General features: G+C 38.5%; 1 protein-coding gene across 2 annotated transcripts; it reads left to right on the top strand.

Annotated features, from left to right (window-relative positions):
• The first annotated feature begins 32,433 nt into the window (after positions 1–32,433).
• Positions 32,434–65,697, top strand: RGS17 (regulator of G protein signaling 17). 2 transcript variants are annotated; one of them, XM_053459158.1, is made up of 5 exons: positions 32,434–32,627; positions 55,276–55,414; positions 62,492–62,563; positions 64,227–64,461; positions 65,361–65,697. In XM_053459158.1, exons 1-5 carry the CDS (start codon positions 32,468–32,470, stop codon positions 65,547–65,549), a joined length of 795 nt encoding a protein of 264 aa, XP_053315133.1. In that variant the 5' UTR covers positions 32,434–32,467; the 3' UTR covers positions 65,550–65,697. The 2 variants fall into 2 exon arrangements, with proteins under 2 accessions (XP_053315133.1, XP_053315132.1); XM_053459157.1 differs by having other exon boundaries at positions 62,480–62,563.
• The last annotated feature ends 6,392 nt before the right edge of the window (positions 65,698–72,089 follow it).

Raw genomic sequence — 72,089 nt, 5'->3', positions numbered from 1 at the left:
CTCCACTCTCACAACCAGAAGTGTCAGGTTAAGCATGTATCTCATAACACTTTTCCTTATCTCCAGCCAAAGTATTGCTTTAAACATGAAAACCTCATGTGTACGTTCTGACAATGAAAAAGAGGATGCTGCTTGTTGAATGCTTAAGTGCCTGATAAAGAATAGGACAGATAAAGAGAAAGAAGACAGATAAAGAAATAGGGGAAGTGGACAGAGAGTGTGTTTGTATTTTAAATGTGTGTATGTTAAGGGAAGAGTGTCTAGGGGCCAGTAAGCAGGTGGCTGCAAGGACAAGCGTGGTCTTGTTTCTCTGCAAGTCAAAGTGTGAATGTGCATGTATATGTGTATGGGCAGTACAAAATGTATACAAACTAGGAGAGGACAAAGCATACATATTGAGATTCCTGGGTTGCTGCTAGAATAACAACCAATTAATACAGAAAACAATTTCAACTCAAAAGAGACTATCAACAATTTATAGCCTTCTCTGGCCACTTCTCCCACCACACAGGTGCCTCATTAATAGTGTCCACAGAAGGCTTTACATTTTCAAGTAATTGGTAGCTGTGTTGCAATTTTTTAAAGACTGACAACTATGCAATAGGTGATTTTAATAAATGAAATTAGCATTGCTAGAAAGTTTGTAGGTGACAGTTCATTCATTTTGACCACATTACATGCAGTACATGAAGCAAGTTCAGGTGTTCAACTTAGGATACCTATATGGAAGTGAGTGGCTTGAAGGGGTGGAACTGAAGCCAAGAAGAGACATGGTCAGTTGCAGGTCCACTATACCTGAAGAGATAGCATGCAGAACTTGGCTTCAGAGCATCACAAGAAGATCACCTAGGAGCTACAATAGAAGTCTGTGCTCCATCGAATTAACAGCTTCCTGTACAGGTCTTGGAAAACACAGAAAAAAATGCTAGTCATAAAATAGTAACAAAATTAACTAAATAATTATATGGATCCCAGTGATGTCATAATTACATCATCAGGTATACCCTGCAGTTACAGGAGACATCCCTGAGGTCTATTCAGTAAAGATTCCAAGATGATTTCTAGTCATGTAGAGAAAAAATGTAAAAGTAAATAAATAATAAAGTGAATAAAGCATTTAAAATACCCAAACAACTGATACGCCTTCCAATGGAGACATAAAATAAAAAGCCATTCTCACAACCAAAAAAGATATAAAAAATAGTATAATAGATAAGATAAAGTTTTGGCCATTCAATACATCAAAAGCATGCATCTGGGGTTTTACTGAATTGGGGAGATTTTGCTAAACTTATTTTTTTCAAGAGTACAACCTATATAGAGGAAGATTACATTTTAAGAGACCGCATTTAGTCAGTGAAAAAATGAAATAAATATCAGGTTTCATAAGAACAATTTAACTGTAACATATTAGCTTGCTTTTAGCACTACAGGCATAAAGCCAAACCATGGAGTTGCCATTTCATCACGCAGAAAACGCTTTATTTTTTACTAAATAAATAACAATCAATAAAAACATCAGGAGGTAATGTGGAACTCATAGAAAAATAGCCAAACACACTTTGAGAAAAGAACAAATAAAAGTTATAGGAACTTGCAAATCAAAATGACCAGTTAATCTGGGAGTCCAAAAATATAACTTGTTTAAATACATTTTTCTATGCAGATCATTTAGTTTAAGATAACAGGCCAATGTTAAACTGGGACATTTCAGCTGATTGTCTTGTATTTTAGTTTACCTGTTGTACATGAAACCATAAAACGAAACGGAAAAAAAAATAAAAAAATGAAAAAAAAAAGGTTTGAAATATACAGTTGCAATCAAAATGATTCAGCCTCCATTGCAAATCAGGTTTCTTGTCAAAATGTACAAACGTTCAGCTGTTTGCAATGAACAAATCAAACAAGAGCAATTAAAATAGCTCAACACATTGACTGCTTCAAGTGGTTTCCCCAAATTCTACTGAAGATGCAAGTTATAATGACTTCTCCAGTCTCAAAATGATTCAACCCCTTCCTGGCAAGCTGCTTTAGTACATAGTAGAGCACCCTTTTGCTTTTATGACCTGTTGCAAACGAGATGCATAGTCAGACATCAGCTTCTGGCAGCGTTCTTGAGGAATCTTAGCCCATTCTTCATGAGCAATGGCCTCCAGTCCAGTAATATTCTTGGGTTTTCGTGCTGCGACTGCCTTCTTTAAATCCCACCAGAGATTTCCTATGGGGTTCAAGTCAGGTGACTGTGATGGCCACTGTAGAATCTTTCTACAGAATTTCTTCTGCAACCAAGCCTTGGTGGAACTATAACAAAAATGTATTTTTTAATATTCAGGAAAATATATAAAAAAAAGAATTAAATTAACACCATAAGTGAAAACAAATGAAATATTAAAGTACTGAAAGCATTAAACCGTGTTTTCACCAATCGGTCTCTTAAAAATGATCATTGAGCTGTGTAAAATAGTTGGAGCCTTGCAAATAATAAACTATTTTACTAATTATTTGTAGTAGCTCATTCTATTTTGTGCAGTTATGGTTGCTGCTGGACAATATGACAATTTGGTGCTTTGTTTGTTAATAAGGAGTCTATTAATTTAAAATAGGCCAACTCTAACAGCTTAGGATGTTTTCAAACTTCCCAACCAGAAAGAGTAGAATGAGTTACTGGTTTGGACTGGTGAAATAATCTTGATGTATACAATGTGCAAGCCCCAACTATCAATGTAACATGTTGAACTAATTTTGGACCATCTATTTCACCAAATACTTAGCCTTTTCCTCCATCATTTTTCTACAGTAATGACAACTTAGTACCTAATCAAGCAACACAATCACACAAAACACCTAAATGACTGTAATAAGAGTTACACTAGAGAGAAACTGCAGGGAAATGCAACAACATCTTTCTGTGGAATAAGTAGGTATCCCACCTAATCTCTTGTCCCGATCGCCCTAATCTTTACTGTGAAGCCTTACATGTTTTTAATTTTCTTTTCCCCTACTCGTTAAACATATTTCATCTCCCTTTTCCATCAACAAGCCCTCCAAAGTCCACATTTCTGCCTGCCTTCTGCCATCAGCTACCTTAGCCCACTTGCCATTCTCTTCTAGCCTCATACCTGCCCCACAACTAACCACTGTCAGGTAAAGACATCCCATCCCCACAAATCACAATCCCATTTGTTATCTGTCTGCTCTGTGAAAACCCACCTTTTTCTAGAAGCGTACAATCTTTCCTCTTAACACTCTCAGTCATCATTCTTCTCAATCCATCGACGATCAACAACCTCTACAGATCATCTGGACCCTATCAACCCATCCCCATCCAAGCAGTCCTCTCCACTTTCTCCTCAACCATCGACTAGATTGTAAGCTTGCAAGAGCAAGGCACTCTTGTCCTTTTATACCAGCTTGTTATTGTGTGGGATATCAAATTATTATTAGAATAGAAGATCAAGGGAAGCAGAGCTTACAAGCTCCAGGCAAAATACTTTGCAGCTACATAAACCAAAGCTAAACAAAAGTGTGGAGTTTAATAATAAAGTATGCTATATCACCAGGAAAACCATGTGTACACTATGCTTTATTGCCACTTATAACTAAACAAACATACCTTAGCTGGGGTAGAGAAGTCTGCAGCTTATTATAAGAGAATGCTTTCATACATCTTCTGTTATCAAGACATATAAAATATACTTTTGTTTATTTTGCAGGCATGGTTATTAATTAATCATTTATAATATCACTGCAATTAAACTGAGCATGCATGTTATTGAGAATATATTATTTTACTTGTTTGAAATATAACTTTCTTTCTGCAAGCTTATTCCTGTGCATAAATTATTACTGCTTATTTGATGAGGCATGGACTGATCTCAAGGACATCTCATGCCTCTCTCCATCCCTTCCCATTGTGATGGAGTAGGCAATGGTTAATAAAAACATAAACTAGAAACCCTACCTATCGTCCCCCAGGCAAACGGGGACCCTTTGGGAGCTAAAATATTTATTTACAAAGCCCTTCACAACTTAGCTTCTGAAATTAAATTATTAATGCCAGTTTAGTATTTGCTAACACTCTCACATTAAGTCATCCGTCCAGCATTAATTAGAACATTGTCTAGTGTCCTGTCACTTATTGCTCCTTTTGATTTATATCATTTAATGGGAACTAGAAGAATTAAACTTTAAACCCAAAAAGCGAGACATTTAAAAAAATGTATGCAAATAAATTGTAGAATACCCAATGGTTCACTTGCAGTGTTACATTCCATGACAAATTAATACAGACCAAGTGGCACGCCAAAATGCAAAGAATATGTTTAAATAATAAAGCAAAAAAGGTGCAATAAACTCCCACCTGTGCCCAACAGGTTAAATTACAGACATATCGAATGGAAGGGGGTTACACTAAAAAAAAACACAATCGCTAAATTCTAAAAAAATGTATAATTTGAATTACCAAAAACAAGTAAAAGTGTATAAAGCACTTACATAGATATATAGGCTAACATGAGAGTGACATGAAAGCCAAGACTGTAAAAGAGATATCCAACGTTTTTGACCAAACTGGTCTTTATCAAGGGTGTTACATTCTACCATGTCACAAAGAACAAGGTGCTGTTCCAGGGTACACTGCATTTCAGACTTCCCTCTAGATTGTAAGCTCGTTTGAGCAGGACCCTCTTCACTGGTTGTTTCTGTAAGTGTTATGTTTTGTACTACCTGTTATGTACTGTTTACCCATTGTACAGCGCTGTGGAATATGATAGCACTATATGACACAATAAGTGAAAATAACAATAATAAACTCCAAAACTGAAAACAGACAGTGCCTTGTTATGGTGGACTCTCAACCAGAGTAGAGAAAACACATGGAAGAAAAGTCTACATGTCAGGCTATTAATTATTGTTTTATGTAGCAGCATTGTTTTTTGCAGTACTGTAAAATAAGGCAAGCTACATGGCCTGTGTCGATATTTCACAAAATATGGTCCATTTATCAAAGTGGTGCAATAAATGAATCCTACTTATTAAGCACTACCATTGAATGTTTATATTTTATCACTTTTGTTTTTCCAATTGTTGATGTTAATGGAACTATTGAATTATAATGACCTAAATGCACAGCTAATCAGCGTAATGCCCAGATGTCCTGTCATCTTATATATGAAGTTATGTTTGATGTATTTTACTAATTTAACTCATCTGCTTTTTCTATTTTTAGATAAGGGTTGCAGTTTCCCACCACAAAATAACAGGGGAGGTCTATCTAACTAGATATCTGTCGAGTTCTGGTGTCCCCAGCGTCAGCAGGAGCCAGCTTCGCTGTTACATTAACAGCATTTGAATGCCTTAACAGAAGTCCATGGATTCCCTTCTTTGAGTGTCTTTGCAAACGCATGGCCGCTGAGCCCTTCTTCCTTATAATAAGTGTGATATTGTGTGATCAATAGGTAAGGGAATCAGTGTGAAAATGGGAAAGACACAACAAATGTAATTGAAAATTAAAAACATAAAAAGCATAGAAAAATAAATAATTAAATGGAACCCGTGCTGTCACCACATGGGAGGGCTATTAACTTCGGCCTCGTGGGACAGTTACAACTGAGTGGCCCAACAGCTCTTTGCCCCTTCCCACTCCAGTAACTAATACACACTTGCTCTAACACACACGTATACACAGTCACTCTCACACATGCACTCTCCCTTGAACACACTTACACTAAAAGATACTTACACCTTACTTTATGAATCACATCATACATCCTTACCTTTTCCTGGAGGTTATAGAGTCTTGCACACCATGTAAGCAACAGAGCTTTTACCTCGGGGTCTACTAACGTAGCGTTAAGTGACCCCTCTGTGCTACTACCTCTGCAACTGCAGAGTGATGAATTAAGGACCGGCCCAGCCTGTCCCTCTGCTACCATGATATCATTATGGAAACTTGCTAGTTACAAGAGAGATCCTTGTGTATACAAAGTGAAGCCTATGTGTATGTCAGTCATGGGGGATGGGTAGTTGAGCAAAACAGTTAAGGAAAGAAAACGTTATGAAAATGTGAAAACCTAGCATTCCCTTTAGTTTGATACAGGATAAAGCATGCACGGAGGTATCATTTATTAAGGATTCTTCATTTTCTACCAGAAGACAATATCAGATGAACCTTTATCTGAGGTCTCTCTCTAATCACATTGTTAATGAAGAGGCTTGTTTTAGTTAAGAATGCAACTAGGGGCTTCCAGGAGGCGCAAACCTAAAATGGCCACATTTTATGGAGCTACACTGTAGAGAATCCATTGCCATAGATGGATTTCTTCAGATTTTAGCAGCAACTACATCATGCCAACAGATTCAGGAATCATCAAAAACTGGCACGTCAAACAAGAATACTGCCCTGCCACCTTCGCCCCCCCAAGTCAGTTCAACTGATTGGTAATAGGCAAATGGGTGTCTTAGCAGCACTAGACATAATAATAATGTTTCTATCTCTATTTGAGTTGGTTACAGTGTGGCTCCCGCAATAATTAAGCGTTTTCCCTGCAGGACACATTTATCATAGAGCCTGTCCATCACATAGGTCCCAAAAGCAAAACCCCACAGGGCTGCAGAAAAAATAATTGTCTTTAAGGTCCTGAATTCCATGGACAATGTCATAATATTGGAAGCCTATTTCTAGTTCCCTTGCCAGGGGGCTTGCTGGAAACCTGTGCATTTGGGAGGCTCTCTACAGGTCTCTACCGTGGTCCCTACCCATAGGCTAGATGTCCCTAAGTCAATATCCTATTGTTGATAAAACTAAAACAACATATCCAACCAACAAATTTCATATTGTTTCATGGAATGTTGAGGGACTGAACTCCCCTATCAAAAGAAAGTCCTTATACATCGCCATAATAATGTCATTGTTTTTGCAAATGACTCGTTGGAATTATCCAATAACATATTAAAGACACCTTGGATTACTGTCTCTCTGCTGTGTATTCCAACAAGTCTAGAGGGGTCACAATCAGATTAGCGTCTGTCCTATTTACACTTTTTATAAATATTTTTTTTACTTCTAGTGGAAGGGCTAAATGACACTTTTATTATTTATATTTTCCTTTTTTGTCACTTGAAGTTTATTGGGTTTACAATGACCATCAATGTGAATACAAAACGTAGTCCATGTATTACAATACTGAAGAGAAATGGAATGGAAGGAAAAGAAAAAAAAAAAAAAAGAGATTCACAATCACAAGGCATGTACATACAAAGCAAAAGAACATACCAAAATTGTAAAAAAACAACAGCTGTAAAAACACAATTAATCTCTTCTATTGGCCAACAAGAGACATTAGGTGACTAGGGAGAGGGAGGAGAAGAAAGGGAAAGAGAAAAGTGGAGAGAGGACAGATCAAGGAAAGTTGGGAGCGAAGAAACCAGCTAGGAGATATCCTAGATCGTCTATTCGCGTATAGCCTTATTGTACCATGGTCTACGCAGGGACCCTAAAATGTAGCCCTTAGGGGTGGGGCAGAACTTGGTTATATTTTCCATTTTTGCACGTTCCTTGTACAGTATGGCTCAAGATTGGCTCCATTGTCATCTCAGACCATGCACCATCTTCAAGTCTCACTGTATCATTTTGAATCAATTCAAAAGACGTAATGAGGGGGCATATAATGTATAGGATGAGGTAAGGTCCAAACTTGTGTAGCTCAGTACAGACTTATCTGCTGCATACTCCTGTGGTTCACAGAAAAGGCCCAGATCTCATATCATTTTGGCAGAAACATTTTTTTTTTCGCTGGGGCAACCAAACAGGTAAATTGTTGGTGAATTTGATTTGATATTTCATATTTAAACAACTCATGTTGCTTAAGCTGATTACTAAAGACCTGGGAGAGATCTTGAGTCCAGTTAAAATCACTGAGTTGTTTGCAGAATATCTTCAAGATACAAAACAGGTGACAACAATATCCCTGACATAATTTCAGTATTTCAAAAGGTTCACATACTTAAACTTAACCTCCAGGACCAAGAGATATGAAGGTGCTCCCATTTCTATTTTAGAGGTCAGGAATGTAATCAAGTTGTTGAGTAATAACAAAAATCACCAGTGCTGAATATTACAAGCTCTTGATTACTTATAGTTTTCTTATACAGTCTAATTTCATCGCTCAATTAGGACCTTAAAAAATTGACAAAAATCCTGGCAACGCGGTTGCAATATATCCCCCCAAAAATTATCTCTACCTTCTAAACTGGTTTTATTGAGAATAGACACTCCATCCAAAGTGCTAAAAGAGTTATTGCCACAAAAACACGATTATTGTGAACTTTGTTGCCGATAAGGAATGGCAGTATGGGAATACTTAATGTGTTTTTTAAATTTCATCACTTTCATGCACCTCTTTAGAGCTTTGTATGACCATCCAGCTACCCAGGCGATGGTAAAATGTCTTAACTCGGTTTGGTTTCAGTTGGGTAGGGGCACGAGGCCAGGGTGCCCAATGTCACTACTATTTTTAATCTAGCCATGGAACCCTTGATTTGTCTTCTGGAATCATCCTCAGGGGCATGCCTTTGGGAGTAGTTGAATTTAAGACAGCAGCGTTTTGTTCCTGTCCAATCCTAAACAGTCAGTCTCACCTTTAATGGATATCTTTGAATTGTTCAAACGTGATTCAGGTTATGTGATTAACGGACAGAAAACTGAGGTGCTTCATATTTTCTTGCAGGCCAAATAGATGGCAATTGCCAAATGGGTTGCTAATGCCTACATAACATATCTAGGCTTGATGGTACCCTTCAACCTGTCACAACTATACAAACTAAACTTGCTTTTGGCAAGATTGAATGAGGACCTCAGAAGCTGGTGGAAATGGAATTTATTGTTTACAAGCATATGTCACTTATATAAAATGGTATGTTTCCCAAGATTATTATACCCTTTGCAAATGCTTCCAGTCTTATTGAAAAAGAAATGACGTCAAAAAGCAAGTCATAAACCACAGTCAAATAATAGGTTGTTACAACAATTCATCTGGCAACACAAAAAGAGCAGAATATTACTTTTTAAGTTTCAGCAATCAAATCTTTGTAGGGGATTCAATTTGCCTGTCATATGCGAATATCATTTAGCTGCAAATTATCGAGTAACACTGGGCTGGATTCTTGATCTCTTTAGATTTACCTGGCCTAAATTAGACCAACAATTCTCTACTGAAATCCACTTGGCCGTATTCCTATATCTGGCTTGTGCTACATGGCCTAATGATCAGTTTCTCAACCCTTCATTGTCTAAGACATGGAAGGCTTGGAAGGTGGTTAGAATATGAGGTCGTTACCTTCCTTTTTATTATTGTGATTATAATAAAGAAGGCTTTTTACACAGATTTGGGTCCTGACAACCTTGTGAATATACTTGTGATTTTGGTACATACGGACTTACCGGATGGGCAGAGTTCCCTCCGGAAATACATGGCTCGGAGGGGAGAGACTGTTTTCAACGAGGTAAATGTTGGATGAAGGATGGTTGTCAAGTGTATAGTGTAGAAAACAAGTCCAATTTCTTTAGGTTTATGTCTTAGGTTCGCAATGCCATGTTCCAGTATGGTAGGGCACACCAACCTTTCTGGAATCTGTATGCTCAAGGGAGCGGGCTGGTCAATGATTTTCTGGAACAGGGAACTAATTGTAGGCTCATGTTATTGCAGATAATTATAAAAATGCCACTAACTATATTACCACAATAGCTTCTTCATTAAATGAGAGAGACTATAGCAACTACCCTTTTAACCCTGGTTTAGATATTACAGAAAGTTTATCCAACTACTAAATTAAGATGCCAATATTTATGCCTTAGGTGTTTTTTGAATGGTATTTGCTGGGTATGCGCTGAATTTTTGCTTTCTTTTATGTGGTTTGTTGGTTATTATTATTCTACCAGCAATCCAGGAATCTGAGTGTGTATGCATTTTATGCTTTTTAGGTTGTGACCTTTTTTGTATACTTTTTGGAGCACCCCCTCTTGCCACACAGGTTCCTTATTAATGTTGTCCAGAAAAGGCTTTAACCCCTTCAGTCCCAGGGGTTTTTGGTACCTCAAAGCCCGGAGCAATTTTGCAATTTTTGCGGCATGTCGGTTCAGCGATTATTCTCCATTCCTGTGAATAGTGTATCCATGTAAACTATATTTTTTTTTTTCAAGGAGAGATAGAGCTTTCTTTTGATACCATAGTTAGATGATTAGCTGAAAATTTAGGATGAGAAATTTAGTAAAAAGTAGCAAAAATTTTTTTAAAAACCCTAATTTTTATATATTTTCCCTCTGAATCCTCACAAAATTAGGTAAAGTGATAGAAAATCCATTCCAAGTTTATCAATTCAGGTGTCCTGATTTCAGAAATACCTAATTTATATAGATTTTCTATACTTTCCCAGCACTTATAGGGAACATGCTATAAGGTGTACATTATTCGTAGAATTTGTATGCTTATGGCTTAACGGGTTTGGGGGTTGTGAACGGGGCAGGAGGGTTATACTGGGTAGATGTTGTGTTAGAGCAATTGGATGTAAGTTTTTTTTATTATTATCATTATCTGTTTTATGTATTTATTTATTTTTTTTAATTATATATATTTTTAAATAGTTAGAGGGCCTCTAGGGACCACTTGAACATGTTATTAATGTAACTTGAACATGTTATTAATGTCAGTGATGTCACAATGACATCTCTTAGCTCACTTTATTTTTTTAATTATTATTTTAGTGATTTTTTTTTAATCACTAACCATTTTTTTTTATTCGTTTTGTTTTTCTCTCTGCGATCCCCCTGCACCATCCCCACAGACTTGCATAGAGATCACAGTGTCTGTGCCTCATCAGGGGATATCCTGTCCTCCGATGACCTTCCGGGTTACGTCAGCAGTGACCCGGAAGGGAATGCCCGGGCATTTAAAAATATAACAGTTTTCCAGCGTTCGCGCCGGAAGCTGTTACATGAGATTGGGCAGCAGACAGCCTGATCTCCCGTGTAGCGGCAGGGATGTCCATAGGGGATTCTTGGGGTGCGTTTTTGGACATACCAGTACGTCCATAGGGGACTGAAGGGGTTACATTGCTTGACTGATTCATCTCATTGGTAAGTAATGTAAGTAAGCCATGAAAAATTAGATAGCACTTGCCAAATTTGGGGTACTTTGATGTAGTGGCGAGATAAGCAAAATATGGCCATATAGTGTGACAGAATCCCTAATATGTATGCCTTACATGGGTGATTTTTGAATGGTATGCACTGAATTCTTGCCTTGTTTTATGTAAATTAAGATACCTAATGAGACTGGAATGCCTTACCCCAAAGGCTAATTTATTACATTGTTTGTGGTCTTGCCAGTTTATAATAGTGTTCTGGCGAGCGGTATTTAATTACATTAGACATACTCTGAAGACAGATTTCCAACTCTCATTGCCTCCGGTGCTTTATATGAATCTATCTAAAAGCATTAAAAGTAAAACACTTTTATTGACCATGAATGCAGACGTAAAAAAAAAAACAATTTTGGAGCAATAGATCCAGAAGCAACCATCTGTGTTGGACATGATGTTGTGTAGAAGTTAATCTTTCAGATGGACCAGGTAGACACGTCATTGCACAAGGAGCATAAAGCCAAGACATTATTCAATAAATGGTGTTCATAACTTGCAGTTTTGTACACATACGCTAAATTGTCTATCCTAAATGCCTTGTACTATACAAGATGGTTTTCAAAGTCAAAGTGCTGAGAGGTCAGCATCATATGTCGGACATATAACTCATGCTGTATGTTATATGCTGTATCACGCTGTAGCAGCTCACGGAATGGGTTGTGTTGAATATTATCTTATTTGACGGGCAAATGTGCAACCATGCAATAGGTGTTACATGATTATTTTATTATATTCTTCTATTGTGGTAACATGGCAATATGTATTTTTTTCTCGGATTACCTCTATATAGACATGCAATTGCAGGGAGTGCTATGTAATGTATTGTATTCTAAACACACAAAATTTGGCCTTCACCTATAAATTGGTATTACATTATCTTCAAGTTTAGTAATTCATTCCGAATTCACTTCCTCCTTTGCACATATCTGTCCACACGCGTACATTCATATCATACATTCTGACTGCGTTGAGCATTGGGAAGAAGTTCATATGTTCGCTTTGTCAGTGGATCTCCCTGACAATGAAAGGTATCGACGGGGGCGAGGCGAGTACCAACTGGTTCCGGGGAGAAAGGATGGAGAGAGCGTATTAATTTCACTTCCGCATTTAGTTCCATCCATTGATAATATTGACCAAGGAGCTCAGAGTGCTACATTTTTTGACAGAATAAAGAAATGTTTTTCCATTTAATGTTGGTAATTTATTTGTGTTATGATGTTACTCCATTCAGGTATTCCTTGTTGTTTCCAACCCCTGGCTATACAGATCTTAATTGCAAGTAAAATGTTAATGCTTATGTCTCTGTGAATTCTAGATTGAAAAGGGAGATCTATATGAAAGAGGAACATTAGCGGAGAGAGGACAATTTCCAGCCCAAATATCTCTTTCAATAAGTTCTCTGTCCTTTGCTTAAGGGTCATAAGTTCTTTGTACTCCCAGCAAATATGAAAAGTAGCCCCCTTCAGTCTAAGGCACCTCCAACATGTATCGGGCAATACCTTGAGCATTTTGTGAAGTTCCGCTGGTACCAAATATCAGCGGTGTAAAATTTTAAAATATAATTCCTGAAGACTGATGCAGTGTATTGCTTTTTTTGTGGAAGACCATGCAGCATACCAAATCTCTAAGTCAATAGTAGTTCCCAAATCATGTTCCAATTTTACTACGGGTTCTTTCTGTATCAAATACATATATCATTTTTGAAAAAAGTTTGGTCTTAATCTGTCCAAAGGTGTAGGTGGAACAACTCGATTTAGATTTAGGTAATTCTTTAGTCTTAAATAGGTAAACTTTTCTTTATTCGCTAGACCCTATTTGCATTGGATATCCTCAAATCTCATCAGGAGGTCAACATTTCCATCAGTTTTATATTCCCAAATCAAGCCAAAGTTTCAGATTTAAATCTCTAATTGCTAATTATAAAACTCCCAGCAGAGTGAAGGATGAAATGGAATTATCTAAAATAAATCGTCTTCTAATTTTTAAAGATACTTTAAGAATCCCTGTCACAATGGGGTTTACAATATTCAGATTTTTTTGTTTATCTTGGGTTAACCAATATAGTACTAGAGGTTCTATATTATTACAAGACTACTTTTCATATTTATACCATCCTAGGTTTCTATGTTTCTTTGTTTCCCAGACATACATATGGGCGAAAATACATGATTCATAAAGTTCTATGAAATTGGGGTAGTTTATTCCATAGTATTTCAACTTTTTTCAATGTATGTAAAGACATTTTAGGTTTCTTATTGTGCCATACAAATTCTGAAAACATGTTATCGAATTTTTGTATTTTGGAAATTGGAACATGCAAAGGTATTGTTCTAAACAGATACATCAATTTCTGTAGTATATATGCCTTCAACACGTTTATTCTTCATTAAGATCTATTGTCAACTTAACACCAAAGATATTTAATATAGCTTTTTCCCCAGTCAAAGGCTAGGTTACCGTCTAAATACCTTAATTGCTCTGCTTCCAGATTGGCACTAATTATTTGTGTTTTTGATAAATTGATCTTATAATTTGAATATGAGCCATATTCTGCAATGACCTTCAGTAGGGCAGGAATTCAGGTGTAGGAAAATGTATGTCAAAAAAACATCATCCGCATATAGTGTTATTTTATAATTTTGCAGATCTATTCTTATCCTTTCAATTCAATGAACGGACCATTGCGGCTAATGGTTTAATAGTTAATGCATACAGTAATGGTGCTAACGGGCATCCTTGTCGGGTTCCATTTTTTTTATATCAAAATAAATGGAATTCAAGTATCTACCAGATACTTTGACTTGAGGTGAATTATATAAAGCCATTGTGTTATTAAGAAAAGAACCCTCCAAACACATTCAATGTTTCCTCTAAGAACGTCCAACTGACCCGGTAACTCCAATCGGTAGTCTTGGATACAATTCATATCCCCCCCATAATCAGATATCCCTTTTGAAGTCTCTGTATCTAAGGCCATACTTTCTGCAGGTATTTAATTGGTACAATATATGGTATAAAAAGGTTCACCAATGTATATATCACATCGCTAACTTTACTGATTACAATCAAATACCTGCCTTCAGGATCTTCTTCATGACGTAAATATTCAAACTTAATTCCATCCCCCACTAAAATAGCGCCTCCTCTTTTCTTGACAGTTTCTAGGGAGGAAAAAAATCAAAACGCATATTATTTTTATTTCCAGAGTTTAACTGTCATTTTATTCCAATGAGTCTCTTGAATAAAACAAAAATCTACCTTTATTAGTAAATCATATAAAAATGCCCGCTTATGCAGAGAGTTAAGACCGCGGGAAGCTATTGAGGCAAGTCTAATTCCCATTCATTTTTAACATCCTCTATCTGCTCCCTCCAGGTTCTCCCCAGACAGACTTCCAACGCGATCGCACGTTTAAACATTAATTCAACTCAATTAACCAATCAGCATACAAATTAAATTCATGCGGTTCATAATATATTGCCCCCAGTTCCCTGTCTGAAATAGAGCAAAAAAAAAAAAAAGAGGCCACACCTAAGTGGATCGACAAAACTACTAAAACATAAGGCGTCGTCCAAATGTCCCATTTAACAGAGGGGAAGAAAAAAAGAGTATAACTTAACATTACATCAACATTGACTTCATCAATATCTACAGTTATTGGTGGTTAGGTAACATTGAGTGATAACATCTCAAAATAAATAAATAAATAATGTGTCAAAATGTAAATAACAAGTGATATTATGTAATTCACCCCTTAACGTCCATTGACGAGTCACTTAACGGCCAATGACGTGCCTGATACGTCATTTCTTTAAACAAGCTTAGAAAGTGATCTACAATGTCTACGATGTCAAGGCATTCAACAACACCGAGATCAGCATCAGGGGCCATGTCTGTCACCCGTTTTAAAAGAGTTTAGGAGGCGACCAACACTCATTCCAGGACGTGCTGTGACCAATATAAAAAATATGGAAAACACAAGCTTAAAAAAGAAAAGTGGTAACATTTAAAAATAATTATGCATCAGAGGAACCATCCGGTTCCAGCAAAATGTAAAAAAATAAAATAAATAAAGTTTATTATTATAAGCAAGTGTTAGCACTGTGTCTTCCCAAAATCTTGACATGGAAAGAGTTAAAGTAAAAGCATTTGAAATACTGAAAGGGTGTCTAATTTAAAAAAAAATGAATGGTTTGATGGGCTAAATTGGAGTGGCCGGGCTCAAACATAGGGCATAGGCACAGACTGACCAAAATGGGGGGGAGCGCACTTCCCAAATGTGGCTTTTTAACCCCAAACACCAAACATGCATGGGTGGTATCATTGTACTCGGGAGATGTTGCTGAACACACATTGGAGCGTTGTTTGATATTACCTATACCTGGAGCTATAGATTTATACCCGAAATACAATTTGTGTGAAAAAATACAAAAAAAATTACTACATAACAATTGCCACAAACTTTGGCAAAGGCTGGTGGTAGAATCTCATGCATGGAAAGGGTAAAAACACTATCATTTGAAATACATTGGGGTGTCTAGTTTTCAAAAATATATGGTTTGATAGGGTAAATTGCATTAGCCGGCTTCAAAGATACCCAAAATGGCACATGGGGCAGAATGACCAGCTTTGGAAAAAAATGGTTTTAAAATAGCAAAACGCTACTGGTACTTATTGCTCAATAACTTGCAGAAAAAAAGCTAAAAAACATAAAAACATTGGCTATTTCTAAACTCAGGACAAATAGTAGAATCTATTTACCAAGTTTTTTCATTAGTTTTTTGGATGAGTAAATTATTTTTCGGTCAAAAGTCAAAAAAGGAGTTGTTTTTTAATTTGTCATCATATTTTATTATTATATAACTTGTGTGGGTACACTAAATCTCCAATTGGGAGAGAAAAAAAGAAAAAAAATGGAAAAAGGAGAAGGTGAATCTTATGATTACCAAAATAAAGTGAAGTCTCTATAGTTATGGTGAAGTAAAGTAAAACATTTGGTATCATCTCTGATTGGAGAAAAAATTTAAATAAATAAGAATAAATAAATATAATTAGAATTAAACGTATTGAATTGACCCCTATTTTCCCAATCTAGTTTGTCAAAATGTAAAGAATTATGTTAACTAATTAAACTAAAAAAAAACTTCTCATATATTTTTCCAAAAGCTATTGCCAGTTCCAAATTGGTTGGGTCAAAAAATGTTGGTTGGGTCAAAAAAGGTATGGTTTTCTCCCTTAAATGTCATTTTTAATTTTGTCGGATATCCCCATTTAAATTGGATGTTCATTTCTCTTATTTGGGTTAAACAGTTGTTGAATCTTCTTCTGCTTTGTCTTGTGGTCATTGAAATATCTGAGAACATTTGAAGATTCCAGTATCTTCCGTCTCGTGGTGGGTTTTTCTTATATTCTCTGACAAACAAGTCTTTTATGTAACAGTTATTAAAACGGATCAGCAGATCTATTGGGGTGTCCACAAATCTTGGGTCTTTTGTTTTAAACATTCTGTGGATCCTATCAAGTGGAAAACTTTTCAAATATTCCAGTTTTGATATTATTTTATTAACGCAGGCCAATGTTCCTCTTTTACACAGTACATGCTGCTCCCTATATTTATGTCTATGGGAGCATATACACCGATCAGCCATAAAGCCATTATGACCACCTGCCTAATATTGTGTAGGTCCCCCTTTTGCCGTCAAAACAGCCCTGACCTTTCGAGGCATGGACTCCACTAGACCTCTGTAGGTGCCCTGTAGTATATGAAACCAAGACATTATCAGCAGCTCCTTTAAGTCCTATAAGTTGCAAGGTGGGGCCTCCATGGATGCATCCTGGTGCCATGTGTTCTCCAGGTAATGCGCACCCGGCCGTCTACGTGATGTAACAGAAAACGTGATTCATCAGACCAGGGCACCTTCTCCCATTGCTCCGTTGTCCAGTTCTAAGGCTCATGTGCCCATTTTAGGCACTTTCGGCAATGGACAGGGTTCTGCAGCTATGCACTGTGTAGTCTGACACCTTTCTATCAGAACCTCCATTAACTTTTTCAGCAAATTGAGCTACAATAGCTCATCTGTTGTATTTGAACACACGGACCAGCCTTCGCCCCCCTCCCCCCTTGTGCATCAATGAGCCTTCGGCACCCATGACCTTGTCGCCAGTTCACCGCTTATCCTCCCTTGGACCACTTATTATAGGCACTGACCACAGTAAACTGAGAACACCCCACAGTTTTGGAGATGCTCTGACCCAGTCGTCTAGCCCTTACCATTTGGTACTTGTCAAAGTCACTCCGATCCTTACGCTTGCCCATTTTATCTTCTTCTAACACATCAACTTTGAAGATGAAATGTTCACTTGCTGCCTACTATATCACACCCACTGACAGGTGCCATGATAACAAGATTATCAGTGTTATTCACTTTACCTGTCAGTGGTCGTTATGTTATGGCTGATTGTGTATGTTTCAGGACATGCCTTATCCTATACTTAATCCAAGGTCATGTTTATTGTTACAAGACCTGTTATTCCAAATGTTTACTGGATTGTCCTATCTACTTTTGCCAATGTTCCAATGTATGAAGTGCCTTGTTATACCTTATTTTTCTTAGAATAAAATAAGTAAAAGTAAAAAAATCGAAATAGGGGGTGTTTTCTTAGGTTTAGGCTGATATGAGGTCCTATATGACAAGGTACACAATAAACTAAGGGTTACAGTGAACTACAATTGTAGCTATGTATCACCTGCTGATTGTTCTCAGTCAAGGCAATTTAAGTATTAATCTTTTTCCCAAAATTAGATAATGTGGTGGTTTTTTGGGGGACTGTGGTTATTTGGCTCATAAGGACATTTTTTAAATAGGATGTAAGAAGTCCTGTTGTGTGTTTTCTGCTCATTAAAATGGGGTTTTAAGGAATTAAAGATATTAAATGTAATACTGACATTAAGTAATGATCTACGAATGAGACTGAAATATGACTATGATAAATGAGCAAACTCTAAATTGTAAAATTGGGTATGTACTAGACTTGGGCACCAGGGGGCTCTTCGTGTTCGTCTACTTGCTCGTCTTCGGGAAAAAAAAAAAATCTTCGTATTCCGCAAATATTCGCCTGTTCCTGTCTTCTCTTCGGGCGAATATTCGTGGACATTCTTCGTGTTCGGGTTTTCTTTGTTTTTTTCCGGTTAAGGGGTTAATACAGGGTTAACGCGTACCGCAGCAGCTCTGGCGCCAGGAGTTTAAATGTCCGTATGAGCAACTCTATTGGTCGTCAGCAGGGGGCTCGTCTGCCAATGGTTGATGGCAGACAAGCCCCCTGCTGGCGACCAATAGGGTCGCTCGTACAGACTGTTAAACTCCTGGTGCCGTAACTTGTCCGGCAGATACCATTGGTCTCCCTGTTCTATCTGTCACAACTTACCTCTCCGGAGAATCCATGTCAGGGCGCCGTTCCTCACATTTGCGGCATAGCAGCAAAACTAGTGTAGCTGCTTCTAGCCACATGTCTCCTAGCAACCTGCGTGTGAGTCATAGGAGGGGGCGTGCCCAGGCTGGGAGATGACTGGGGGTGTTGCTGCCTGAGCAATCTCCTGTGCAGTTCCGGGGGCGTGGCTTGGTGGGGCTCCCTAATTAAAAGGCCTGCTGGTCTGCTGCACTTTACCCTTGTGTGGTCTTTGAGTCTGACGTGCTGCTAGCTGCTCCTACCTTGTTTACTACTCCGTGTACCGAATCCTGGCTTGTCTGACTTACTCCTCTGTGTACCGAATCCTGGCTTGTCTGACTAACTCCTCCGTGTACCGAATCCTGGCTTGTCTGAGTAACTCCTCCGTGTACCGAATCCTGGCTTGTCTGACTAACTCCTCCGTGTACCGAATCCTGGCTTGTCTGAGTAACTCCTCCGTGTACTGAATCCTGGCTTGTTTTCTTCACTCCGTTTTGCAGTTCCGGTGCTACCTTCACTGTCCACGCTACTGCCATCTACTCCTCAGAGACTGCCTTAATTATTTTGCCTATACCCTGTCCTCTGGCTGCTCAATATCTCTTCGGCCTTGGGTGTTCCCTTTGGGCCTTCCCATTCGGTATCTCCCAGGGTGAAGTTGCGGTTCTTCAAGTTTCGGGGTATAGGTACGTGACACTATCATTTATTAACTGATAGAACAGGGAGACCAGTGGGATCTGCCGGGTAAGTTGCTGCATTAGGGTTTTAAAAGTCTGTACGAGCGACTCTGTTGGTCGCTCGTACAGACTTTTAGGCTCCTGGTGCCGTAACTTGACCAGCAGATGCCATTGGTCTCCCTGTTCTATCAGTTAAATGTCCGTACGAACGACCAATAAAGTAGCTTGTACGGACATTTAACTGATAGAACAGGGAGACCAGTGGGATCTGCGGGGTAAGTTGCTGCATTAGGGTTTTAAAAGTCTGTACGAGCGACTCTGTTGGTCGCTCATACAGACGTTCAGGCTCCTGGTGCTGTAACTTGTCCTGCAGATCCCACTGGTCTCCCTGTTCTATCAGTTAAATGTCCGTACAAGCAACTTTATTGGTCGTTCGTACGGACAGTTAATAAATGATAGAACAGGGAGACCAATGGTATCTGCCAATCCAATTGGTTGATCCCAGAGGAGGTCCCTGTAGGCGACCAATAGGCTCATTCGCACTGCCCTGTAACCCGTGATGGCGAACCTGCGGATTTCCACTTCCGTGAACTGCCGCGATGCCAAGGTAAGTTAGAAGGGGAAGGGACCGGGGAGAGTGGTAGACCAAGATGATCACGAAGATCTTCGTGGTGTGTGTCTTCGTCTTCGCCTACGTTTTACCGCCGCTGTCTTCTCTTCAGCGTGTCTTTGGAACGAACACGAAAACGCACTCTTCGTGTTCGTTTTCATGTTCGCCCGAAGACGAATGCACAAGTCTAGTATGTACCCTTCACAGAGACCTTTGTTTAATATGACCTCTTTGATCTTGAATTTGTTTTGTCATCTAGATATGTAGAGTCTATATAGAAAATCATTGTTGAATTGTCCTTAACGTTGAGTTAGAAATATAGAAACACAGAAACATAGAAAGTGATGGCAGATAAGAGCCATTCGATCCATCCAGTCTGAATACTTTCCTTAGTCCTTGGCCTTATCTTATATCTAGCTTAGCCTTATGCCTACCCCATGCTTGCTTAAACTCCTCCACTGTATTAACATCTACCACTTCTACTGGAAGGCTATTCCATGCATCCACTCCGCTTTCAGTAAAGTTATATGTCCTGATATTACTTTTAAACCTTTGCCCTTCTAGCTTAAGACTATGTCCACTTGTTGTGGTAGTATTTCTCCTTTTAAATAACCTCTTTTCCTGTCATGATTCCACCCTGCTAGTCTGGACCATGCATAATCATTTTGCGGTCATGTCCGTTTTCAACCACTAGTGGCCGCTCTTGTCACTCTGTATCTCTCAGAGTGATTATCATGTCCAGCTGCAGTGTATCACCTGATCAAGCCAGGCTTTATAACCATGCCCAGCCCTTCAGTCTGGGCCTTGTCATTGATGTTTCGGGATTACCTGCCTTGTTCCTGTACCTGCCTTGTTCCTGTACCTGCCTTGTTCCTGTACCTGCCTTGTTCCTGTACCTGCCTTGTTCCTGTACCTGCCTTGTTCCTGTACCTGCCTTGTTCCTGAGTTGCGGCCAGCGCCCCACTAAGTGGACTCCCAAGTCGAGTACCCTGCAAGTGGGCAACCTGCTGTGTGCCCTGCAAGTGGGCAACCTGCCATGTTCCTGAGTTGCGGCCAGCGCCCCACTAAGAGGACTCCCAAGTCGAGTACCCTGCAAGTGGGCACCCTGCCGTGTGCCCTGCAAGTGGGCAACCTGCCGTGTGCCCTGCAAGTGGGCTTCCTGCCGTGTGCCCTGCAAGTGGGCTTCCTGCCGTGTGCCCTGCAAGTGGGCTTCCAGCCGTGTGCCCTGCAAGTGGGCTTCCAGCCGTGTGCCCTGCAAGTGGGATTCCAGCCGTGTGCCCTGCAAGTGGCTTCCTGCCCAGTGTGCCCCATTCCGAGGGCTTGCTGCCGAGTGTGCCCCATTCCGAGGGCTTCCTGCCGAGTGTGCCCCATTCCGAGGGCTTCCAGCCAAGAGACTTTCCTTGCTTCAGTTCTGCTTCCCTAGGCTAGTTTCTGTATAGTGGTGTCCTGTCTTGTTCATGTATGTTGTATCCCCTGCACCTGGGCTCCTTCTCTACCTGTGCCCCCGGTTTGTGACACTTCCTTTATCGTGTTGATACCCTTTAAGTATTTAAATGTTTCTATCATATCCCCCCTGTCACGTATTTTTTCCAGGCTATATAGGTTAAGATCCTTTAACCTTTCCTGGTAAGTTTTATCATGTAATCCATGAACCATTTTAGTAGCCCTTCTCTGAACTTTCTCTAACATAGCTATATCCTTCTGGAGATACGGTCTCCAGTACTGTACCCAATACTCCAAGTGAGGTCTCACCAGTGCTCTGTACAACGGCACAAGCACTTCCCTCTTTCTACTGCTAATACCGCTCCCATATATACAATCAAGCATTCTGCTAGCTTTGTCTACCTTTAAGTCCTCTAAAACAATTACCCCAAAATCCCTTTCCTCGCATGTTGAGTTTAGGACAGTATAAAATATTCTATACTCTCTCCCATGGGTATAGGAACCAGGGGGGGCAACCCCCCCCAGTAACTCATGAGCGGGAGACCGATAATAAAGAAATCCCCCCCAGGGCCGTAGGAACCCCCCCAATAGAAACGCCGCAGGAGAGAGAGGGGTGCCGAGCGGTCGTTTTCAGCAACGGCTTGGCGTCCTTCTGTCTCCTCTGCTCACTGCCACCCGACTGCAGTGGTGGGAGTGTAAGACGGCTGTCTCGGTGCCGGCGCTTCACGCTATGACGTCATATGCCGGCACTCAGCAGTGAAGCAGCGCGTATCTCGGCAGAGCAGCGAGACAGAGGCCTCGCGCTCCCACCACAGGACTGCACGGTAACTGACCTACAAAGGGGGGTAGGGAGAGGGTAGCTAGTGAGAAGGGGGGTAGGGAGAGGGTAGCTAGTGAGAAGGGGGGTAGGGAGAGGGTAGCTAGTGAGAAGGGGGTAGGGAGAGGGTAGGTAGTGAGAAGGGGGGGTAGGGAGAGGGAAGATAACGAGAAGGGATGTAGGGAGGGGGTACATAGTGAGAAAGGGGGATAGGGAGGGGGTACATAGTGAGAAGGGGGGGTAGGGAGGGGGTAGATAGTGTGAAAAGGGGGTAGGGAGGGAGTAGATAGTGTGAAAAGGGGGTAGGGAGGGAGTAGATAACGAGAAGGGGGGTAGGGAGGGGGTACATAGTGAGAAAGGGGAATAGGGAGGGGGTACATAGTGAGAAGGGGGGGTAGATAGTGTGAAAAGGGGGTAGGGAGGGAGTAGATAGTGTGAAAAGGGGGTAGGGAGGGAGTAGATAGTGTGAGAAGGGGGTAGGGAGGGGTAGATAATGAGAAGGGGGGTAGGGAGGGGGTACATAGTGAGAAAGGGGGGTAGGGAGGGGGTAGATAGTGTGAAAAGTGGGTAGGGAGGGAGTAGATAGTGTTAAAAGGGGGTAGGGAGGGAGTAGATAGTGTGAGAAGGGGTAGATAGTATGAGAAGGGGGGTAGGGAGGGGGTAGATAGTGTAAGAGGGGGGTAGGGAGGGGGTATATAGTGTAAGAAGGGGGTAGGGAGGGGGTAGATAGTGTGAGAAGGGGGAGAGAAGGTAGATAGTGTGAGAGAGGGGTAGATAGCCTGGGGAGCGGGGGTAGATAGTGTGAGAGGGCTTAGATGGTGTGAGAAGGTGTGAGAGGGGGTAGATAGTGCGAGAGGGGGTAGATTATTTATGTAAATTAATGTGTGGATGAATTGTGTGAATGAGTAAGAGAATGAATTAATCCACGTGTGGATGAATTGTGTGAATGAGTGAAATAATGAATTAATGTGTGGATGAATTGCTTTATTTATTTGTGAGCTGGGCTGTTTGGGGACAAAGTTGGCTCACGCTGGGCTGTTTGGGGACAAAGTTGGCTCACGCTGGGCTGTTTAGGGACAAAGTTGGCTCACACTGGGCTGTTTGGGGACAAAGTTGTCTCACTCTGGACTGTAATTTGTTTGTGTAATCTGAGTGCTGGTCAGGTTCTATGTGGAGAATGTGGACGCCAGGGCTGGCCTTTGGGGTGTGCAACTTGTGATCTACGCCTGTAATTTAGGGGGTTTCTATCTTTAATGCTGACTTTTTATGTAAATTCCAGTTGATTTATACCTGCAAAGCTGGGTTTTGTGTTATTCTGTTGATCCATATCTGCTACGTTTCCATACATTATTTATATATACCTGCATATATAGGGTTTGTATGTCTTATTCAGTTAATCTTTACATGCATGTGCTGTTTCCATGTGTTGCTTATCTGATCTATACCTGAACTACAGGGAGTAAGTAAAAGAGAGGTGAGGCTTAGTGAATGAGGGACAAAGGGACTCAGGGGATGATTACGGGGGGGTGGACCTCTCAATGTCACAGAGTATACACGGAAACAAAGGTTGGAATGCAGTTGTGAGATGGTACACGAGCCAGGGTACCACCAAGTCCTTCAATAAATCCAAAATAGAGGAGCAGAGGCTCAGCACTCAAATGGTAAGGTGAGTTTATTTGACACAGGCAACGTGAAAGACCTGTGTGTTGAAACATTGCCTGTGTGAAATAAACTCACCTTACCATTTCAGTGCTGAGCCTCTGCTTCTCTATTTTGGATTTAATGCCAAGGAGTAGTCAGAAGGAGGGAAGACTGAACTGACTCTCACAGTCTTCCCCTAATCTAATCTGTCAGTGTGGCACATATATTTTTTTTGGTGTGGGAGAGGAGGGAATGATTGCATGCTAGGGAGCATGGAGCGCGGCCATAGGAAATGCTTGCCTAGGGTCCAATTTTTCAATATTTAAAAAAATGTTTTTGTTACAAAGATTAGCTGTTTTTTCCTATATTTAATGTATTAAACGTACATTATTTTTACCAGCGTTCCAAGCTATATATTATTGTACGTGTTTGCAAAAAAAGAGATGGAGAGAAAGTAGGGATCTGATGGTGGGAAATGCTGTCTCCCCCATATTTTTTTAGGGGTTTTTTAGGGGTTCCAGGCCCATGCTCTCTCCCCTTGAGTTGTTATGCCCTAGGGGCATTACTTTGTATTAATCCACATTAAATGCCAGTTGCCGGAACTCTGACAACTTTAATTAAATCATTTGCCATTTGGCTTATCCTTCCAGGAATATCAACCCTGTTGCAAATCATTGTGTCATCAGCAAAAAGACATGTCTTACCATCAAGACCTTCTGCAATATCACTGAAAAAAATATTAAAGATAATGGGTCCAAATACAGATCCCTGAGACACCCCAATGGTAACAAAACCTTGCTCCGGATATACTCCATTGACAGTGTCCGAAGCCTTACTGAAATCCAGATACGCAATTTCTACTGCACCACCTTGATCAATTGTCTTAGTCACCCAATCAAAAACAATCATTAAGATTAGTTTGGCATCATCTTCCTGGAGTAAACCCTGAACCCTGAAAATAATATTAAAGATAATGGGTCCAAATACAGATCCCCGAGACACCCCAATGGTAACAAAACCTTGCCCCGGATATACCCCATTGACTACAACCCTCTTTTGATAAATCTTCTATGTGGGACAGTGTCCGAAGCCTCACTGAAATCCAGATACGCAATGTCTACTGCACCACCTTGATCAATTGTTTTAGTCACCCAATCAAAAACAATCATTAAGATTAGTTTGGCATCAAACTTCCTGGAGTAAACCCATGTTGTTTTTGATCTTGAAACCCATGTGAATTTAGATGTTCAACAATCCTATCCTTTAACATAGTTTCCATTAATTTCCTCACTACATGTGTAAGACTTACTGGCCTGTAGCTGCCCTACTCCTCCCTACTGCCTTTCTTCTGAATAAGCACAACATTCGCAAATTTCCAATCCTCTATGACGACTCCCGTTACCAATGATTCATTAAATAAATCAGTTAACGGTTTTGCTAGTACACCACCAAGCTCTTTTAATAACTTGGGGTCTATCCCATCATGCCCCATCAACTTATTTGTCTTTACCTTACACAACTGAAGTAGAACCTCTGCCTCGATAAACTCACATGTATCAAATGACTTATTAGTCTTTATTCCTAGCTGAAGTCTTTCCTTCATTTTCATCTGTAAAAACTGAGCAGAAATATTCATTGAGGCAGTCAGCTAGATACCTTCCTTCTTTTGTTTTTAATCTAATTCTTGTTTCACTTTTCTTTTCTCGTTTATATATCTAAAAAACATTTTATCTTTCTCACTTTTTTTGTACTGTATTTGCTCGATTATAAGACGAGGTTTTTTTCAGAGCAAATGCTCTGAAAAATACCCCTCGTCTTCTAATCGGGGTCGTCTTATAATCAGACCTCAAATAGAGGTCTGACTATGAGACTAAGATCCAGATCCCCCGCACCGCTGCAGGGGACCTGGATCCTTCTGTCTCCCCCCCATTTAACACCCCCCCCACCCCACACACACTTACCGGTGCTTCCCATTTCCTGCTGTATACCGGGGCAGCGGGTTGACGTCCACGCGATCCGCGTAGACAGCTTCCTCTGCAGCCGGATGGAGGTGTGGCTAGCAGCGGGGGTTGTCTGCGTCCATCGCGCAGACCTTCCCCGACTGTCAGAGATCAGGAACTCTGATCTCTGACAGCCGGGGAAGGTCTGCGCAGGAAATTGGAAGCACCGGTAAGTGTGTGTGGGGTGGGGGGGACTGTTAAATGGGGGGGGAGACAGAAGGAAGACTGCTGCCCCGATATACAGCAGGAAATTGGAAGCACCGGTAAGTGTGTGTGTGGGGGGGGGAGTGTTAAATGGGGGCATAGGGCATTTCTGGAGGCAGAGTGCTCTATGAAATGCCTTTTAACCCCCTGAACGCCACTCTGCCTCCTGAAATGCCTTATACCTCCCTATATGCCACTCTGCCCCATAATATGCCTTATACCCCTATATGCCACTCTGGCATTTAGGGGTATAAGGCATTTCTGGAGGCAGAGTGGCACATAGGGGGTTAAAAGGCATATCATGGGGCACAGTGGCATATAGAGGGTTAAAAGGCATATCATGGGCCACAGTGCCATACTGGAGTGGCAAGCCTGGGGGCAGATGTGCGTAACTGGGGGGCAGGTTGGAAAATACAAGGAAATAAAAACAAAAAAATATTTTTCTCAATCATAGCATTTTATTAAAAAATGTAATAGTTTACATGAATTAACATTTATTGGTAAAACTTTTTTCCTATAGGGTCGTCTTACATTCAGGCTTTTTCTTTTTTTCCTAAATTAATATTCAGGGTCGTCTTATAATCGAGCAAATACGGTATGTACTAAAGGCTAACCTCTGTTTTTAATGATTTTGGCCACTTCTGCGGAGTTCCACAGTGGTTTCTTTAATTTTTTTCTGATCAGCCTAATACAATTTTCTGTTACCTTCAATAATTAAACTTTTAGATAATCCCATTTCTCCTGTACTCCATTTAAATTGCAGATGACTCCTTTACACATATTCTCATTTTAGAAATGTCAGCTTTTCTAAAATCTCCAACCTTTGGTGTGACTTACACAGACTAATGATCACTAGACATAATTATGAAAATAGTTATTTCCATTATTCTATAGTTTTTTTTTGTTTTTTTGTACCTTGTTTATTCTTAAAGCCATATTATGATGGAGCATTGTGTCACATATTTTTGAAATCAATTGAAAAGTGGAAATAATATATGCATATGTTCTATGTTTTTACACCATATAGCAAATCCATAAGATTTTCAGACAAACAATTTTAATCACAGAATATAGAAATGCTGTTCTTTAACCGAGAAAGTGATTGGTTGATAGTAATATTCAACATAAAACATATCTTTACATCTCTTATAAAAGCTTTCTAGCAATTGTCTAATTCTCGGAAATCTTTTGAGCATCCATTTGCTATTGATAAATCCAGTGCCCAACCAAACGAAAGAGTAGAAAAACACTTTACAGGAAATATTTTTTTTTTCCAAAGAGGCTAACATTTTCTAAAATTCTCAGAAATACTACCTGTAAATGTTATAATTATTTTCATTTTTAAGTAGTGTCAATAATTTACACGATACTTAAAACACTATCTAGAGTATGACGAATACAGTTTGTCAAAGGCAAATCAATACATAATTTGATACACTAGAGCGGGATAAATACGTTTTTTGCAGAATACCAGGATTTTTTCCAAAGACAAATAATGTTTTACAAATATTCATGTTAAGTTCTAGGGCTCAAAGTACTGATCTGATGGGTAACACTTTCCTCAGTTTTTTTTTTTTACATATTTTAGGCCAAGAGCAGGTCAATAGACTTCTAAAACGGATTATTGTTCTATAAATTCCTTATATACATTCTTGTTAATCAACAAGTTTGTACCATTTTTAATATTGACGGTATACATTGACGGTATACATTATGCCATGATATAGATGATTATGATGATTAAGATCTGTGCTGCAGCATTCCTTGTATGTGATATATATGTTATGTCTCGACAATAGTTGGTTCCTTTGTGCAGAGGAAATTTTCCTCATATTCTGGACCTAGACCATTGTCAACAGGACTAGTCTGATGGCAACAGTGAAAGTTACTTAAGTGCTTTTTGCAAGGTCTGGCTCTCCACTGTGAAAAGCAAGCTCCTCCTCACATCGGACCTTTTACTATCCAAGCTAGTTGGTTCTCCAGCCTTTTGACTGGCACTTCCATCAAAGCATAAATTGCACCCAGTTTTCCATGTTTTTCAGCTAAAACCATGGACTGACTGGCTTTCTTTCTGCCAGCCTCCCACTGTAGACCCTGTCTTCATAGAAGGATCTAAAGAATTTGAGGTCAACGCAATATTGGATTCTCGTGTTCGGAGAGGTTGTTTGGAATACCTCATTGACTAGGAGTATGATCTGGAGGATCCCTCCTGGCAACCTGCCTCACAGGTTCATCCCCCAGTAACTGAGGGCTTTTCACAGAAGTCACTCTTCCTGACCTAAGCCGATGGGTGTCTGGAGGTCATGCATTAAAGGGGCACTATCACGAAGATCAGGGTTCCCTTGGCAATCAGCAGTGGGCTGATAGCATCCATTTTCCTACCTACCTCTTCTAAAGTATGTGTCAAGTAATAAGAACTATGCATTTTTGCACACCTTTTGCAATTTTGCATAAGCTGCAGAAAAAAAGAAGTTTATGTTCAGCAATATTCCCCCATTACATGAATTTCCCACATTCAGGATGCAGAATAACCTGTCAGCTTTTAGTAAGTATTGTAAGTATTTTTTTTTTTAGCCTGGAGCTGGTGGCAAGTGTGGTCATCACTGCAAAATAAAGAAACATCCAGAATGATGCATAAGAGAGGAAGATTCATCACACAACCTTTACAGGTTGAGAAGGCCTAGTTTCACATGGAGTAGGGATAGTACCCTGTGGGCAGGTATAGGGTTGGGGGTATGGAGTAGGAAGAGTAATAAATGTGGAGAATCAGTATGGAGATTTTTTTTCCTAAATAAAACGTTTGTGCTCAACATGATGAACTGTTTTTCTACTTTTTGTTTTATTGGATATGTATATTGCATTGCAATTCTTCCAGATTCCCCAAAACAAACATTTCTTGAATAAGTAATTTATTGGATCTGCAAAATCACAATTTGACTGGGCAAATGCAAGGTGCAATCTAGGGTTAGGGTCTCAGAAATGGAGCTTCTCAGTTGGGACCTTTGGTGGAAATGTGTGAATTGATTTTTTTAACCCCCCCCCCAGCTCTGAAACTTAGTAAAAATATCACCACCTCAAGCATGCTATTATACATTGCTCTAGGACACCAAGAGTACCATGGAATTCAGTACAATCTCTTCATGCCATGGTTCATAATACAGAGCAAAGCATCTCTATCGATGGTAGGTGACAATACAAGGGGATCCTTTTATAACTGCTTTCACATTGTGCTTGTTGAATAATGAGATTGAGAAATGTCATAGACCCTGGTGAGTTTCCTGCCAATTATGAACTCAAAACTCATTAGCTTAGACCCCTGTGGGTTTTATTTACTAAAATGGAGAGTCAGTAGGAGAGTTTACCGGACAGTTGTGGTTTACTTCCCTATACATTATAAAGAAGGAACACCTGTGAGCTTTTGCTGCAGTAGGCGTTTCAATTGCCCTGGATAACGTATAGTCAATGCAGTGAGTTTTCTCCAAAGTTACCCCATCCATTTAAATCATACACTATACACCACCAGCTCAGCCCTTCTTGCTGGATCCCTTTAGTGAATAGATCCTTGTGTGGTTAACTGGCTATGAGAAATTTTTTAAAGCTTTCCATACTGAACGCCACATATTTGCAAACCTTAAAAGGGTCAGAAATGCATTAATGTTTTCAACCTTATTTCACTAAATCAAATGCTGTTCCACTTCCCAACGCAATGTATTCACTTTCCCGATTGCTTACATTTGCCACCTGGTCTATTGTATATGTACTTCCTATGCCTTCTTTTCTAGCATAAAGGTTCAAACTGTAAACCTGCCAGCATTAGTAGAACAAAATGCCACCTTAATCTGTTAACACAAAACTTTGCATCAAGCCAAAAGAAAGTTGTACACTCTCTTACTCTTCTGTGGAGGCTTTCCACAAAATTCTGCAGCGTTTCTGTGGGAATTATCCCCCATTCATCCAGTAGATCATTTGTGAAGTCAGGCACTGATGTTGGAGGAGAAGGCCTGGCTCACAATCTCTGTTCCAGTTCATCCCAAAGGCGTTCGATTGGGTTGAGGTCAGGGGTCTGTGGGGCCAGTCAAGTTCTTCTGCAACAAAATCATCCAACCATGTCTTTATGGACCTTCCTTTGTGCACTGGGGCACAGTCATGCTGGAATAGAAAAGAACCTTCCCCAAACTGTCTACCACAAATTTAGGAGCATAGCATCGTCCAAAATGTCTTGGTATGACTCCTTCACAAACGTCTCTTGGTGTAACGGCCAGGTGTCCGATACTTTTGTCCATATAGTCTATGCACAATAGAATGGTCCAGTCAATAAAAGAAATAGAAACTGATATGTTAATGCTTTTAGTGTAAATGGGGTTTGCAGCATGCAGCTCATTCTTCAATGAAGATGTTGAAAAATTTCCTAAATCACAAACAACTGTGATTTAGGAAATGTCTGAGTAAATCTCATCATACTAGAATTTTTGTGGGCTTCTTCAACCTAAAAGACTATTCTTGCCCCACATTATAAACTTAAGATTTCAATAACCACCCCAGCTTCAGATTTCAGTGTTCCCTTGCAGTACGCAGATGGTAGGAGATATCTATCTATCTATCTATCTATCTATCTATCTATCTATATATACCGTATATTCCGGCGTATAAGACGACTTTTTAACCCCAAAAAATCTTCTTAAAAGTGGGGGGTCGTCTTATACGCCGGGTACTTACCAAGCCGGAGGTTCCCACGAGGCCACCAATCTCTCTAATCACTACGCGCCGGCTATTGATGCCGAGCGCAGGGATGCCGTCATGTCCCGGCGCCCGGCATCAATTGCTGGCGCGTAGTGATGAGGGAGCAGGGAAGCCCGAGGTCTGGCACTTCAGACCTCGACTTCCCTGCTCTCTAATCACTACGCGCCAGCTATTGATGCCGAGCGCAGGGATGCCGTCATGTCCCGGCGCCCGGCATCAATTGCCGGCGCGTAGTGATGAGGGAGCAGGGAAGCCCGAGGTCTGGCACTTCAGACCTCGACTTCCCTGCTCTCTAATCACTACGCGCCGGCTATTGGTGCCGTCATGTCCCGGCGCCCGGCATCAATAGCCGGCGCGTAGTGATTAGAGAGCAGGGAAGCCGAGGTCTGAAGTGCCAGACCTCGGGCTCCCACAACTGGATGGAAGAAAGAAGACAGAAGATAAGGTAAGAGATGGGGAGAAAGGGGGGAGAAATATATTATAATATTATATATATATATATATATATATATATATACATATATATATATATATATATATATATATATATACACACACACACACACACGTGTGTGTGTATATATATATATATATACACATACGTGTGTGTGTGTGTGTGTATATATATATATATATATATATACATACACATGTGTGTGTAAAGGCAGGGGTGTGTGGTGAGGGCAGTGTATAAATGTGTATGTGTGGACAGGCATATGTGTAGATATATATATAGATATATATATTATATATGTGTGTGTGTGTGTGTAAGGGCAATGCATGTATGTATATGTCGTCAAATCAACCAGCAAATCACCGGTAAGGTACATCGCTTGCCGTGATTGGCTGGTTGTTGTACGCTGGGTAGAGGGGTAGTCTTATACGGCGAGTATAGTCCAAACTCTATATTTGGACTGTAAAAGTTGGGGGTCGTCTTATACGCCCAGTCGTCTTATACGCCGGAATATACGGTATATAGATAGATAGATAGATAGATAGATAGATAGATAGATAGATAGATAGATAGATAGATAGATAGATATACTGCACACTTCCCAATCGAAATGGAGGAAGAGGGATACTTAAATTGGTATATTTTCATCATACTCTAAATAATCACAGCCGCTCCATGCTGTAAGATAGCTAAATAGTAAATATATATATATATGTATATGTATACAGTATATATGTATATGTATACAGTATATAAATATATATATATCACTTTAGTTAAGACACTGGTTGAATATTTCTATAACAGAAAACAATAGATTTATTCTAGGGGCTTGTAAATGATGCATTTAAAACACCCACATTTGCTTATTTATGCTTAAAGCAGACGGGAGCAGTGTGTATCGTGAGCCCCAGCCACACACAGGAGAAATTGAGTTATAAAGGGACCCGCAAGGCTGTGATAGAAACGGATTTTCCGAGAGGCTGGCTAGACTCTAGAAATGAAGTCCTCCCACTTTCGGCTAGCAAACACCAGGAAGCCTCGCACCGATCCCGCAGCCACACTGCAGAAGAAGCCCTTTGAATGGGGAAGTATGTGTGGAAATGGTTGTAACATTCTACCAAATGATGTGCTGCTGCTCCCCTGCTGCTCGGCTGCGCATGCGCAGATTCTCCCTGGCGCTCTTTCCTCCCCTCCCTTGCCTTCTCTCTCGCAATCTATCACTCCCTCCCTCTATCTTCTATGCTTCACTCTCTTTCTCTCTTTCCTTCTATTCCTGCCGGTTGGGTGCTGAAGTTAGGCGGATGGCAGCTATACACCTCGGCTAGAGAGCAGCACAAGCCTGTCCCGGACAGCTCCTTCCCAGGCAGCGGCAGCAGCAGCCCCCGTCCAAAGCGAGTGGGTAAGAGTGAAGCTGCAGCTGCACCCCCACCACTCCCCCGTATACCTCCTCCTCTGCTCCCCCCCATCATGCTTGCTTTCCATCTTTTTTACCTATGTTCATTTCTTCACACAACAACCCAAAAATGTCTGCTTTTACCCCAAAGAAGGAGGCACCCTAGACGATCGGGGTGAATAAAATAATGAAATCTGCAAAGAGAAAAAAAAAACTGCTTTCAGGGTCTCATGCATTTAGGCAAATAATGGCTGGTGGAAGTCGTTCTGATCATGCAGTTGTTGTTTTTTTTTTTTGCATCATGTGTTTTTATTTTTATCATTGTGTGTAGGTACCCAGGTTATTTTACCCTCCTTGACTGGCAGATTTTTTTTTAATTTTTTCTTTTTCTACCATATTATTGTTTATTCCGCCTGACATCTGGATTGTGCATTTGCCTGGTGTTGCAGTAACTGGATTTGCACTGCTGGCCATCACACCACCACCAGCAGCAGCAGCAGCTACATAGGGATGAAGGGTAGATTGGATAGTGGCAGCCGCAACAGATATGGGAGGGAGCTAGAAAGGGGATACAGATAGGAAAAAAAGAGAGAAGGAGATAAAAAGAAAAAAAAAACAACAAAAAGAACCTTATCAAAAACATGAGAGCTTAAGGCGTTGGAGGTTGATTAGAAGGAAAAGGAGGGAAGACGGATTAAGTGTCAAAAATATCTATGTGAAATTCCATGTTATTCAGAAAATGAATTTGTTATTATTATTATTATCTTTATATAGCGCCAACAATTTACACAGCGCTTACAATACATTCATTCAAAGGGTATGACTCGAATTGTCACACCAAGACAAACCGATGCATAAGGTATAGAGGGCCCCCCTGGAAATATTAAAATATCTCGTTGATGTGAATAACAAATATTGTAATGCAGGATGATCAATCATCTGTATAGGCTCCCATCTCACGGTGAATTAAGGTCATTGTCGATTTCCTAGTGTGTTACAGGGAGTCGGGGGTTGGGGGGGGTGATGCATAGCATTTAAGGATTCTCTGTTGCATTGCTTTAAAGTAAGCAATTAAAGTGGAGGAACACCCACTGGATCTAGTTGCCTGTGTTGGCAAATCCCTGTGTGATCATTGCACATTGTGTATACGCTGTGTAAATATTGATAGATGTTTACTAATTACAAACCCCAACCGTATTTGTCTTCATGTATGCAGAATCGTCGTAGGAAAATTGGCTGTATTTTGTTAACCCATAACAAGCATTTTGATATGGTTTTAGGATGAAGAAGCAGCAGAGGGCATTATTGTCTACCAGCGGTGGCTATGCTTGCTCTTAAAGAGGCTGATAGGAGTTGTAGCCTAGGACCAAAAAGTCACACTATTAAAGACACCCTTTGCTTAAAAGTCCAAGAATAAATACAATATTTTGTATGTTTTGCCTACGCAATTATAGAAAGGAAATAAAAGGGTGAAACCCGTTACATTTAAAGCGTAAAGGGGCTTCAGCGTAAAATGAGTATTTTAACACTGTGAGCATATTACGGAGAGAATTGTGTTCTAACAATAGGTTGTGAACTTACACCGTCAATTATCACCGCATGGCAATCATTTTTGTTAGGAAAAAAAATGAAAATAATTGTGATTATGTTTTGCTATTAACCCCCACGTTTGTGTTGCACCACTGACTACAAAAGAACATTGTAGATCAGGAGCATTGTGGGGGGGGGGTGTGAGTGGGGCCACATCCTGACCTTGTTTGAGACAATATTGCTAGTCCTAGATATGCTTTCACTTTATAACAATTAAATTGCCTTAATACTGTTTGCACGGACTTCTAGAAATCTGGTGTATTCCTTTACAAATTATGAACAAAACCCACTATTGCATGATGTTGATGTTAGAATTAAAACTGAAGCTATATATTATTGTTAAACAGTGAGTTTTGCAATGATTTGATTTTTATTGTAACAAAATAAGTAGTGTTACAAACCAGCTTACATATTGTAGCGCTAAATATGACGGAGACAGAGGGATTTATTCACTCAAGCGGGTAGTGCATGGGGAGCTTGCAGAAGACTTATGGTGTCATCTCTCAAACCAATGCTTTATGAGGGGTCAACCACTGAACCTGTAACTAGCCTGACATTTTGGAGAATATGTAGGAAACCATGCTGCATATTTTTAGGTATACACAAGTCATATGGCACAAAACAGTATTGGGTTATTTAGTTAAGGGTTCCCTCTGGTGCCTCACTTTGCCATGGACAAAATCCCTACCAGAAGCCACATTCTACTGCAATAAGAACAATAGTAGAAGCATAGTGTATTACTTGTGACTTGTAGCAGGTGGATACAAAATTAGCTTGCAGCCTGTAATAGACGTATTGAAGTAAACCCCGTCCATTTTTTCCAATGCATGGACCTCCTTAGTGTGACTGGATCAGTTGTAAGGGAGACCTCTGATCAATGATTAGTGGCGCAGTTGAATTATCTGCCTCAATATACAGCCTCCCTAGGCCTAGTTGGTCTAAGGCAGAATACACCATTTATGAGATAATGTGTTTTTTCTCTCAGTCAAATCGTTTATGTATTTATAACCAACAGTAGATGTTTGTTGAGGAGGAGCGATCAGGACACCGCATTTTTTTGTGGAACTGGTACTACTGAAAAGTTGGTAGATAAGTGGAACAGCCCCCCCCCCCCAGCAAAATTGGTAGAGGTTAACACATTAAGGAACTATAAACATACATGGGATAGGCATCCTGGATCTAAACTGAGATGAGACCCCTAAGGACTGATTATGGTTTAAGTCTTTAAAGCAGGAAAAGCACCCTTAATAATGCTTAGTGAAGTTAGTAACTGGTATAGTGCAAGTCCCTTTTGACAAAACACTTTAGTGAATGAACTACATAGATAAAATTAAATCTGCATGCCATAATTAAGAAATATATTTTATGGCCTCCTTTAGTTAAATTAAATACACATTGTCAGGGCACGAAAAACCATGGGTTTTGTCGGGAAGCCCTCATGAATCCAGTGTAGTGGGTGCCGTGAGCCGCAATGCAGGCTGGGTGCAGGGCCGGCCCCGTAGGAAGGCAAAGTGTGCTGGGTGACAAGTGAGAGGAGGAGTAGTGCATGTGAGTGTGTGTGTGCTATAGTTTCAGAGTCAGTGTGTCTGTGTGTATATGTATAGTGCTGTTATCAGTGTGTGTTTGTATACTGTACTGTTAGAGTCAATGTGTAAATGTATATTGCTGGAGTCAGTCTGTAAGTGTGTGTATACTCTAGTGTTAGAGTCAGTGTGTATATGTATAGTGCTGTAGTCAGTCTGTGAGTGTGTGTACTGTAGTATCAGTGTGCTATATATATATATATATATATATATATATATATATATATATATATATAGTGCTAGTGTGTGTGTAACAGTATGTCTACTGAGTTGTAGAGCCAAATTCAGGGCATATATATCCATAGTGTTGAAGTGTGTATTTGTATATATATATATATATATATATATATATATATATATAGTGTTAGACAATGCATGTGTGTCCATGAGTATAAAAGTGTGGTGCTAGCATGTATGGTGTTTATGTTACAGCATTGCATTAGCATAAGTGTGTATATCAGCATATAGTGTTAGAGTGTGTGTATTAGTGTATTTTTTTAGCGTGTGTGTGTACATGAGTGTAAACTGTTAGCATGTGTGTGTTACTGTAGTGTGTGAGTGTTTGTGACCATTAGATATGTCTGTTACTGTATGATGTGTAAATGTATGTTAGAGTATGGCAAGGCTTGACAAACCCCGGGCGCCAAGTTGGGTAATATATGAAAATAAAAACATGATTGGGGAAGAAAAAAAAAGCTGCCTCTTGACTTTTTGGTTGGCTCCTAAATCCAAACCAATGAGGTCCTTGCAGCGCATATATTCCATACTGTATGCTTCCTTGGTTCAGAAGTCTCGACTTTCCAGTTCTCACCAAGATCCATTGTATGTTACTTGGAAAATGTTTGGCACTTAAGCACTTGTACGGTCATTTTAAATTTGGAAGTAGCTCAGTTAAAACTGCTGTTTTTGTGCAAAGTATAAATATAGTCATACATGTTGCTGCGTTCTTAACATTGTTTTGGTTACTCATAAACAAATGCTATAGCTTTTAGAAGCAAATGTATCCATTTTAGAGGATTTTTAATCTCGTGCATGATCCCAGGGCTTTTAGGCTTAATCTAATGTCATTAAAGATGTAATCCCTTGGACGATGAAAACATTAATAGAAAAAAACAAATGTTTTGAATGTCAAAATAATATACCTTAATCGTAGAATTCTATATGCATTGTATTTTAATTTGGTTTGTACAAGAATTTTGAAAGTAATTAGTAGGTATATATCTGTATCGTTTTGGTTCATGAATGGTGCAGCTAATATGGCCAAGCCTATAATGGCCATTCCATGCACTTGTGTGATTCTATAAATTACATATTTTTATGAACTAATTATTTCAGCAACTTCCTCTCTGCCCCTCTCCTTCTTCTCTTTCCCTCTTTCTACTCTTTCCTCCTAAGTGTTTAATCTTTCTCCCAATTTCCCTTTCTCTCATTACCTTCCTTCCATTTGTTCTCTCTTTTTTTCTTTCTTCTCTCTCCCTCTCTTTTGCTGTTGCTTTCTCTCTTTGATTCCTCACCCAACATTATCCACTACCCCTTCCACAACACTGTCGAGGAACCTCTCATTTATTCTCTTGAACACAATACTATGTGGCAGTTCCACACCATACACAAAAGTATTCATCAGACTCTCCACAGAGTGAAGTTGCTGCTGATGAGACTGGAGTAAGCTGAGAAGCCAACTATGGTAGTTATTGAATGCTCAGGGCTGTGAGAACAGGAGTAGATACATCATCCGTAGTACTTGTTGGCAAAAAAAGGCCTAGAGGGCCAACCACTTACCATCTCTTACAGTGATTGTGTATATATTTTTTCTGCAGTCTACAAGGCCAATCAGCTCCTTGGCTGTAGGTAGCCATCTTACCTAAGGCGGTGCATGTTTAACAATATGTGCAAGACATTCATTAAAGAGGAAAGCATCATGTTTGCTGTTGAATTGAGAGGTCTTCCTTGTACTGAAAAGAGAGAAACCATTGTGTTAAAGCAGCCATCAACTCCCATTTGTTAAATTATTTTATTTAAATAAAAATTGATGCCCCCAATCCAACTGATGGCCGATCCAGATCCACAAAGCTTTCTCTTGCTCCATGTCTGTAAAATTGCACAGTGCCAAAGGACTTTCTGTACCCAGCAGGTGGCAGGACTAGGGCAGTCAATGAGGAAAATGCTTATGATAAACACGTGTGAGCTTCTAGATAGAAGTGATTGGCTGGATGACAGGATTGTTTCATTAGTTTTTATTACCCTTCTTGTAAAAGTCCGTGCATTATTAGTCTACAATGACTTGCATTGTCTACAAGAGACCGATGTTTTTATGTTATTTCTCCCAGCTGATTTTCTTGCTCGGCCAAGTCACTTTTAGACACCTAGTGATGCCAAGGATTAGCGCAATAGTAAAGAGTTTGAGTTTATAAAAAAAAAGTGTTAAATCCCTATGAGGTAAGATATGAAGAGTGATTCGGAGAATAGCAACATTTAAAATACTATGTTTGATACAAGCTGATACCTATATAAAGCATTCAATAGGATTTAACAAGAACAGAAGACGCTTACCTGGATTGGCCTTCATAAAACCTATTGGCAATACATAGGAACTTCCCATATTAAAATATTGTCCTTTAATTATTCCATCGATCATTTTCTACACATAAAAAAACAACTTTAGTTTGCTTTTCTTATATCTGTTGCCACAGCTTCCAACAGTCATCCCGATTTGAATACTTGTTAAACAGTACTCATCATCCTCAGCATCAGTTCTTACAGGTAACGATAATTAATGCAGGCCCATGCGTGGAATGTTTTGAAAGTCACCCACCAAACATATGGTGAAGAAAGAGATGGTAATCTATAGTATGCCTGTAGAAGATGTGTTTGATCTGTACATTTTTGAGATATGTCAGTCTACCCTCTAGACTGTAAGCTCGTTTGAGCAGGGCCCTCCTCACCTGATGTCTCTGTAAGTCAACTTGTTATGTTACATACTACTTGTTATGTCCTGTCCACCCATTGTACAGCGCTACGGAATTTGATGGTGCTATATTAAACAATACATAATAATAATAATACTAGTGTAAAAGTTTACACTCATCAGAAGTACTTATTAACTTACAAAGGCATTTAAGTTACTTTTGGTTTTCCTGTGGTTATGGCAATGGCTAACTTGTTTGATGAATAAAAAGCTTCGCATTGCTTAGTTCCACTAAGAAGTTTAATTCAGTGCTTCATTTGACATCATACCAAAATAATCACGAGGTAGCAAGAGATTCAATTTACAGCATAGTTTCAATACAGAATGTTGATTTTTTTTGTTTTATGAAATTATTGTCTTAATTATAGATTATAAAAGAAATCTGACAAAAAGCACCAGTTATTTAATTTTTTTCAGACACTTTACCGATGTTGTGAAAGACTAGCATTAAAGTACATAAATCAGCTTACATGGGAATGTCCGATAAATAATTAAATATTTATTATTTGAGAACAAAGCAATAATGCAAACTTTAAAAACAACAAACACTGATTTCTCATATTGGATTTTAGGTGTCTATTATTTTTTTTTATATTGACACCAGAAACATATCTTCCCAAATAATAGGTTCTCTAAAAGAGAATTGCTTTAGAGATACTATATATGCATCTTCCTTGTCACATCTGGTTAGATGGAAGACCTTAGAATGACTATACATCATTGGATGTCCAAGAATGATTTTGTGTTTTTGGGAGCTCTATTCTACTTATAATGTCTTGTGTTTGTCAGAGCTCGCAAAGGACTGTGGGCTATGTGGTAGAGGTTGACTATGCAATGATGGCTTGATTCAGGCTCAAGAACATAGTCTTGCTTGTCCTGGCATGTACAGAGTGGACGAAACACAAAGAGCTTCCATACTTTCTCATTCCTAAGTCTACACAGGTTCCGGAAAGATACAGATTTTTTTTATAAAGGATTCTTCATAATACATATTTTATGTTAAGTATACATGTGCTTTTGGACCCTTTTTTTTCCAAAGCTGATGAAGAGGTTTGCAATGCCAATATTAGTCAGTGGGGACAAAAACATGGTATTTGAGAAGATGACACGTTTCCACTGATTACTGGAGTTGGTTTGTTCTGATAGAAATGGTCTTATGCCTTTATTAAAAAACTCTGGTAATCATTTACATTAGTTTTATAAGTAATAAATTAGTAGAAAAGTGGGGCCACTTCCTTCCTTAAGACCATTTCCTTTATTTCAGGGTCCTGTTACATACATCTGATATATATATATATATATATATATATATATATATATATATATATACTATTGCCTTTACAAAACCCTATTTAGGCAACATATTCCTTTCAAATTCCTGTCAAATAATTATTATATTGTATTTGTATTTTGTATTGTACAAATTGTATTGCTCTACTTCAGATTATACATAGTAATTCTAAAACACCATTCTAGTTTTCATAGCCATATCCCTTGTGGGCTTTATTTACTAAACGGCTGACTCATTGCTTATTTCTATGCATTATGAAGGACCAACCCTGTCAAGTTTATTTTGCAAAGATTCTGTGTTTGCGTTTCAAAATGCAAAGCCAATGTTAAGCTGCTACAAGAAAACTGTGTAAGCATGCATAATGCAGAAAGGTGGACTATTCCAATTCACTGCAACATACCTAGCATCTCATAGTTTAGTGAATAAACCAAATACATCTGTATTGCCATTCCAACGGCAGAACTGATTACTTACCTGCCACTCCATATTTTATACAAAAGTATCTCAAATAAATACATATATAGCAAATAACTTCCTTAAGAAAAGCTTTCCGTTGTGTCCCCAAACAGCTAGAGTAATTGAGTCATTAGGACAACCATTTATTGTGTTGTTATTTTTATCTGCTTGCTATCCTTAGTATTCTGTAATATGTGTTCCTCTTAAAATGTGGATTTTTAATCTGTCCTTGGCCATGTCATTAAGTCAGGATGGCTTTATGCCTACCCCATGCATGTTAAAATTTTCTTACTGTATCAGTCTCTACAATTTATGATGAATATTTTTGAAAATAATATCCTACAGGCTGCTGGAATGAAAGTGAGATACACAATGCCACCTAGTGTTTTGTCCATATAATAAATCACATCAAATGAATAGAACAGATTGTTTTATTAAATATGCCATATTTACATTATATTTATTTTTATTTTTTATTTAATATATCTGCACCATATATTTTTGGGTGTAGAGTATAATGAAAAAAACACAGTAACAAGTATTTCAGCAAAACATTCCCTACTATGCTCTTGCCTTTTTTTTTTTTTTACTGCTGTCTCTTTTTCACATTATTACACACACACACTTACACACACTCTAACACACATATACACACTCACACTAAAACATACTTACTCCATCTCACCTAACTCTATGAATCACTTATTACCGCATGCCATACCTCATTAATACTTTACATCTTAGTCACTCCTCTCTATCACATACCTGTATTACACCTCACATGCTTTACCTTGCCTGTAGCTTTGTCATGGCTGCTTGCACACTGTACAAGCAATTGCCACTTGAGCCAACCTGCCCTTGGTGTATTTTCTTATGATCCTGCTGACAGAGATTTACGAATAATGATTTCTTATTTCTGTTTCATCACCTTGACAGTTGGCCAGTTATCCTCTATGTCTCACTGGGGATGAACAATAATAATTTCACTTCTAGTAAAACCTGACATGCTATATAAGTACCTTTAATCCAAGAGTTCAGGGGAACTCCAACATATATGTACTCAAAACTTATTGTACCAAAACTATTTGTAGGTTTTGACCATCATATTATAACTCTGTGTCACACCCCAACAACTTTCAGGAATTGTGTCATATAGATGATTTCAATACCAAATTATTTTTAGTTAAGAATTTGAATATACTGCATTACTAGAGTGGACCAAAAGGTGGAAACTCATTCCCAAAACCCCAATATTTTGAACGAACCAAAGCTGCATTTTACCCCTTCCTTCACCTCTTTGTACTGGGGATCTTATCTGTAATCAGATACATTCCCATGCACCCCTATAGTCAGATTGTGTCTAAGGACCTAGACACTATTTTATAAAGTGATATCCCAGTAACCAGTGTCCATAGCAATGCTCTAATAGGTGAGCAGCAGAAGAAGACAGATATGTTTCAGGGGAGATTATGAGCTCCCTCACTAAGACTAAGAAACTGACAAACAGGAAGCGAAGAGTAAATAGGATACATTTCTAAACACACACACACTTTAGTTGGACTTAATGAAACAAGTAACCCATGAAAAATTAATTGGTGCTTGGAAATGGAAGTCTTCCAAGATCTCCCAGGTGAAAATCTTGCCAGTCTCACATCAGGTTGACTGTTTTACATCAGGGTGACTGTTTTTTCCCTAACACTAAGGGATAGATTTTTAGACACATTTCAAAGATGAATGAGGAGGCTGTTTTATATTGGGAAGCTAACACAGTAGAACCATGGAACAGATAAACTATATGAACAAAAGTATGTGGACACCCAAGCATCACATCTATATGAGCAAGTTGGACATGCCATTCCAAAACCGTGGGCATCAATATGGAGCCCCCCATCCTTTGCAGCAGGGTTCTGTGACGGCCACTCGAGTTCCAACAGATGAAGCTCGTGTCTTTATGGACCTTGCTTTGTGCACAAGGTCATAGTCATGATGGAACAGGAAAGGGCCTTCCCCAAACTGATAGTTTGATGTTGGGAGAATATGATTGTCTAAAGTAGTATAAACATCACCCTTCACTGGAGCTAAGTGGCCTAGCCCAAACCCTCAAAAACATTTCCAGGCCATTATCCCTTCTCAGGCAAACTTCTGGCACGTATGCATTCTTCTAGGTAGCATTCTCCTTGCATCTGCCAAACCCAGATTAGTCCATCAGACTTCCAGATGCATGATTCATTGCTCCAATGATGGTATGATTTACACCACTCCAGCCAATCACTTGGCATTGCGCATAGTGATCTTTGGCTTGCGTGCAGCTGCTCGGCCATGGAAATCCATTTCAAGAAGCTTGTGCTGATGTTGCTTTCAGCAGCAGTTTAGAACTCTATAGTGAGTGATGCTACAGAGGACAGACGCTTTTTGGGCACTACATGCTTCAGCACTCAGTGGTCCTGTTCTGTGAGTGTGTGCGGTCTACTGCTTCATGGCTGAGCTGCTGTTACCCTTAGACGCTTCCACTTGAAAATAAGAGCACTTAGAGTGGACCGAGGCATATCTAGCAGGGCAGAAATTTGAGTGTGGCTGTGGAGTCAAACAGGATTGGTTTTATTTAATATAACCAATTGGTTATATTTCACAGCAGTCCTACCTTCTGTGCAACAATGCTACAGCCTTTCATATCGCCAGCTTTTTGTTTTATCATTATATTCCTCTTTTTGTACCTGCTATTTAACCAAACGTGACCTGTGCCTGCTTCTGTTTTCCTAAAACCTACAACTAAGTCTTGTCTTGTACCTCAATCAAGCAGTAGATTCATAGACAACATTAGTGTTATATAAAACCAGCAGTCCTGGTGCAAATTAGTAAAATCTGAGCAATCACCATTGCTACCACTGGAGGAATATTCTCTTTAGTTGCTAAACTTTTACTTTTGCCAAGCATAGCTCATTAAATATAACTCAAATGTATCTATAAAATATTCTAGCTAACATTCAGGGACTTTTCTGAGCGTGCAAAAGAGATATAAACAAACCAAGAAGTTTGGAATACAATTACATTTAATTATTATATTACATATTTCATTTATAGATTACTTATTAATTAGTTGATAACTAGATTTAAAATGAGATTAGATAAATTATAATTTTATCAAAATTATGTACCAATAGGATACTGTACTTTTTGATGATACTGTCCCTTTAACCAGTAATTCCTGCAGTTCTTAAAATAAGAATAGATAAATATATACAGTATATGTTTCCAGACTCTCAACAAATAAAATTGCCTTCTCTGTCACTGTTTGGCATTGTCCCAAATCTTGTAATAAATGCAACAGCAGAAAAATCTGACCACAGGCTAAAACCCGTATGTTTTACATCCGTCATCTCTCCTGATGTGTATGTTCGATATGCTATTTGAAGATTTTGTATTGGTGCAAACTGACCAAATGTGGTGTTTGCAGACTTTGATCTCATTAACTAAGCGACATGGGAAACTAAAAAAAGGATGTGTACATTACTGCAAGAAATCACATGATGCACTAGAACCCATTGTACAATATGTTGACTACCACTTATTCTAGATTTATACTGTATAAAATGAAGTGCAAAGTATTTCATCATTGTCAGTCTACAATTTATTTATTATGTAGTATGACAAGAAGAACTCCCAAGACGTCCTATGCATACCTCCCCAGGGACAGTCATTCTTTGGGACCCAAACCCCACCTGTCCTCCCATGATGCCAGATAATTTATTGTCCACTTTGCCCATTCTTAAAAAAAAGTATTTTGAACATTTTTCTCAACTATTTGGATTTTACCAAAGACATCACCATTTCCGCTGTGTACGTGGAATTACGTACACATGTGTATTGTGTAAGCACAATTAGCTGCCTCTTCACGTCAGTGTTTGCTTAACAAAGCTCCATGCTTTCCTTGGTGTTCCATGAAAATGTAAATGTTATCTTTTAAATTCAGTTAGCATGTTTGCATAGTACCTTTCACCAGTACTTCTGTTTTGGTTCCAACAGGTAAACTCTAAAAACATTCGTCTCTTGAGATTTTTTAATTTTTTTTAAGTAACTGGTTAGGGACACTTGATGTATGTTTATACATGTATTAATATTTAATTAACCAGATGTCTGTTAAACTACTTTTTTTTTTTTTTTTTTTGCTTTCTATTGAAATAGGGTTTATAGCATTTACCATGGCCTACATAGATTTATATAGAATAGGGCATTAGCCCTTAGTACGAAAAAAATAATGAAGCAGGTTTTTTTCTAAAATTGTACACAGGCAGTACACAGCTAACACAAACGAAAAGTAAATACCCAGAATATATTAATATACATGTCTTGAGTTTGGATACACCTCACATGCCTATTCATTTATTTTGGCAGTTATACGGCAGATATAACAGGTTTTTCTTCCAAGTTGTAATGCTTTCAAATTTGGTATTTTGAGTCACATTTGATCACTCAGTTTGAAGCCATAAATGTCCTGACCTAATAGGCACTGGATTAAACCCTACTGATGGTTAAAGCGACAGGACATAATAGTACGTAATTCAGTGTCAACTGCCACAATTTTGTGACATACTTTGTCTATTGTAATAAAGGAGTAAATATTGGGATCGCATCAAAAACAAGTTTTCAAATATAAATGTTTTTTCTGTTTGCAAACAAATTTTGTTTTATATGTATAATGTTTGCATATTGCTGCATATTCTAGCTCTGATCTACCAGAACGACATCCTGACTTATCATCATATTGATGAACATCTGTGGATCAAATAATTTCATTGGATAAGCAGGGCCTTCTTAGCATTGCCATAAATGCAGCAATGTATTTAAGTTAAATGCTGCCCTAGGCCTGATCCATGAATCCAGTCGACCTGGCCCCCAGTCTCCCCTGGGACTCACCTCTGCATCCACCATACTCTGTGCAGTCATATCCCTGCACTCCACCTCAGAAGGATGCTCAGTGCTGGCTTCAGGACTCTATGGAGGCTGGAATGATGGAGCAGAATAGTGATTTTGTTGATGAGTGGTGCACCGGGAAGCCATTTTGAGGCAGAATGGCTTCCTTATTCTGGGCGTAGATCAGATGTTTGAGCAGGGAACATCATCCACAATATCATATGACAATACAATATGATCTATGACCTACAATGGCAGAATCCTGGTCTGCTGTTAAATGGAGTTTATTGGAGCAAAATAAAACCAACTGCAAAACTACATTATCATATAAAGGACGTTATATCTCATGTTTCAAAAAATATACCCTTAAATAACAATGGCATTTTGGACATATCTGCAAACACTTTTAGGTTAGTGGCTCACATTACTGTTTTTCCTAAAAGGCTCTGTACAAGGCAGAAGTGGCACTACATCATAAGCAGTTTATCAGCTGCTTAGGGCCCTCATTGGTCTAAAGGGATTGAAGGGGAGAAACATTTTGAGGATGACACAAATTACTTATATCTTTAATGGGTTTTTAGGACAAACCTGCGATTGTAAATCATTAATTAATTGTGTGAATTGTACAGCCGCACCTAGTGCAGGGCGTGTATTGGTGGGCAGCAGCTTGATGGAAGCAGACGAAAGAGAGTGGAAGTGGAAAGCAGCAGAACAGGCCAGAAGGTCAAGATGCTTCTTCCTACTTCTGGAAGGAAAGGCCCAGGAACCATTTGTAAAACCAAGGGAAATCTTGAGAGTTCCTGAGTACCATATATCACAGGATGTTATTGTTAGTGCTGGTGTCTAACATTTATGTGCTATTTTTTTTTACAATACTACAAAGCCTGTAAATAAGGCATTTCCAGATTTCTTCGACACGTCTTTGGGGTCCAGTGAGGCGTGGGACAGGCTTGGAAATATGACACTGTTAATTGGCTTTTAATCCTAAAGTAACACATAAATATTTGAATGTTTAGTACATTGCAGATCATAAAGTCACCACTGTGGGATATTGGTGCATTGCCCAGTATGATATTACAGTAATAGGAAGTGCTTACAAATAGCCCATCCATTTAGGGCCATTGCCTTTATCAATCTCTAATGACCATTTAAGCTTCTAATCAATAATACTGCTTTTATTGCAGTATGCAGATATACTGTATATGATTCATTTTAACACGAATGGCTTGTAAATGAAAAATATATAACACAGACAGTGAGGGAAGACATGAGCTTGCCAAAGCCATTTATCTACCCCCATACAAAAAGGCAGCAGACTTAAGTGGTGCCTAGGGGATCATTATATTTGGCATTTAAGATTGTTCAGTTCTCATTAAAAGACATAGAGGTCCAAATGTGCTTGTATTACACTAAGTTATCCTTTGAAGAGTTCTGTATGAACCACTGCGTTTAAACTATATATTTTCATTCTCACACTGCTTTCCCTGTGACCCAACAAGAGATTCACACATACACATGAGTATTTATCAGCCCTGGACATAAGCCCAATGCCGCATAGTGTGGGAACCACGCAACCTTTTGTTTGACAAAATCACCCTTGTGAGATGAATAGATTAGATACGATCAACATTATTAGCTACTTACGGTAATACGGCAGGCGTATAATGTTTGGTAGCACACTTAAGTGACTCCAGATCAAGATGTGACAACGCAGACATGTTAAGTCTTCTGTTGAGGGTGTCTTGTGTTAAGTAGCACTCTAGTGGCACAGAGATAGTCTTGTGAAAGAGAACAGTAATCCTATAGTGAAACAGTTGTGATCTGGTAAAATGGAAGAGCCTCATATGAGACAGATATGATATCCTATGCATCCAAGCAACTAAATATTGGGATATGCAGGGGATGGACAATTTGAGTAGTCAGTTAAGTTACTGAGGTTCAGCAGCATAAAAAATATTTCAAAAGGCAAACTGAGTCAGGTGCTGTTGGGTTCAGATTTTAAAGTTTTTGGTTAGCCGTGTCAGGTACCATGTGAATGAGTTTAACTCAATCTTCCTTGGGTAGAAATGAGTAAACAAGTCACCCCATTTCTATGAAGTTGATTGAGTAGCTTTAGCAACTCAGCTACCAGCTGCACTCAACTCAAGAGGCTTTGAGAATAGATGCTTTTTCTATGGAACTCTCATGTTGAATTTTTTGCTACTCCACTTTTCACATTTAAAAAAAAAATACTATCCTCAGATTTGGTAGAATGTTTTGTACAATATTGAGTTTAAAATCTTATCTTTATGTTTATCGCCTGACTTCAAAGATATTTTTAAGAGCTCATGTCTGTTATTCAAATATTGTTTATCATGTACTGCTATTTGAATAAATGTAGACTGGTTTCTGAAGTATAAATTAGGAATGAGCCCCTATAACACTACTCAGCTATAGTGGGTCATAAAGTCATTAAATATTCATTACATTACATTTATGATGTGTGCATATTCATATTTCATGAGTGTTGGGTACTGGTTCTCTACAGACACATAGGTCCTTTAAATTAACCTTCGGTGTGCAGGTTTTTTGTCTGTGTTCTCTTCTACGACCTTCAATGTCTATGTTTAACAATCCACTTGGTTTTCATGTCAAATAACTGTAAACTATAACATGCTATTATGGGTGTTCATTTGCAAAGATGTTCACGGCATTACTAAGTCTGTTAGGAACATAGCACTAGAGACACTGTTCTGTCGGTGACAATGGAAGAGAGGGAGATAGGAGTAACTAGTTCTGATGACATAAAGGTAAGCAAGCAATGCAATAAATTGGGACAATAGAAGAAGGAAGAGGGGGGTGGTTCAGCCACTTTACAGATCTCTGGTCAGGCCTCACTCAGAGTATTGTGTACCAATCTGGAGACCCCATCTCCAGAAGGATATTGACAGAGGAGAGCTACAAAAATGGTAAGTTATCTATCTGCAGCATAACAATTATCAGCAAAGACTAAGGGATCTTAATATCAGTGCCCTTTCTTAACTATCTTGAACCAGCACAGGGAGATAGGAACATGTTTGCAATATGACATTACGTCAAGATGAAACGAAGATAAAGCTTCAGGAGCAGTGAGAGATAAGCAGGGGCGGGCGGTCATGTATGTATGTGAGCATGAATGTGCATGCATAAGTGTGTGTAAGCATGGATGTGTAATTGTGTGTGTGAGTAGGGATGTGTAAGTGTGTGAGCCTAGATGTGTAAGTGTGTGTGAGCATGGATGTGTTTGTGAGCATGGATGTGTAAGTGTGTGTGAGAGCATGGATGTGTAAGTGTGCGTGAGAGCATGGATGTGTAAGTGTGTGAGTATGGATGTGTAAGTCTGTGTGAGAGCATGGATGTGTAAAGGGTGTGTGTAAGCATGTATATGTAATTGTAGTAAGATGGAGTGTGTGTTAGCATGAGTAATGTGAGAGGGAATGTGTGTGTGTCAGTGAGTATGAGTAAGTTTGTGTAATTTGTAAGTGTGTTTACATATGTGTGCCAGAGTGCAAGGGGCAAAGAAGGCACAGATGAGCTGTGTGGAGGGAATATTGGCACAGACCAGCTGTTTGAGGGCAATGATGGCACAGACCAGCTGTTTGGGGCAAAGGTGGCACAGATAAGCTGTTTAGGGGTACTAACAAGCTGGGACAAAGATGGCACAGACAGTCTGGGGGTTAGGATGGCACTGGTAAGCTGCTTGAGGCAAAGGCACTTACAAGCTGTTTGGTACAAAGGTGGCGCTGACAGGCTGTTTAGGGCAAAAGTAGCACTATGAGACATGTTTGATGAAGTTGGGGGACCCGAGGCCATTTTTGCACCAGGGCCCTGTGGTTTCTAGTTACACCCCTGCTTAATATGTATATCTTGGAGAAAAGAATAGAGGGGAGATGTAATATAAACATCTAAATACTTAAAAGCATTTAGCAAAGTACAAGAAGGAAGCTTATTTGAATAGAGGAATTATGATAGAACAAGAGATCATAGTCTAAAACCGAGAGAGTTAGATGTTTAGATGTTATGTAAGGATTTTGTTCTTTACTGAGAGAGTGGTAGATAAATGGAAGTGGTGAAGGATAATACAATGGGAGGATTTAAACATGTATGGGACAAGCATAAAGCGATCCTCACTATGTGACCAAACAAAGGACTGATTAGGGTTTGAGTCCTTGGAGCAGGAAAAATGGGCAGATTAGATGAGTCAAATGGTTTTATCTGCCGTCAAATTCTATGTTTCTATTACTCTATGAATTATTCCATAAGGAATGCAAGATATAAATACATCACTTTTTATATTTACATTTTTCACAAGGAAATTAAAACAGTTTGAATACAGTAATTTAGACTCAAATTAACTGTACAGTTCACGTGTTATGCAGGATATATAAACCAACAATCATTTCACTCTTTTTTTACAATTAATACTTAACAAACCGCTGACTCATACACATGATCCTGTAGGAAACACTCTGGATGAAAGGACATTCTTGTTTCATGAGTAACACAAAGTGCTATAGATAGTAGTTAGGATATAGTTCTAATAATAGAATAAAGTCCATGTGATTTTGTTCCTCTTGATACTTCCAAATCTGTAATCAGTTAATTATATGGAAAGATTGTAATTCCGTTACTTGTAATACCGTGTTTCCCCGAAAGTAAGACAGTGTCTTACTTTCTTTTTATCCCTAAAAGCCCCACTATGTCTTACTTTCGGGGTATGTCTTATATTGGGAAAAAATTGAGAGTGATGGGAGTTATGATGTACTTTTAGAGCATAATTAGATCATGAAAAAGACATTGGAAATGGTACAGCATAACACCCATCACTCTCACACACTTACCAATCAACACACCTACCAATCCACACGTATACCAATCCACACACATATACACCAATCCACACGTATACACAAATCCACACACATATACACTAATCCACACACATATACCAATCCACACACATATACACCAATCCACACACATATACACCAATCCACACACACATACACCAATCCACACACACATATACACCAATCCACTCTCACTTAATGCTTTCCTACCTTTCCTTTCTTCTTTCAGCTTCTTTTCCTCCTCTTCGCTCCTCTTCTTCAGTTCTTGTCTCCTTCCGGGTCAGAGGGCACGGACAGCGGTGGGCGCGGCTTCAGTGTTGTGCGCCGGGATCTGACAAGAAACCCCGGCGCACAACAGCTGTTGCCGCGCAGATCACAAGGGAGCGGTATCGGAGGTCATTAACAGACCTCCGGCTCCCTTGAGTGATTTTAAGCCGGGTTGAACCCGGCTTAAAATCACTCAAGGGAGCCGGAGGTCTGTTAAAGACCTCCGATACCGCTCCCTTGCGAGCCTGCTCCTCCAGCGGCGGACATTACTGTCCGTCTCTGGAGGGGTGCCGGGTGCCGCAGGTTGGCACCCCCTGGAGTGTGGCGCCCTGTGCGGTCGCACACCCCAAAGGTCGGCCCTGCTCTAAGGGGCCGGCCTTAGGGGTCTGCGGCCGCACAGGGTTTAAATAAAAACATCGGGGGTTTTTTTCAACTTTATTTAACATCCTCCATGTTAAATAAAGTTAAAAAAACTTTATTTAACATGGAGGATGTTAAATAAAGTTAAAAAAAAACCCCGATGTTTTAATTTAAATCCTGTGCGGCCGCAGACACGTAAGGCCGGCCTTGGTGGGGACTTCCCGGCCCCTTAGAGTGGCGGACCCGGCAAATCCCCCGTGTTTCCCCGAAAGTAAGACATATGTCTTACTTTCGGGGTACGGCTTATATTAGCCGACCCCTCTGAAACCCCCGATACGTCTTACAATCGGGGGTGTCTTACTATCGGGGAAACACGGTAGATTTGTCTCTGACATTGGATCCAGCCAGACTGAACGTGGCGAGGTGCATTTCTTATCATACAGAGATATCATGTAACAGCAAAAATAGTGCATGACACAATATATATATATATATATATATATATAGTACTTTGCAAAAGTGTTAGACAGGCATGAAAAAAACTCTGTGAATTAAGAATGCTTTCAACAATAGACATAGTCACAATCTAGATCAAATCAATATATGGTGTGCCCACCCTATGCCTTTAAAACATCAATTCTTCTAGGCACACTTGCACACAGGTTTTTAAGAAACTCGACAAGCAGGTTGTTCCAAATATCTTGAAGAACTAACCACATTTCTTCTGTGGATTTAGGCAGCCTCATTTGCTTATCTCTCTTCATGTAATCCCAGACAGACTCCAGACCAGACCATACCATCACTTCCAGGACTCCTTGTTCTTCTTAACCCTGAAGAGAGTTCTTAATGACTTTGCCTATATGATGGGATCGTTGCCATGCTGCAGATTAAATTTGGGGCAATCAGATGCTTTGCTGAGTATATTGCATGATGTATAAGTATCTGTAATCTGACTAAATCCACAATTCCATTTGCTGAAATTAAGCCCCAAACGTACAAGGAACCTCCACCATGCTTCATGGTTGCCTGCAAACACTCATGTTTGTGCTGTTCTGAATCCTTTTGGCAACAGACTAACTTCTGCTACAGCCAAATTTTTCAGATTTTGACTTGTAAGTCCAGAGCATCTGTCGCCATTTTTCTGCACCCCAGTTTCTGTGTTTTCATGAATAGTTGAGTCCCTTGGCCAGTATATGGGTTTACCAGGGTCCCACTGTTTTCTGCCAGGAGTTAAAGGTCTGTACAAGCGACTCTATTGGTCGCCAGCAGGGGGCTCATCTGACCAATGAAGATGGCAGAAGAGGCCCCTGCTGGCGACTGATAGAGTAGCTCTCACAGACCTTTAAAATCCTGCCTCCAAAGCTGCCGCATTAACCTCGTATTAACCCCTTATAAAAAATGAAGAAAAAAAAATAACACGAAGAATGTACAGAAAGTCTTCATCAGTAAATTTCACTTACATAACACAGCACACAATAAATGATACTACAACAATAAAAAATGTATGTAAGTAGCCGATGGACTAACCAGCACACTTATACAGTCTTGCTTTAAAAATGATTCAGGATATTTTGCTTTTTTAGAGAAATAATATGACTTGTTTGAAGGGTAGTCATGTTCGTTTTCTGAGCTGTCAGAAAAATAAGTTATCATTTTGGATTGTCCACTTTCAAAACCCTTTAACACAACTCACCACTCATCTTCTTGATGAATAAATCTGTTTGATTAGTAATTTAGGTATTCATATTACTAGTGGCCAGATGGATTCAGAAGATTAACCATAGAACATCCTATTGTAAACTCCTAAAATGGTAAATCTGACAACAGAAACGTAATAGTTTGTCAATACAAATTCTTATACATTGGCAAAAGCACTTTTAATTCTATGAAAAGGCACAGTTCACCAGCTAACATGGATGATTAATTCAAATACCAATGTTTACCACCTGAGGAAGTCGTGACTACTGAATTTAAACTATTCGTGCCAAGTTCCTTTGACAATAATAGGTTACTCGACAGTATGTAATTTGACACGTTTTCATATAAAGCATTTTAACAAATACTATTATAAAATAAACCTTTGGAATAGGAAAAGCCAATCATTTAATACGTGTACACAGAAATTCAATGTACAGTTGTGACTTTTTACTAACAGTGTTATAATTAAAGATATTTAGCATAAACAACCATTATTTACTTACTGTAATTTAAGAATGCATTCCATTATAGGTCTTAAAAAAAAATACTAGCGTATATTTAAATAACATTTAGTAAAGCTTGTTGAAAAGCAGTTCCTCCACATAAATTTGTTATTGCCTTGCAATTAGCATACAGCAGGTTTTTAGGTTAACGCCCATGTTCTTTTTATGAGACTTTGTGACCTATTGATAGCTATATACTGTACATGTAAACATACTTTCTATACATATTTTTACTGTTATTGTTAGTGCTGGTGAACACTGAAAAACCATACCTGGGAGATTTGGGGCTCTGGCTACCTGGGGCCTACCTTTGCAGGGCGTAGCCAGGACCGCTGACGTCAGTGATTGTTACCGCTGACTTAGCGGAGCACACCCACATTTAAGGGGAAATTGGGCAGGGGTATGGGGCATGTCAGGACCCTGTTCCTGCCCCCCGGAGGATTTGGGTGTTGACCCGGAGAAGCAGTGCGTCTCGCGGAGTCTCCAGGCTAAACCCTGGAGAGTTCCCAGGTATAATGATAACCATCAAACATTATGTACTCCTAGAGACATAAAGAAAGAAAAAGGGGCAGATGAATCTGACTCTCACAGAGTCTCTTCTAACTGTAAAAGTAACGCAATTAATCAGATTCTGAAACACACTAGGCCGAGTATTTAAGATAGCTGCTAATATTATCAAGCCAAAAATAGGTTTTATTATACTTTTGTAGTAGTTCCATTGAAGTGTAAATTATTGCCCTTACTGAGACTTTTGTTCTTGGTTTTTGTTTACCAGTGTACCATGAGGGATTCACAATTTTGTTTAGTGATATAGTTTTGAAAAGTCATAACAGATTTCAATCAATAGAAAGTTGTAATTTCAAAAAATAACTGCATGCTTTGTGTTAGGGTTAATATTAAAATAAATGGGGAACATAGGAAATAGTCCACCTATTTCTCATAGATAAACTATAGATTGTGTTAGCTCTTTAATACACATCACAATTTATTTTGAAAGCATTACTCTATTGGGCGTCTCGTAAGCTTATTCCGCATAACACATAATACAGGGTAATTTCCTCAATCATCTCAATGGGGTGACCCTTCCTAATGCTTTTATGTAGTGGAATTATACATTACAAATTAACAAAAAAACACAGACAATTTAAAATGACTTTTGGATGATTTGGTGAAAAATATTTTTTTTTAAATAACTAACTCATTGACTTCATTCCAGCATATGAAACATGCTGCTTTGATGACACAATAGTTTGTTTTGTGCTTAGAATTAATATGTGGGTGAAGTCTGTGTGGGAAATAAAGACCTTGCCAATTATAATGGCAATATAAATCTGATAACATTACACAGTAGTGTGGCCATATGTTGAATATTCATTAAAATATACACACACATATATGTGTACCTATAAATAAAGCCTTTTTTGGAACAAACAATATGTTCTGTGGAACTGTTTGGGCTGACAACATTTTATATCTTTAAATAGATAACTATTAACATAGCACTGTACTTCTGCAATTATACAGTTTCTTGCGTGAATTTACATAAAGGTTATGTCCAACAGAAAATGTATATAAGTGAAAAAGAAAACATATTAAAACCAAAAAAGTGGAGCGCTTGTGTAAAACTAGAAGGAGTATAAAAGGCAAAATACATACAATAATAGAATAGCAATCAATAAAATACCATTTAAATAAATTAAAAAAAGATACTTTAATCTCAAAATAATAAAAAAAAAAAAGGGAAATTGCACACTTGATGTGTGCAAATATTGCGGTTTATGAAGTTCTAATGAGGTAGATTCTCCGTTCACATCAAAAATAAAGTGCAATTGTGAGACAATTTCTTGAAGTATAAATAGCAATGAAATCTGAATAAATATAAAGTGCTTCAGTTTGTAAAAATGTAATAAGGTGCAGTTAAGACAGTGATATCATAACCTCATAACCTTTATAATGGAAAGTACATCCAATGCAAGGTTATTGTCACCACAAATGTGTGTTTCCATTTCTCTGTTACATTATACATTATACAACTTGCAGGGTTTGTCACTGCTGGATTGATATTAGTATACAAGTAATCTTTTTGATGACAACCTTGCCATCATTGTCCTTATTGCTACTATTGGTGTGATTAACCGTTTCTTTCTGATGTCATTTCCTAGCCTCTGGCGAAGTTGCTGAAATGAGAAAGAGGCAGCAGTCACAGAATGAAGAAACCTCTGTTGTGTCTCAAGCTCCTGGTGGAAACCAAAGGCCGAACACTTGTTGCTTTTGTTGGTGCTGTTGTTGCAGCTGCTCATGGTATGTCTTGCAGTCTATTTGGTACCTATACAGGTAAATAAAGAAAAGTAAGACAACTATTATGTGCTTCTATGGGTTACAAGAGTATAATACGCTCATAGTCGCCAACTATCCCAGTTTGGTCCAGACAGTAACCAGTTGTGGTGCTTATAGCCAGCAGTTTACAACAATCTTCTTTACAACTTTCTCATTGCCAACTTTGTTCCAAAAAACAGATTTCCATTGCTAACCTTGTCCCAAACAAAAGCTTCATGGTACTTTGTCACAGAAAACAGATTCCCTGTGCCAACCCTCTCCCAAAAAAACAGCTTCCTATTGCCAACCTTATTCCAAAAAACAGCTTCACATTGCCAACCTTGTCATAGAAATAACAGCTTTCCATTGCCAACCTTTTCCCCTAACAGCTTATCAGTGCCAACTTTGTCCCAAAAAACAGCTTCCCAGTGCCATCCTTGTTCCTAACAGCTTATAAGTGCCAACTTTTTCCCCAAAAAATCTTCCCAGTGGCACCCTTGTCCCCTAACAACCTATCGGTGCCAACTTTGTCTCAATAAACAGCTTCCCAGACCTTGTCCCTTAACAGCTTTCCAGTGCCAACCTTGTCCCAAAAACAGTTTCTCAGTGCCAATATTGTCCCCTAACAGCGCCTCAGTGCCAACTTGACCCTAACAGCTTATCAGTGGCAACTTTGTCTGAAGAAACAGCTTCCTAGTGCTAACCTTTTCCCCTAACAGCTTATCAGTGCCAACATTGTCCCCTAACAGCTTATCAGTGGCAACTTTGTCTGAAGAAACAGCTTCCTAGTGCTAACCTTTTCCCCTAACAGCTTATCAGTGCCAACATTGTCCCACAAAACAGCTTTTCAGGGCCCACCTTGTCCCCTAACAGCCTAACAGTGTCAACTTTGTCAGCTCCCTCCACAAAGCCTGTCATTTTTTTCAATTTTGTGGCGCTTGCTGCCACGTCAGCGCCACCCACAAAGATTATCAAGTGGTGAGCTCAATTTTTACGTCCCTTTGAACACAAATTGAGCCCACCCGCTCAATGATTCTCAGTGTTAAGCACCACCTGAGACAATACAGTCTATTCTTTTTTACATAAAGTTAGTGCCTTCTATTCTTGCCGATAAAAGGCTTTCTCAGGGGTTGAACAGCAAAACGTCCATCGGGGGTTAATCTCATCTTCTCTTCTCAAGTATTTTAAATCATCCTAGGGACAGCTAGCTGCACATAGGTGTTTATTCTAGAGGCACTTCAGTGTAGTCTTTTGGATGAACAAAACAGTATCTGTGTGTGTGTGTGGTCTTTGTTTAGTTTGGTCTATATTAGAGTTTAGTTTAGTAATGCTTGCACGTTTAGTTAGTGATTACATGTTCCTATAGAATGGGGATATCAAATCAGTTAGTTACCTTAGAGTAGATAATTCCATTATTATTTCCATTACTATTTAGAAAGCCTTATACAAGTGATTTTATTTAATTCCCTTTATTTGATAATTTAGTATACAAGAAAAATTAAGTTCTAACTTAATTGCAGGCCTTTGCATTTTTTTTGTATGGGAAGCAAAAGGTAATATTAATTCTGGTGCTGGTGCTTCCAAGAGCAGCATTGTTTTTCTTCAATATTGTTACCAGGCTCCCAATATCACAAAGATCTACATTGGATTAGGCAAATACACACAATTATTTACTGGAGTCAAACGCATGTGTACCATAATCGGTACAACATGGATAGTAAATTGCAAGATAGTATACTACGAAAATCAAAACACACATAGTATATTATTACTGAAATATTCTAAGCATTTGAAATGAAAGCCCACTGTCCGTATTAATAAATAGACTTGTTCATTCGTATTCGGGCGAACATGAAAACGAACACGAAGGGTACGTTTTCGTTGTTCAGCCCGAATACCAAAGAAATGGACACAACACGAAGAATCTTTGTTTTCATCTTCGTTAATATCTCCTAACTAATCTCCCAGGTCCCTTCCCCTCTAGTCTACCTTGTCTACACAGCATCACAGGGGTTAATGGGTGCAGGAATCCGTAGGATCGCACAAGGAGTTAAAGGTCTGTGTGAGCAACTCTATTGGTCACCTGCAGGGGCCTCCTCTGGCATCAACCAATTGGTTGATGCTAGAGGAGGCCCCTGTCGGCGACTAATAGAGTCACTCTTATGGACCTTTAACTATTGTTCTCTCCCCAGGCCAAGTTTCAGCGTCAGGAGTTAAATGTCGGTGCAAGCGACTCTGTTGGTCGCTGGCAGGGAGCTCCTCTGGCATCAACCGCTTGCACCGACCTTTAACCTTGAAGCTGAAACTTGGCCTGGGGAGGGAACAATAGTTTAAGATCCGTAAGAGTGACTTTATTGGTCGCACAGATCTTGAACTCCTGACTCCTTCTCTAAGTTAGAAAAAAAATGTAACATGAAGAATGTACACAAACATTTGCCCGAACCTAACGCAGGAACTGGCGAATATTCGTGGAATACAAAAAAATTTGTAAGTTGTTTTGTAATTTTGTTGTAGAGTTTCTTGTATCAACTTATGTTTAGTTTGTTTAGTCTCTTTAAATATACCACACTATACACACTATCACTACTGTAACAAAATTACAAAGTATCCCTACCTTCTCCACCAATCGCTATGTCCCTTTCTCCTTTACCGCAGCTCCGCTTCTGATCTTGAATCTTCTTGCTCTTCAGTCTTCTGTCTACTTTCTTACGCCTTTGTCTGCTTTTCATAGTGTCTCCTTTATTGGTCTGTATGTCCATAAATCAGGCCTCCCGGCCTGAGTGAGGACTTACTGTACATATTAATAGAATGTTCCCATACACCCATTAATTCTAAGAATTTCTTGGGGAATTTCAGGAGAAGTTCCTAAATGTAATCTCTATCTCTTCATATAAAATAGCACCCATATATTGGCTGTTGGAAATCACTAGATCATAGAAAAAAGTGTCCATGCTACCGTAGGTCAGGTACCCATGCTTTTGCTTTGATGTACTCTGTTGGAAGATTATGTACGTGCTTTTGTCAGGTATTTCTCACTACATAGAAATAAAATCCTTTTCCTACTAAATGTGTGAACTAGCAGCCATTGTTAACTTTCCAAATGCTTCATAAATGCTTATCAAAGTAATTATGTAATTTCAATAGACATGTCTTTTGATGAGCCCTTTGTTCTGTTTCCATTCATTTTAGATAATGCCCCCACATTTCTTTCATGTAAGCAGCCTTTTTGAATCAAGAAAAAAAACACCAGCTCTAAGAGTATTAGTTTATATAGATGGCCAACCTTAAGTGTCAGAGGGATATGGTCAATACGATACTGACATATGATTTTAAGAGTAAAAACTTAGTGCTTTACAGCGAAACACAGAATAATGTGTAGTTTCAGTATGTTGACAAAAACAGCACTTTTATTATATAAATAATCCAAGTATTGAATTTTAGATGTAGCCATGGATGACAGCAAGTGAATAAGCCAGTGACCTGAACATGCTTTAAGTTAGCTTTTTGGAGGAAAAGGAATGATGGAGGAATCAGGATCTTCTGTCAGACAACACAAACCAAAAAGAGACAGGTCTACCACTGTATTTACAAAGAGTTTCCCCACAGCACTAATTATTATTATAGGAGAGCTAACACAAGGCCCTGCGTTATAGTGCCTGCCCAGCAAAGCTAGGAATGACTGAATGAACATACGCTGTAGAGTACTGAAGGCTTTTACTGAATTGCTTAAGGGAAAATTAAAGGACAGAATGGTCAAGTCCTCACTTTTTTACCACCCCGCATGGTAGATGTGCTAAGTATGTAGCTACCATTTGCCATTTTGTCTTGCTGACAAAGAGATATCCCTAGCTAAAGCACACTTCCCATGGTGTTTCTTGAGAGATGTGTTTGAGGGGTTGCTCCGTCAAGTGGCCAGTTGAACTTGAGTGACAAGGTTCAACTTTAGTCATATGCCCTTTCATGCTAATACTTGAAAAACTGTTTGCAAATTCAGTTATACACAAGTTGTGCAAGTGCAGGTGACTTTAAATTTGCCAACTGTAGATAAGAGCATGTCAGAAGTCCAACCCGCCACCCAGTAATATAGATAAAAACATTTACATTTCAATATTAAATAAATCATTTTTTTTTTAAAACCACCATGGACCTCCTATTAACAAAGGGGGCTATTGCTGTCCCCCTTTCACCCTCCTTGTGTGCTGTGTGTGGTAATTAAATAGCTTTCTTGGTATTCCAAGTTTGGAATGTTTTTGAAATTGACCTTTTAGGGACCATCCAGCACCAACCAGTGCATTCTCTGTTCTTAATTAAAGAATACAATGAGGGAATACAGAAAGATGTCTTCCTTTCTTTTATTAAAGGTCATGACTGTCAAAATATCTAGTTGCAGATATTAGTAAGACCGTGTTAAATTAAGACATCAAATTGAGACATAAGTTAACTTTTAATGTCTTCTAGATAGGCACCTGTGAATTGCAGATCATGCATAGTCTGTATATTGACAATTTTTTTGTGCCATAACCCCCCTTTTTCCTATGCATAAATACAGCAGGATTTACCACCTGCTTCAATAAAAAAGTCAATGCCAAAAAGTTAGAAAATCTACTTTAAATATGTTTGCTAATGTCTTGTGGCTTCCTGAAAGATGTCTAGTTTCCTTTCTGGCAATTTATTTTCTTCATTTTTATTTCATATTTTATTTATGAGAAAGCCTTGGTTAAAAAAAAGGAAGTAATATGTGGCAGTAACCACCTTCATTGTGAAATGACATGTACACAGCAATCAAAATCGATTCAGACAAAATGTTTCATTTTTTGTTGCATTTGTTTTCAGACAACAAATTTTGTTTTCCAATAATTCGGTTCAGATGAAATTCAGGGGACATTTTTAATTAAAAAAAGTTAATTCAGAGTTATTTTCAAAGGAAGAGGTCCCTGCCACTTCCTTGACTCAACTTTCATTTACAACAGCAGACTCTCAAGGTTTAGGAAGAGATCCAGACTCGATTTTGTATTGTTGGACCACCATCAACAGCAGCGCAACACCAATGGATACACACATCCAGCAGCATGCTATGGGACTGAATTTCTCCAAAATTTGGACCATTTTGATGAATTGATCCCTAAGAGTAAGGAAGGTGATAAAACAGCAGTAGTAGGCCACTGGACAGGCACTGGAAGACAGACACATCCAGCCCCCCAGTATTGAAATCAGAAAAAAAATTAAAGAACTGATCCCTCAGATTAAGTAAGGAAATTGAGTCGCTGCAGAGGCAGGCATCGGCAGGCAGACACATCCAGCCATATCGTATCGGACTAAATTCCCCCAACATTAGAAAAAAAGGAGAAGAATTGATTTCTCAGAGTATGGAAGAAGATTAAGCTGCAGTAGTAGAGGCAGGACAGGCACTGGCAGACAGACAGGCCCACCCCCACGGTACAGGACTGAATTTCCCCCTAATATTAGACACTGGCAGACAGACATATCCAGATAATACAGGATTGTACAGGAATACATTTTCCCCAAAATGTAAAATATTAAGATAATTGAGCTTTCAGAGTAAAGAAGGAAATTGAGCAGTGGCAAAGCAGGCACTGTTATACAACATCAGCTACACTGTACAGGACTGACTTTCCCTAAGATTCACCCCAGAGTTACTGTTTATGACACAATTTGCATCTTGCAGTGCGCCCATCTCCCACACTCTCAAAATTATCCTACACTTTACTATGACGTTGTACACCAAGTAAGATAATAGCAGTACTCTTTCTTTTTCTTCTTCAATGAGAGCATTAGTGATGGTAGTGATGGTAGTGATGTTGTTGATTATGGTGCCAGTGCAAGAAGCAAGCTATCTACCCCATAATTAAAATCCAGGTCATCCACAAGGTGGAGTAACACCCACTTGTGCTGCAAGGGTTGACCTTCCATCCTCTTTCTCATTGTCTTCTGGCCCAAACATAGATCTGCTGATGTCATCTGGCAGAGCCTGCCCATCTTTTCTCTGAGGAGTTAGAAACATTCCAGTGCTAACATTGGTTACGGTAGTGGTGGCACCAGTGGCTGTTGTGGCACTGCTAGTTGTTTTATTAAGTGCTTCACTAGAACATGATCTCTCTGTGAGTTGGTAGTAACTAAAATTGCGCCTCACTTTGGTATGTGGGGTGGAGAATATTTTACCACTACTACAGCCAGGATGTCCGCTAGTACTTCTGCTGCATGCGTCTAATTGTATTTCTGACTCCAGGCAAGAAGGCTTGAGCCTACTTGGGACTGGTATGCCAGGAGTCATCTGACAACTTCTTTTTGTATACGCCTGCCACTGTCTCTGCTCAACCTTCTAAAACTGAAATCAGTCCGTCTACAGACCTTTCCAACTTGATTGTAGTTGCCAGAAAGTGCCCCACCATCCTATTGCCCTAGCAGTACAATAAAAATTGGATGTAAAAAAATGTGTGCAGAAGAAATCTTAAACGAAATTGCAAACAATGTAGGGTTTGGAGTGTTTCTCTAGTTTCAAAGCCCTACTTGTCCTGAAAAAAGTATGTCTGCATAGCTACACTGAATAAGAAAAGAGGAATCTTGATTAAACCAACATATGGTAAAAATGGCAAAAAACTCTCGGCACCATCGGTATTGAAGGTGTCAAAGGTTTGGATAGTACCCTGTGTTGATAATATTGTCACTATAATATTATATTATTCTTCCCACTTAATCTGAAAAACATCTCAGGCAACTTTATAGATGGCCATATGCAGTTCTATTTTGTGTGGCCACGAGGACATGTTATGCAACATAAAAGTATTTTGGGTTGTTTTTTTCAGGCAGGGTTGCATTTGCATAAAAAAATTGACTACCACACATGGCCAGCAAGCATCCATTTTGACAGCAGTGCATGTGTATCATATTTCACAACTATGACACCTCCTTAAATAATCTCTATGTAATCTGGCTAAATTGGCAGTAACCACAGTAACAGGGTTACTTATTAATGATGTTTGAATTGCTTAACTTGTTCTAGACAAAATAAAGTGTTGTACTACATTGCAGCCTCACTGTTAGGAATGAAGAGAGAGGGGAAGGACGATCAGCACATACAACCAAATTGGAAAACATACAGGTCGAAGAAGAATGGTAAGTGGCTAATTTACCTTCTAATTACTATAAAATGAAGTGGTTCTATCATGTGCAAAGCTACAGACCTCAACTGATTTTACAGCTCGTCTGGCTTTCAAGGGACATCACAATTTGAAATGTTCGTTTGTGTAAATTAAGTAGAAGAAGAATTTACACATTGGTAAATACAATTCATGTGTTATTATAAATATTATTGTAAACTTGGTGACTGTAGAACACTGTAATATAGTGACACTCACCAGACATTGTCTGCATCTAGAAAAGATGGACACCATGGGAGTAAAGAGAGGAGGAGGGATTAGTGTCCAAGGTAGGGACACTTGGGATGTCATTGTACACACCTGTCCACATATTTGTATAACACATGTAAACAGCACCAACCTCACTATGTGTGAGCATACATTAATCGGCTATAAGTAGTACCTGCAGGATGCATTAATAATTGTATTTAAATGACAAATTATTACATTATTTGTCCAGTAGCCGAAAATATGTCCCTTAATAAAGTCATAAACATTTTAAATCTTCCATCTAAAATTCGGTGTTCCGGTTACCTGTAATTCTGATTACCTGTATTTGAGCAAGAATAATATTTTCTGATGACATCAATGGCTTTTTAAATATCAATTCAGAACCTGGGAAGTTATTTGAAACCAGTATTAGGAGATTAGTAACTATCTAGCTGTTGTCAAAATAAAAGGGTGGGGTGGTTCAGGGGCATTGCTCTCTGGCTGCTCAAGTAGACCTCACAACTTGCACCACCTCAGGCAGCTGCCCCCTTCTGCTGACAGATCCTTCCAATAGCCTCAGCACTAACACTGCTGAACAGAAATTCAGGCATTCATACATTGTCAGTGTACCAACCTTCCCACCAAGCACATACCCTCATCTCTGTTAGCACATACCCTCGTCTCCTACGCAACATCTCTGAGCCCCTCCATTGGATAGGCATGGGCTAACCTGTGTACTATTCAGCTCATTCAAAACAGGATTTACAATGTACCCCAACTGGCTATCTGTTTCTTTTACAACTTGCTTTGGCTAGAATCTGCCCATAATCCTTAGGGAAATAATTCCATGTATGCATTCCTTTCAGAAAAGTCATAATAGCTGACATTTAAATTTCCTGTCTTCTCACAGTAATGCACAATCATTTCACTTTACCTCTTAACTTCATTTAAATGTTCCCTTTGCATCTAAAACAAGAGAGTTCAGTCTGGTACATGTTGCCTGGAATGTAAAAAAGACACACTTAAGGCATTTTTGGATTGAAAAACATTCCCACAGCTTCTAAATCTGGGAATCCCTCATGTGCTTGGGAAGGTAAAGCGCATCTTTGTTTTGGCATTCAACCAAATTACAGTTTAACCTCACATAGCAAGGCAGCCAACATTCTGAGATCAGACTGTTTGGAAGAAACTATTTTAAAATCAACAGGTCTTGGGAATCACATTTATATTTATAAGGAAAATGTAGGCCCAATCAGTGTGTGGACTCTAATGTAAATGAGAAAAGCATTCATTTAAATAAAATAGTTAAAAACGGATAACTTACAAAGAGTTACAGCTTAGTGCATAAAAGCAAGCAGTATTACTCTGAAACTGAGATGGTTAAATGTATACCTGAAAACTTTGTTAATAAATAAATGACTGATTTTCAGCCAAACTCCAAATGAAGAAGAAATTCTATCTTGGTCTCACAACTTTGACAAGATGATGAGAAGTCCTGCAGGAAGAAATTTTTTCCGAGAATTCTTACGCACAGAATATAGTGAAGAAAATCTCCTTTTCTGGCTTGCATGTGAAGATTTAAAGAATGAACAAAACAAAAAAGTAGTTGAAGAAAAGGCTAGAAATATTTATGAAGATTACATCTCTATACTTTCACCAAAAGAGGTACAGTTCTGCATAACAATGATATGGTTATGTTCAAATCAACATATGTTGTGTCCAATAAAATTATATAGATATATAAATATACAGTATATATATATATATATATATATATATATATATATATATATATATATATATATATAGCATTTAAATAAAGTATCTGATTCAATTGAATTTCAGAATATGTGACAGACTTTTCAAGATTTATTTATATCCTCTCTGCTGCAACATACCTGTCTTAATTATTATTTCAACTAAAGAGTTACTTCTCAAATACCAACTACTATGTATTGGGAACACTGTCCATATCTGCCGATACTGCTGTTTGATGATATGTTATTGTATATATATATATTGAGTCATATCAGGCATTTATAATGCCTCAGAACACCTTATGGTGTCATCTGTGTCCCATGCTGTACAACTGTCAGACTGTCATGAGATTTGTCACAGTAAACCTAATTTTGTTGTTTTTTATGTGTGAATAATCATTAACTACCAATAAATTGTGCAATTAAGGATTTTTTTTATTACAATTTAATTGAGCTTTCCAAAACAAGGTAATGTTCACTGTAAAGATCAACCCTCGGGCCCCCTAATATAAGACGTGTGACAAGCAAGTAAGAATTAAAAAAGCTGTAGTGAAAAGAACAACAAGAAATAACTATTCCCAGTCCAATGCATTGATGGAGTTGACACTATAACCACTGGGTCCATTCTCTAATGTGTCATATGATCTAGTATAATACTGTAGCTGTGAGGCATTTTGTTGCCCAGGCAACATTTGTAAATTTTGTAAATAGATTTATTGATTTGTAAAGTTTACTATACATTTTGCTGTTTATGTTATATAGCAATAAAAGAAGTGAAGTTTTGATGGTTACTTTTACTATCTCTAGGTCAGTCTCGACTCTAGAGTCCGGGAAGTAATTAACAGGAATTTGCTGGATCCAACCCCTCACATGTACGAAGATGCACAACTTCAGATTTACACCTTGATGCACAGAGACTCTTTCCCAAGGTTTTTGAACTCACAAGTTTACAAGTCTCTTCTTGAAAGTACAGAAGTCTCAACCACTGAATCTTAGCTGAAACATTTGGAAAACATACTATTTTTGTTTGTTTACTAGAACAAAAATGTAGTTTAATAACACCGAACACTGAGTTCCTGGAGAACTCCAGACATGCACTACTCAGGCTACTGTGAAGAATTAAACAAACTCTTCTGGTCTTGTCTCCATTCTCCCAAGGTCTTTCATTCTTGAGTTTAAGTTTGAAAAAGAATCAACACTGGAATTGCCACATTGTCAAACACACAGTTCATTTAACTGTAAAATTTCAATGACATGATTGGTGGACGTTGAACAGGCTCCTTGTGTTCTCATATTGCATGTACAAGGACAGGAACTGTCCCAATATTCACCACACACACATTTCGCAATATAACCACTTACATAAACGATATATTCACATTACGTGCAATACAGTGTTAAATTGAAATAATGAACACAAACCAGGCTTGGTGGCTTTCCAAGTTTGGATTTCCTAAGTTGATCATTTAAGAAAATTTGAATTGAAACAGTGTTTTTTTAAGATGGCATATACAGTGGAAGGTGTGATTTATATATATATATATATATATATATATATATATATATATATATATATATATATATATATATAAAGTGGATATTCACTGATGTTCACACTGTTAACACCTTTTTTTGTTACAGAGTTTACAGTGTCAAAGAAGCACAAACCATTTTAAAGGATCTCTGTTTGGATGACCAAATCTTTGAGCTGACATTGTTTATTGTAATTTAAAAAAAAATCATATTTATGTACACTTTAGATGTCACATCAACAGATTTAGTAAAACTGGCCATCCAGTTATAACAGTGTTGTCTAACATAATGTATTAAAAGAAAGAAAGAAAGAAAGAAAGAAAGAAAGAAAGAAAGAAAGAAAGAAAGAAAGAAAGAAAGAAAGAAAAAGAACTTGATTCTTTAATATTTCAATAGTAAATCACATGTAAATGTTTAACTATATGTAGCATCTAAAACATTTTGCAGAGGCATCTATCTTTTTAAATTCATATTAATGAATGAGATATGCTTTGAATGCTTGATTTTTTAAGTTTTACAAAAAATGCTGTATGACAATAAATATCAAAGTTCTCCATTTTTAACCTAAATATAGATTTCCTTGGAAAATCAAGGAATTGCGGAGACCAGTGTTTTAACCAAACTTCATTTATTGATTAAACAGAATACCGAGACGTCAAACAGGTAATCCTGCTTTTACGTCCACTTTTGTGGTTTTACAATACTGATGCCTGATTTCTGGCGTTTGATTTTGACATTCATTCTTAATAATGGCAAATATTTCAGCTATTAGCACATTCTTAAGCTCTGATGTCAACCATAGTCACCGAAAGGCTTGTATACACCTTTTATTGCATGACTTCTGAGTGGCAAACCTGGCCTTATTTTATTTTACAAGTTCTTGTTATTTACTTGTTACTACCTCTATTTTTAGTCTGTCTTTTTTTTTTCTTATTATTTGCCACATTTACAGAATAAGTAACATTTTAACTGCAAATTTTTTCCCCTTTTGCATGATTTTACATAAAAGAAAACATGTTATATGATGTTATACGTTTGTAATTTGTACAGAATTCAGGATACATGGATTTTAAGGGCTATTCTCTGCTCCCTATGCAAATATTTTACTTGTGTGTTTGACAGAATAGAATTTAAAAAAAAAAAAACATAAAAAATTCTTGATAGAAAATAGATCCTGTTTACACTGACATTGTTGAATATTCTGCTGTATTCAACAGTTTTAAGAAATTATTATTTATAAAGTTGTACATAAAATTCAAAATAAAAATATTTATTACAATCATTTTTTTCATAAAACCTCCTCATCAGAAAATGTTACTGTGCTATAACATTATGCTATTCATATTGGTTACACAAGCTGCCATATGAAGAACAGTGTAACTTTTGTCGATAAAGATATATATGTACGTAGCAAAAAATTACTTTTTTTATTTTTTTCCAAAAGAACAATAGATAAATTATCTTTCTTAAAAGATATTTCAATTTTATGGTTCAAATACCTACAGGTACTAAGCTGTAGTAGGAAATCTTTTCCTACATTAAATTGTATGAATTGTGTCTATTTTATGTGTAATTTTAGATGTTATGGTGCTTGAAGCGCAATAACACAGTACAGGTTGTATATCGATCTATAAGGACATTAGAAAATGGATGGTGGATAACCTGACATTGTTCCTGTTCAATTTTTGAGCTGTTGTAAAGAAGATTTTTTTTGTTTGCTAAGTGATACATCAGCCTTTGGAAAGGAAAATAGATCTCATAATTTACGTGACCAAGTTTTGAGAGAATCTTTAGCTCTCCTGTGCTGTGATAGGGGACATCTGGAAATTTTCTTGTCTATACATTCCCACTAAGAGGAAATGTAAGCAAAATCGTATGTCCCTGATAAAACGACATGGCGTTTACTCTCAGTTTGATGCTCCATTATTGACTTTAAGATCATATTAACCCCTTAAGGACAATGGGCGGTCCCTAAACCCATTGAAAACAATGCATTTTGAGCCCGTACATGTACGGGCTTTGTCATTAAGGGGTTAATGATTTGTCACGTTCTAGATAGTTTTCCATATCTTTCCCAATGGAGTTGTAAAGCTTTGAATGCATGACAAATGTATTTATTAAGCAGCAGTAAATACTACTTCTGCCAGTTAAACAATATAAAATTGCATGGGTTGTGCTTGTACCGGATGCTTTTTCACTTTTTATAAAATGCACATTTTATGTTAGCTGTTTCACATATGTCCAAAGTGACAGATCTGTTTTTGAATCGATAAGATACAGGTGCAGTCAAACTTAATATATTTGTAAATTTACTATTAAGCTTATATTAGGAATTATTATTTTGATGCTGGTTTCACGGATAAGCAAAAAAAAGTCATGGAAGGCCTGTTTATAAATACTAGAAGGTAGCTGGTGTTTAATGCTATTTAAGCCAGTGCTAGTTGAAGATTCATGGTTTCCATATATGTGTAGAAGTTCTGTATATATATATATATTGTTTTTAATATTTGAACACTAACAACTTACAACTTAGCCTTACTATATAAGGCTAGTATTTAGGTTAACACTTACTATGTAAGGGTAATTTAGTTAGCGGTAAAAATAACAACCAAGATGAACACTTGTTCATGTTATAGATGTATACATTTTTGGAGGAATTGTAAATAAAAAATCGAGTGATAACTTAAAACCCTATTTAGTTTCCTCTACATTTGACGATTTCATTTGATTGCAAATTTTTTACGTGTGACTGCACCTTTCTATATGAGATACTAGTTGTCCTCTATATTTTCAATAAATGCAGATGTTTGTCCTTGTCTTCGGCAATTTCTTCCTTGCTTTCAGCAGTTAAAATTTAGTTTCTAAAATTAAAGTGTGATGCTTTTTAAAGGAAATGCAATTGATGGCTAGTCTATTGCATGTCAATTAAAGAAACCCAAAGACCCTCATCCGTGTGGCTGGACAGGCCAGCAGAATAATTTGTAGAGAGTGTAATTTGTAAAAAGTCGAAACTGTCACTTTTATTCCACGTGCCTCAGAAATGCACTAAGATTTATACTGAAAATATGGAAGGCACCCCTTGTGTCCATGTTACATCTGTATGTCATGTAACGTCTAAATTAAAGCATGTGTGTTTTATTTGAAAATTGAGGACAACAATCTCACTTACAACTAAATGGGGTACTCAAACCCAGATGGTGCTAGGTAACAGCCATCTGCTTTTGCACTGTGCCTATATTGATGTCTCCGCACTATGAAAGTCATGTATTAAGGTTCCAGGCCTGCCAAAGATGCTACATTGATGCAATTAGACTGTCTTCTCTGTTGGCATGACAAGTGGTCTTCTTTAGAGACCACATTTGCACTCATCTTAGTGAAAGTGCTCTAAATATACAAACTATTGAATAAACAAACGAAACAGAATATTTGTAAAGTTTTGACATTATCTATACATCGCGTTAGCAGAGTTGCAAGAAATTGTAAAGGCCTAATGGTTAAGGGCTGGATTTTTCCCTCCTTTGTCACATTACTATGAAACCTTATATGAAATTGAATTGGATATTAGCGATAATGGCTAAGTGTAAAGACCCAAAATTGTATTTTTGTTTGATCTATTGTATCTAAACATTTAATTGGAAGTTTGCATGTGCATTCTTTAAATATTTATTCTTGTAGGTCTGGGCAGGCCACAAGAGAGTAGGCCTCTGGGACTCGGCCTACTTTCTAAGTATGTAGTCTGTTGACCCATGGGCAGCTGTACATTAAATGCCAGGGCCTGTTTTTTATGCTAGACCAGGCCTCATATATTTGTATTGTGCTTACGAGTTTACATTGTAAACTTTTTGCACAATTCACCTATGGAACTTTAAAGTTTCACTCAAATATTGTTTAGCCATGGAAGATATCCACAGCTGTGTTCCTAACAATAGATGCCCATGTGAACAAATCCTAACTATAAAATATCTATACATTTTGTATCGTAATCTGCACATTTAGAAATGGTGCAAATTGTCTATATATTACAAAGTCAATGCTTATTGCTCAGAAATTGTGTCACTTTAGCATCTGGCATATAAAATTGTCTTCAAATACACAAAAACATCCATCTGTAAAACCAAATAATATGTAATATTTTGCCTAATTCCATTATTTTTTTTCTTCTTCTAAAGGATTATGTCTCTCAATCTGTTAAAATGGGAGTAACCTTGGATTTTAATGGAAATAGAGTATAAACTATATTTCCCTTTCAATGTAGTGTGGAGGAATGCAATGGGTATAATATTTAAAATATGTAAATGCATTATGCATTAAAATAACTATATATATATATATATTGCTGCTAATAATTTCAGCAGTGTAACGTTAACACAATTTCATGTCATGTTATCACAAATGGATGTAATTTGTTGCGCTGTAAAAGTGAATATGTCACTACTGTAGTAAAATCAATTAAGATGTGAACCAAGCATAAAAATATATAGTCCCTATTATATTGAGTTCTGAAAAAGTGTTATGCTTAAGAAACGTTTTTGCACCTTTTATAAAATAATAAAGTATATTTCTTTAAACTGCTTACGTTTTGAGTGTTACAGACAATGTGTGCATTTTCTTTCTGGCATACGTTTCCATAATGTATTTTGAACATTGAAGGCACTGGCATAACTACAGGGGTCAGAGCGGTCCCAGTTGCAACCAGGCCTGTGCCTTTAGGGGGCCCGGTACCTCTTCGACCCCTTCTTCCTGCCTCCTCATACGGCTTGAAATTGTTTAGAAAGGGCCCTTCAGACCTGGATAGGTGTGGTGCTTTCTAAACAATTTTGAAGTGGCACAGGGAGACCGGAGGTAAGCGGAGGCGGAGGGAAGGTGGGATGTATGTATATGTGTTTATAGGTATATATATATATATATATATATATATATATATACAGTATCTCACAAAAGTGAGTACACCCCTCACATTTTTGTAAATATTTTATTATATCTTTTCATGTGACAACATTGAAGAAATGACACTCTGCTTCAAAGTAAAGTAGTGAGTGTACAGCCTGTATAACAGTGTACATTTGGTTTTCCCATCAAACTAACTCAACACACAGCCATTTAAGTCTAAAACTTGGCAACAAAAGTGACCATACCCCTAAGTGTTTGCCACTGGAGTCCTCTTCCACTCCTCCATGACGACATCGCGTAAACCCCAGGGAGATGATTAGTTTGGCATTTGGGTACAGGTGTTATGCATATCATACATATGGGCCAATGCTCCATTCCCCCATTCTGTGGAAAATCCATGCTGGCTTTTCTAAGAGCCTAGACGTCTGCAGGATCTGATCCGGGATTCCTATGGGGCCTGCATCAGACACAGGTGCTGGGCATTAAAAACCCCTGGAGCTTGATGATCAAAGAGACTGTGGGGGAAGAGGATGTTTCCCTGAGCTCCCAGGGCAAGGAGAGGCCCTGAAGAAGACCATCCCTGAGCCAAGTGAGGTATTACCTACCTGGACCTTTGTGTGTTGTCTGAGGGAGGTTTTCCAGAGCCTGGTTTAGCTGGGTCTGGCTAGGAGGTCAAGTTAGAGGGTGTTTAGGCTGGTCAGTCTGGACCAGCATAGTATAGTAAGACAGGGCTTTAATTAGGAGCTAGGTTGTTTCTTTTTATGGTTTTGTTTTGGGGGATTTTGTTTCAACAGTTAAAAATAAAGCACTGTTTTGCTGCAAGTTGGTGTTCCTGAGCTTGATTGCCCTAGAGGACTGTGCATAAGACCCCTAACTGTGGCATGTTATGGCCCTCATGCTACAGGATTTGTCACTATATATATAAGCATTTATGTGTGTGTGTGTGTGTGCATGGATGTGTACTTATGTGTGTTTGAGCATGGATGTGTACTTATATGTGTGTGAGCATGGATGTGTACTTTGTGTATGTTTGTGTATGAGCATGGATGTGTGTATGTATGTATGTATGTGTGAGCATGGAACGTGTACTTTTGTTTGTGAGCATGAATGTGT

This window comes from Spea bombifrons, chromosome 3 (assembly GCF_027358695.1).
Source record: "Spea bombifrons isolate aSpeBom1 chromosome 3, aSpeBom1.2.pri, whole genome shotgun sequence".
Lineage (NCBI taxonomy): Eukaryota > Metazoa > Chordata > Amphibia > Anura > Pelobatidae > Spea > Spea bombifrons.
Note: the sequence above shows the minus strand (reverse complement) of the source record. Positions and strands in the feature narration are given on the sequence as shown.

Excerpts from the sequence above, each read along its gene's own strand:
- RGS17 (XM_053459157.1), top strand. The coding sequence starts at position 32,468 with ATGCTTCACTCTCTTTCTCTCTTTCCTTCTATTCCTGCCGGTTGGGTG. Across the intron at positions 32,628-55,275 it reads CCCCCGTCCAAAGCGAGTGG|CCTCTGGCGAAGTTGCTGAA; the intron begins GTAAGAGTGAAG and ends GTCATTTCCTAG. Across the intron at positions 64,462-65,360 it reads CTATACTTTCACCAAAAGAG|GTCAGTCTCGACTCTAGAGT; the intron begins GTACAGTTCTGC and ends TACTATCTCTAG.